Source organism: Beta vulgaris, chromosome 5, assembly GCF_026745355.1.
Source record: "Beta vulgaris subsp. vulgaris cultivar EL10 chromosome 5, EL10.2, whole genome shotgun sequence".
NCBI classification, from domain to species: Eukaryota; Viridiplantae; Streptophyta; class Magnoliopsida; order Caryophyllales; family Amaranthaceae; genus Beta; species Beta vulgaris.
Genome location: NC_079206.1, coordinates 55,160,988 through 55,221,935, shown reverse-complemented (window position 1 = coordinate 55,221,935; position 60,948 = coordinate 55,160,988). Strand labels below are relative to the sequence as shown.

The following is a 60,948-nucleotide window of genomic DNA, read 5'->3' as shown; positions in this document are numbered from 1 at the left end:
ATGTCAAAATTAGTTAAAGTAGACAGATGCTTATATATTGGTTTTCATTTTTCTTGAACATATATATAGATGAACTCTTATTTTACCTCTCTCACTTTAACTTTGTTTTTAAAAAAAAAAAAGATTGTATTCAGTATATGATTTTTTTATGATTATCATATTAGCTTACCTAAACCACTTGGGACTAAAAATTGAATATATTGTGTTTTTTTTTGTTATATGTAATCTCTAGTCATAATCATGTGTTATATTTTTTTCAACAAAATCATCTTTTTATTTCTGTTTGGAATAAAATAAACTTGCATTACTATTATTATTACATTTGCATATTTTCTTGAAGGGGCTAGCATCTCATGATAATGGTGTGGTATTCATTACCAAAAGTGAATAATATTAAAAAAAAACTTATTAGACCAATGTACCCATTGGCTTGAAATTAGGTAATTTTTAAATTAATTATATTATATAAGTTTGATAGGTGTGATGAAAAACTTAAAGTTGTTATACCAACGCACCCATTGGCTTGTACTTAGCTAATATTTGTTTTATATTTGAAATTTCATATTTTGACTTTTTGAGTATCTTGTATTAGTGAAAAACTTAAAGTTGTTATATCAATTCATCTTTTTCATTGTATATTTTCTCTCTCCTCTAAATTGGTATTTAGCTTGAAAATAATTCCATAACTGGTTTTTGTGAAAATAATAAGAATGACCGCTAAGATAATATATGATTTTCTTTAAAAAAAAAGATAATATTTGATTTGTTTCCTTAATTGATAATTGGTTGATTGATTCCTTTAGTTATTGTAGTTGATATTATTTCCTTCATTGTTACACAATCGGAGGAATTAATTGATTATTGTTAAAATTATTTTTAGCAATGCCACGTGGCATAAGCAAGCATTAGGTCGAAAAGTTGAGGGTAAAGGAGAACAGAGGAAGGTTGAGGTCTTGCCACGTAGGACAATTTTTTCTTGCTTTAATATTATATATGATGCTCTTTCACCAATTATTCTCCATTCTCTCTCCTCAAATCATCTTTTCCCGTACAACATTTATTTAAATAAATAAAAAATCTTTACTATCTCTCTTATATTCTACTTGCATAAATTACCGTGAAAAAAGGGAAATGAGAACTATATTTTGGAACAGAGGGAGTACTAATATACAAGGCCCCTCAAAAAAAAAATACTAATATACAAGGAAGTGTCTTCTCTTGTATCAAGTAATATACTAATATACAGGAGCCAGCTAGGGTATTACAATGATGTAATATACCAATATACGGGAGCCTCGCACAGGTCAACCTGATCCCGAATTTGCAAGCAAGGTCTCTTGAGAGTAGGGGGAATGGTAAAGGAATAATACCACCAAAGTGTCTCTAATGGGGTTGGATTCCACAAGCTCAAGGTTGTGAGATATAGACCAAGTACTACTTGGTAGGTGCAATTGTTAATAAGTCACACACCTCATGCTTAATCATTTGTGGTGCCCGCAATCAGTAGTCTAGAAAACCTTGATTTTTGATACCCAAAAAATTAGTACTCATATTATTGCGATTGATTGGTTAGATTGTATGGGTCTTTCTTACTTCTCCTCCTAATGAGGGGTTTTATAAATAATAATTACTAACCCATGAAAGCTTATAATTATGCACATAAAATTATGAACACATACAACCACCAAAGTAAAGGAAAGTGGAAACAGTAACGCACAGTTTAAATCAAAGCATTTGCACAACAAATAAAGAAATTAATCTCAATTGGTAACAACAATATAATATATTAGGGCTAGTGTGAAGAAGGGAAGCTTGAAAAGACAGGAACAATGTGCATAATGTTAGTGTATGGGGTTGGAAAGGTGCTTTAGAGTGTGATCGAAGCCACTGAATTTTGTTAAAAAGAAAGAAAATTCGAAGAAAGTGACGGTTATTTTAAGACACCACCTTCATAATCATGAATTTAAGTCATAAAATAGGAAGATTAGCGTGATAGTACCTTACAGTGTACATGCCCACCAATGAGCACCAGATTTTGACGTTCTAGCGTGAATATTGCTGTAGAAAAATATGGAATAAGAGAAGAGTATTCAAGAGGAAAAAGTTAGTTCCTGTCCAAAAAAAAAAAAAAAGTTAGTTTCTTGTACATTTTTCTTCAATTTGAGAAGTAAATTATTATATATCTTTAGTCGAGAAAATAATTCCCTTCTCCGGAGTTCACTCATGGTACACCCGAGTGTACCATGAGCATGGTACACCCAGGGGTATTTTTGTAATAAATTAGAATTTCAGGTGCTCATTTGACATCAAATTTGCTCATATGGGCATTTTGCTCATTTACTCATTTGCTCATTTTGCTCAGTTTGTAATAAAAGGGTTTGCTCATTTTCTTAAATGGGTAGAAATGTTTGCTCATTTGCTCATTTGTTCATTTTGCTCATTCGCTCATTCACTCATTTTGCTCATTTGGAGCAGGGGCCGTCTTGAAGATTTTGGGGCCCTGGTTCTAACATGAAAATTGGGCCCCTAAATTGATAGAAAATAAAGATGGAAGGTTAGAGTTCTAAAGATGGAAAGTTGAAAACCTAAAGATAAATCATTGACAAATCTATTAAGGGTGGGAAATAAGGGTGATTTCTTCAAATATGAAGTAAAATTTTCAAAATAATATATTTCGGGGCCTTTATAATTTTGGGGGCCTGTGCTGTTGGACTCTTTGCACACCCTCAGCTACCCCTCTGATTTGGAGAAAATAGTCTTGGGTGTATCATGAGCATGGTACACCCATGTGTACTATAAATATTCTCCTCTTCTCCGCTCTGAGTTAGGGTTTTGTCTTCCCTTGAAAGAGAGGTGTGTTTTACTAGTGGAAAAAACCTTATCTATCACTTAGTAACAGATGCGGTTTTTGTAAAATCGCATCCGAAAATCAACATAAAAGCTGAGAGAGAAAGCTAAGAGGACAATCTGATGCGGTTCTTTATGGACCGCATCAAATTTCAGTCCATAAAATAAAAAGAAAATGTAGCCCACTATGGAAAATAATGCGCGCCCAATCCTCTCTCTCAATCGGTCCCCTTATTTCTAACTCTCCCCATTTTTCTCTCAGACCCAAAACCTAATCTCTCTTTTCTAAACCTAACTCTCCTTTAACCTCCATCCTCAATCTGCCGATGCCCCCCTCTCTCCTCAATTAGTAGATCCTGGACCAAGGTGTAGGATGAGCATCCTACACCAGCTCCATAATACAAGGCAAGAAGAATGAAACGCACCATTGTACATGCAAAAAGTAATTGAGTTGACAGCTAATGTACATTCTCATTACATCCAGTGTACATGTCGAAAATTCAAAAAGTAACTGAATTGACAGTTACTGTTCACCATTTAATAACTGATTTGATGACAACCGCCATCATTTTCCCCCATATACTGTTCACCACTTCTCTCTTTTCCACACTCAACCTCCTTGTACATTCTTGGATTCGTGGTTGTTCATTAGCAAAATCAAAATGTACAATGACAACCCCCCAACTGAAAGTAACCCAATTTCTGAAGCTGATGTCAAGTGAGTAATTTGCAATCTTTGTACACTGGGTGTTTTGATGTTTGTTCACTAATGAAATTCAATATGTACAATTACAGTCCCATATCTAAATATGTCAAGTGAGTAATTCTCAATCTTTGTACACTGGTGTGTTGATGTTTGTTCACTAATGAAATTCAATATGTACAATTACAGTCCCATACCGAAATTCAATAAATCACAATGTACACTGATGGTCATTACTTTGATCACTGAAAGTCCCCAAATGTACACTCGTATATTATTGTACACCAAATCATATGCATTTGTACATTGAAAAAATTGTTTCAGCAAATAAATGAGAGAGAAAGAGAGTGAATGAGTGAGTGATGAGAGAGAAAGAGCTGGCCCACTTTCAAAAATACTGCCAAAGCCAGCCACATGGGCAAGGTGTAGGATGCTCATCCTACACCTCGGTGTAGGATCTAATTTACGCTCTCTCCTTCCTCCTCCCTCCTCAACGTAATTCACGCCTTCAATCTCTCTCATCTACTTTTTCCGCATTTCCCTCTTGGAAAATTCGTCGGACTCTTAAGCTTCATCGTCCGTTGTTCTTGTTCGTTGTTCTCAGAAAATCCGCAGTTCTTGTTCGTTATTGTTCATCGAAAGCTCACCGATTTCGTTCGTTGTTCGTCGAAAACCCTCGATTTTGTCATCTCTTAAGCTTCGAAAACTCGCCGTCTCTTAAGCTTCATCGCCGCGCACGAAATCACCATTCTCTTCATCATCGTCGTACGTTTTCGTCGTTCATCGAAAGCAATAACTGCTTTGTCATCTCTCTCTTCGCATCAATTATAATTTCGTTGGTAAATAGGTTTTCTTTATTTAAAATTTCGTGTGTTATTATTAGTTTATAATTAATTTTTTGAATTTATTATATATTTTATAGATCTAGGGTTTTAGTTTTGTATTTTACTTTTCAATTTTTTTTTCTTTCTCTTTTCGATTCTGTTTATGTGTTATATATACTTCCTCCGTTTCTAAATAAATACAATATTTCTTATTTTCACGTTTGCCAATGCATTATTTTAACCATTAATATCTTCAATTATCAATAAGTAAAAATTATAAAAAGTTGATATTAAAAAAATTCACATTCTGATGAATCTAACAAGATCCCACATGATTATGTTTTTCCTAAAATGTAAATCACCAAAGCTAATTAAAGTTTAAACTGTGAATAGTAAACACTATGCATATATTGCACTTATTTAGCAACGGAGGAAATATATTTTTGTAAGTTTTTATTTTTTTTGCACAAGTTTGTCAGATTTTTGTATTTTTACACAATTTCATTTTTTAATTAGATGTATAATTTTTGTTTTGTATTTTGTATATATGTAAAATTATTGAGTATATATTTTTTATGAAAAATTGTTGAGCATATTTATATGTGAACTTGTTGTTGTCTGTTCTTAGTAGTAAAATATGACATTACTTGGCGCTGCTTCATGTTTAATTAGGGAGGAATAAAACCTGATGCTTCATGGCAGGCTGACATCGCCACTTTTTTTTTCAACACCTACAATATGATGCGGTTGTTGTGGAAAATCGCATCAGATTCTCACTATACTGATGCGGTTTTTAACTGCATTAGTTTTTTTAGGTGAGCTAATGCGGGCCCATCTGATGCTGACCAAAACCGCATCAGTAAGCCTAGTGTTTTTCGCTTTCTCAGGGGGATTTTTCGATATTAACATGGTTGAGGAAATTGCTGAAAAAATGTTCAAAATTGTGAATTGAAGAAGAGAAAGACAAAGTGATTATTGACTTGATGGGCTCTGGACGAATAAAGAGATACGACAAACTATCCCTACTTATGGTAGGAAGACTTCTCACTTATCAACAATTTAATGTCGAGTCCTTCAAAAGGACCAGCTGCAAGTCTTGACTTCGGCACACAAACTGTTGATTAGTAATCTTGGACCCAATTTGTTTGCTTTTCAATTCTTTCATTGGAAAGATAAAGAAAAATTTGAGAGAGGGGGCCTTGGGAGTTTTGACAACAATCTATTTTGGTGATGAATGATGTTTCTGGGGATGAACAACCAGAGGATGTAGCCTTGACTCACACTCCCTTTTGGGTAAGGATATTGAAATTGTCCTTCAATTATCGATCAGATTATGAGATTTCAATGTTAGCATCGGGACTTGGTCAAGTTCTTGAAATCGAGGAGGATTATTCAGGTCGGGCTTGATCGTTTTAGTAGAGTTCGTGTCATTCTTGATGTGAGCAAACCCCTACACAGATTCCAGAAGATTAAGGTCGATAAGAGTGGGAAGATTGTTTGTGTTGGATTTAAAATATGAACATCTCCTTTTCCTGTGCTTTGCTTGTGTTGGAATGGGACACTTAGAGAAGGATTGTGTTGAAATAGATGATGAGGACAAGAAGCAGGGCCTTGTATGGGGAGCATGGTTGAAAGCTTCCCCTTGTAGAGGAAGAGCAAAGGAGATATATAGAGGAAATAGCAGGGCTAAAATCATACATGTAAGCAAGCCTTATCTGTTGCAAAAGGGAAAGAAAATCACTAGAAGGTGCTTTATGAAGAGGTGTCGAAGGAGAATGATATCAATGTGGTAAGCAAAAAATATGTTATTCCTGTTGGGTAAACCACAAATCACACTCCAGATGTGACTGAACACCATGACTAACACATAGTGGCAAATGTTTCCACTTCACTGAACATGATTCCTTCTAATGTTGATAGAAGTTGTGATAATGCATATGATGCTATCAAACCTGTGACTCCATTACCATCCCAGATAGGCGGTGATGATTCCATTGGCATTGAGTATGTAGACAGGGATACTTGGTAGGAAATGGAAGAGATTGGCGAGAGTAATAGAGAAGGGGGAGATAGTACACACAACACCAATGTTCTCAAAAGGTGCGGGTTGAATATTTTAAGTTTGATTGAAGAAGGAGATGAACGTAAAATAAGATGTAACAATCTATCCTTTGAGGATGTCAGTCGTGAAAACCATACAGCAGAGGCTGGTTTGAACCAACCCCGCCAGGCATTATGAATATCTTATGCTGGAACTGTCAGGGCCCGGGTAACCCCTTGACAGTTCGTCAGTTGAGAAGATGGAGCTATTCTATTGCCCAGATATCATCTTTGTATCAGAGACAAAAGTAACATAAGACTTTGCTGAAATTTGAAAGATAGACTAGGTTTTTCCAATGCTTTTGGTATTTCTAGTAGAGGTAAGTCCGATGATCTATTTATTTATTTTTGGAAGGAGGAGAAAGTATTATTTTCACTAGTTTTCTTCTCCCAATACCATATTTATGGGGATGTTATTAGTGAGAATAATAATAAATGGCACTTCGTGAGTATATACAGATGGTCGGAGGAAGCTAACAAGCACCAAACTTGGGACTTACTTCGGCATCTTTGTGATAATGTAGATGTGCCTATTGCTATTGGGGGTGATTTCAATGAGCTTCTATAATATGATGAGACAGAAGGAGGGGTTAATAGAGAAATAAGGAAGATGAAGGGGTTTAGAAATATTGTTGATGATTGCAGACTTGAAGAATTGCATTTCATATGGCAGTGATACACATGCTGGTAACATACCTAAGACTACAATCAGTGAATGCCTGGATCACTTCCTTATATCCCATGCTTGCTTTGCCTTATTTCCGGATGCTTACGCATAATATCTAGTTTGTTATAAGTTGAATCATGCTGCCATTATTCTTTGTTGCAAGCAAGTTTACCGTCGAAGTCCTGGGAGAAAAAGAGGTTTCAAATTTAAGACATACTGGTTGCTAGATGAGTCTTGTGAAGTTGTCGTTAAGGCTGCGTGGGAGGCTGTTGTAGGTGTCTCAGTTCAAGAGAAATTGGAGGAGGTGGCAAAGGAGTTAATGGGGTGGAGTAGGGCATGCTTTAGGGACTTAGCTAAGCAAATAGAGAAGGGGTAGAAAGTGTTGCATGAGGCTCAAAAGGAGGCCATTTCACAAGCGAATTGTGATAGATGAGCGGAGCTTGAAATGAACTTTGATGAGATCCATGTTTAACATCAGGGTTATTGGTATTTGTGTTCCCTTGTTGCAGAAGTTAAGCATAGTGATAGAAACACTAAATATTTTCACCATAAGGCTTTGCAATGGAAGAAACGAAACTATATTAAAGGCATTCACAGATAAGGAGGGAGAGTAGCAAACGGATGAAGAGATTATTGAAAAGGAGATAGAGCTTTATTTCAAGGACATTTTTTTCCTTTACTCAACATCCATAGGCGGATTATCAAGAAGTTATGCAACATGTTACTCCCTTCATTCCTGCTCACTGGAATTCATAGCTCATGAAACCATATTCAAAGGAGGAAATTTTTTCGGCCCTTTCTAAGATGCACCCTTGTAAGGCGCCAGGTCCAGATGACATGTATGCCTTGTCTTATCAGCGCTTCTGGCACATTATTGGTGATAAGGTATTCACTTTTATAAGTAATATTTTACATGGCACGCACTTTATTTTCCTAATAGTGTTAATTGTACTAATATTATTTTAATCCCAAAAGTAAAGTCCCCTACACTTGTATCGGAATTCATACCCATTAGTCTCTACAATGTGTTGACAAGATTGCTTCTAAAGCTATAGTGATCAAACTAAAAAAATTATCCCCTCTATCATAACGGAGAATCAGAGTGCCTTGTTCTGCAACGTATGATTACAGATAATGCTTTAATTGCCATGGAGGTTTTTCATACTAAGAGTAGAAATAAGAGCATACATGGTCTTATCTCCATGAAGTAGATATGAGTAAAGCCTATGAATGTGTTGAATGGGACTTTCTGCGGAAATTGTTGCTTACTATGTGTCACCAGTTGCATATTCTTTCATTATAGATGGTAGAGTATGTGGTTTGGTAAATTTGTCTAGAGGTTTGGTAAAGGGAGATCCTCTTTCTTCTTATTTGTCCATCTTGGTGGCTGATGCTTTTTCTCAGTGACTTAGGCCAAAGTGAATTCAAGAGTTATTCATGGGGATCGGAGAGAGCTAGCCGTAACGGATCGAAAATATCTCATCTTCTTTTTGCAGATGACAGTCTTCTTCTTACAAGAGCTACCCGACAGGAATGCTTAAGAATAGTTGATGTTCAAATATGAAGCAGCTTCCAAATTAGAAAAAAAAAAACTATGAAACGTCGAATGTAACTTTTAGTAGGGGTGTTAGCTTTGAGCTAGAGCAGATTTAATAAGCATCCTTCGTATGCGGCAGGTTGAAAAGCATGAGAAGTGTCTTGGGATCACAACCACCATTGGGATTGCTAAAAAAGTTGTATTTCGAAATCTCCTGGATAGAGTGTGGAAGAAGCTGAGAGGATGGAAAGAGAAATTATTATCTAGTGCTGGGAAAAAGGTTTTGATGAAAGTTGTGATCCAAGCGTTACCTAGTTATCTCATGGGGGTGTATAAGTTACATGTGGATATCATTCAAGAAATTCACTCTGCTATATATATGGCTCAATTTTGGTGGGGGACAGGGGAAGAAAGAAAGATGCATCGATTGAGCTGGGAAAACATGTGTAAGCCTAAATGTATTGGTTGGATGCGATTTAAGTATCTTATGGTTTTTAATGATACACTGTTGGGCAAGCAAGTATGGCGCCTTCATCATTACAAGGATTCATTACTTAAGGCTTGTTCTCCCCAGCTTATTTTCAGTTTAGTTCCGTTGCAATCAGTTCAGTTCAGTTCAGTTCGATAATCAGTTAAGTTCAGTTCATTTCAATTCAGGTTCTAATCTATTATCATTACTATTAGTTATAATTTAGTTCAGTTCAATTGCAATCAGTTCACTTCAAGTCAATTCAGTTCAGTTGTTTTATGTCGAATAGAACATGCACTTAGTCGAGTAATAAGAGTTAGGTACTACCCAAATAAGAATATCCTTCATGTTAGATCGGGGAACTCTAACATCTACTCTTGGAGGAGTATTTGGGGGGAAATTTTTTTGTTAGGGAGGGTTTAATTTGAAGGGAATGGTCAAAGCATTAATGTTTTGAGTGATCCTTGGGTAGGTGATGAGGATGGAAGATTTATTGAGAGTGATCCGGTGGAGAATATTGAGAGTGTACGTATGTGATCTTATTGACTATTGCTTGATGGAATGGAGGGTGAATTTAATCAAGCAACATTTTTATTAGCGCGACAAGAAGTGTATCTTATCCATCCCATTGAGTGTTAGATGCCCGGAGGATGACATTACTTGGGCTATTCGAAGGAGGGTGTTTACTCAGTGAAAACGGCTTATATGTTAGGTAAAGGGAGGAACTTAAATGATTTTCATAGAGCTTGGGTAGAATTGTGGAAGTTGGATGTTTCGCCAAAAACACGCCTTTTTTTATGGATACTTGAGACCAAAACCCTCCCTGTGAGAGTCGTTCTAAAGGTTAGGCATTTGATTGAGGATAGTGTGTGTCCTCGGTGTGGTTGCGAAGAATAATCAACAAGGCATGCTATATTCACTTGTGAGCATATAAGGAAATTGTGGGATGATTGTGGGTGCATTGAGATGGTTCAGTTTGGCGAGGAAGAAGAGATGTGTGACGTTCTATCTACGTGGAGGGGAGATGGATGCTAGAATGGTGTAGCGTGCTTTGTGTCCTTGCGTGGATAATTTGGTTCGAACGAAAACAGTTGGGTCTTTGAGCAAAAGACGAGCGAGCCTAGAAGAGGTGATTGTTCAACGGGTCTTCAGGAAAGTGGAGGAGCATTAACAATATACAACTCGTATTTATAATGTGGATGGAGGAAAACAGACCTCTAGCTTAAATAAATGGCTAGCTCCCTCGACGAATGTGATAAAAGTGAATGCGGATGCATCTATTAGTGAAGAGGGGTGGATGGGACTCAGGGTGATGGCAGGAGATTGTAGTGGCAAGGTGTTGTTCTCTGCAGTTTGTCATACTCGGGCTTGGTGGCCCCCTGAAGTGGCGGAAGGCAAATCCATCTACATGGCAGCTCGGTTAACGAAGGCCCATGGTTTACAGAATGTCGTTTTGGAGTCGGATTCACAATTGATTACTTCTCGGCTTTCTAAGCAACTTTGTTATTTAATTTTCTAATCGTGATGTCACTTACTATTGCTTTGTTTTCTAGCTTTGTTTTTGTTATTTTTAATCATGTTAGACGAGATAGGAATATTATTGCCCACAATATGGCTAGAATTTTGTCGTTCGATGAATAATGTTGGGAGAACCATTGCCCTACGGAGGTGGCTCCTTATGTACTTATATGGATTCTTTGTCCATATATTAATGACATACTTCTCTTTTCCCTTTAAGAAAAAGGTAAAAGTTGAAAGAATTCATATATTTTATTATAAACTACTTTCTTCGTTCCCATTTAATCGCAACACTTTTATTTTCACGATTATCAATGCACAATTTACACGATTAACATCTTCAATTATCTTTTGATGATAATTATAAAAATTAGATATTAATAAAGAACACATTCAGACGAATCCAACAAAATCCCACATGACTATATTTTTTCATACATATGAAATACAAAAGCTAGTTATATGAGTAATTGTGAATAGTGTCAAAACTGAAAGTGTTGCAACAAATGTGAGCGAAAAAGTGCCTTATAAAATCATTTTTTTTCAAGAAGTACCTTATATAAAATTGGTGTAGGTAAGTTATATTTAATTTGGCCGCATTTCGACCGACGATTCCTTTCCAGGCGTTAAAAACTTCTAATTTTGCTCCTTTTCCAATTTCTTTTCTTCCATTTTCGTCAAAAATTAACAATCTCATTTAAAATTTGGTATTAAAATTTAGTTCCACGAATCTCAATAAATATGGATGATACTAGGAGAAAAAAGGTTGATGCCACAAAATGTAGTCAACAGTTGGAACTCAGTCAAAAGGTAGCTTCTTATAACAATTTTCTTTTCAAAGGTACATTCTTCAACATTATTTTTACGTAGTTTTTCACAAAAATTTGTTTTTATAAGGGAGTTTCCGACAAATCTTTCCAAAGAACTGTATCAAATTAACAACTCGTGATTCTTAAGTAAACAAGAACTCCCTAAATTCAATTTTTTTTTCTAATCTATGATTTCTATATTTTTTGTGGTTATATTTTTATACTCCAATAATATTTATCTCTAATTTTAGTTTCCTATGTATAATTTTTTAAAATTAAGATGAAACTTTAGAATTTTAATAGTAAAGTATACATTGCATATAATCTTAATTTGATGCATTAGGAGTTCCCCTCGCGTAAAGGGTCTCCAATGTTATTTTTGTTAATAGGGCAAGAAAAAAAATAGATATATATAAATTAATATGTGTGTATATATATATATATACATATATATATGTATATACATATATATATGTATATACATACATAGGTACAAACCTCGCGTGAAGGTCTCCAATGTTATTTTACGTTTTCGCTCATTTTACAATTTTTTGTTCATTTTATGAACTTTTTGCTCATTATTTTATCTTTTTGCTCATACATATATACACATATATATACATATATATAATCTTAATTTGATATTATCAAGTAGTACTTGGTCTAGGGTTAAGGTTTGTACCTCACAAGCTCATTAGAGGCACTTTTGGAGTGGGATTTCCTTACCTTCCCCCCACCCCCTGCCCCCTCCCTTCCAAGGGTCTTGCGTGGATCAGTCAAATTAATATGTGCGAGGTTCCAATCCAGTATGCCAGTTCTCCTTACTAATTAACAGATATATATAGACTTAATTTGATAGATACACGCATAGTCTTATAAGGATACATAAATGTGGCTTGTATTTTTTTTTTTTTTTGGTTATTATAATTTAAATAAAATTATGACAATGTCTCACATGAAGCGAAAATAATAATAATTATTACAATCATCTCTTTTAACTAGTTTCACTCTATTTTTTCACATACCAAAAAATAAGAGTAAAACAATGAGGTTTACATATTCACATTGTTGGCTTTATGGGAAAAAAAAAAGTGACAATAACAAAAATACATCATGTATAAAAAATAAGTGTGACTAATTGAAAGGAAAAGATTACTTTCTGTTCAAAAAATAATTTTCAAAAAGAATAATTTGAGTAGAAATAAAGTACTTTTGTCATGAAAGAAGTAAAGAAGTTCAAAAATTTTAAAAAAGATTGAGTGAGCTATATAAAAGTTCTGCTGAATTACAGTGAAGTACCCTTTTGCTTAAATATTACTAAAGGAGATACCCTATTTCACACTTTGTTTGCCACTGTGCTATTCTCAAAAGTACTACAGAAGAAATTCAATTACTCGTTCATGACCGAAGTAATTTACAAAATAAAGAACAACTAGTTGATTAAATTATAAATATTTGATTTTGGTGGGGTATTTTTACAACTTCATTTTATATGTAACGTTCATCATTCCTCAAGTCCTCCCTCAAGAACCCCCAAACTCCTACTTCATCACTTTTTGTCTTCTTAGATCCGAATCTTTCGTATCCAATTAATAGAAATTCAGTTTAGTTCAGTTTGGTTCATTTCAATTCATAAAAATTCAATTTGGTTCAGGTCAAACAAATTCGGTTCACTTAGTTTCCTAATGTAGTTCAGCACTTCAGCTCATACAAATTAAGTTCATTTCAATTAGTTTCCTTGTTCAATTAAGTCCAAGTAAATTACGTTCAATTCAGCTCAAAAAAACTAGGGCTTTAATTTCCCATTTTATACAAGTCCATGAATTTATTGTCAAATTAATGTTCAAATATACTTCTACTAGTCTCATATGTACGCGATGCGTGCGAAAATATATTAGCATTAATATTGACATTAAAAGCCCTAAATGCACTATTTTATTGTAGTTTAATCTGATCATTCACAACTTTTTTGAATGTGATAAATGAATCTGTACCAGAATGTACTATAAGTTGATATTGATTGGATGATATATGCTAATATCTTTAATATACGTGTAATCCATTGTGTAACATTACATTAAGAAATTGGATGGTATAAGCCTATTTCTTTTATATATTTGAATTATGAACATATGTTTAAATAATGATGAGATGAATTATCCCAACTAACACAAACGACTACTACGAGCCTTTAAATAAATAAAATGATAAATTATCCTAATCGATACATAAGACAATTATAAAAGGCAAAAAATAAAACGATGAGATTGTCTCCTTGTTTTTTGGGTATGTTTATGTTAATAATGTATGTTCTTTAAAATTGGGATTGCAATTAAAAGTTTAGTTAGAAAGAAACTTTGCAAGTTCTTACTTTTTAATTGTTCGAAATTGCTTTAGTTAGATTAGTTTAATTTTTAATCAAAATTATCTCTTTTTAAGCATATTTTTTTGGGAAATATTTTATGTGTACATTAAATCTCATTATAAGTTAGACAATCTTAAGTTTCCTTATTAGTTATTACACATAAACATAGATAAAAAAGGAATTAAATATTTTATAATTAGTATTTTTTGATAGGTGAAGGGTAGAAAAGTAAAGGAGGACACCGTAACTCATCCCTTAACTTATATATACTTCTATAACATTTCACAAAATCACGTTGTCGATCTTGTTTCGATAGACAATTACCACAAAAACATAGATTGCCTTTTTGTTAACTTAACATCGTACTTAAGTGGATTGGCTTGTAGAATCTCATATCGTCATTTAAGATGGTAAATCTAGCAAGTTTTTGTGGTCCACATTACATGGAAAGAAAGACATAAGTGAGCACGTTTAAAGATGTGAATAATTACCAAGGATGTCTTGGCCTAGTGGTTAAGATTGAGGTGCTGTGAATGATATGTCACAGGTTTGAATCCCCCCTCCCCTTCTTTGTACTTTGTACCGCCTTCGTGGCTCATATGGATCTAAAAAAAAAAAGAGGTGAATAATTAGAAGATGGATTGCTAGTTAAACTCCAACAAGCCAGTCAATTTCCTGTCAATAATGTAAAAATGAAAACAGCTCCTCTAAATTAGTCAAAATAAGCACAGCTATGTGGGTGAAATTGCAAAATGTCAAAAGCCTAATTTTGTTACTTAAACACTCAAAAAAGCCATCCAATCCTTAGGTCGCAGTCAACTCCTTATGAAAGCAAGATGTGTGATGTTCAAAGTCAACTTCAAAGAGAATAAATCTTAGATTCAGGCGCCAACTATATTGGTATTTCTGTTAGATTAGTCAGCGGTCTATGTACAAAAGACCTGCTTACTAATACATTAGGAGCGAAATTCAATGTGGATTTGGCAGAAATCAGGCTGAACACATTAAAGTATCAGCATGCATGTCGCAGGCAAACTTGCTTTGTGCACCTTTCATTATACTTACAACTTCAAAATGCGATACCTTTGCTTCCCACGCACAGCATATTGTGGGCACCCAAAATAAACACAAAAACAAAAATGTATAATATATATATACTTCATCTATTTTTTAAGAGATGCAACATTTTAACGTATATCAACGCGTAACTTGAACTATTAATATTTAAACTATAGTTTAAATTATAAAAGTTAATATTTTGTAAGAAATAAATATTAAGACAAAACCAACATCTTGCATACTTAATTTTTTGTTGTATATATTAGTCAACAAAATCGGTTAACTTCATATATCAATAGTACAAAAAATGTTGCACTTTTAGATAACAGAGGAAGTATTTTTTTGCCTCATACATGCTCGTTCCTGCCAAAGTTTCGTCTCATCAATTATCCACAGCTTCCATCACTCCCGTTGTTCTTCATATGATCATATGCAATTTGGATTTAAGATTTGTTTCATCATTCATCATTTTAAGCAGATAATAATCAACAAAGTAATCTTTTTTCTTTTTACGGGAATCAATTAGTCCCAGAGGGCACAACCCAATGGTTGTGACATGTCCCCCTACCATTGAGCTCCTACTATTCTTCAACAAAAAGAGTCCATAAGCAAATGGTAATTATCATTTATCAACAAGAAATTTATACGCAAAAAGTATAAATACATACATCAATCTCCATGTGGTGTGATAGTTTGGATACCATGTGTTACACAAGAATAAAAGCCAAATAAAACCTTCCAAATTACACATTAACCTCCCTTCTCTTATAAAAGCAAACTAACCATCGTTCCAAAACTCTTACAATATTACCTACTAGCAATTTATACACATGATGCGTACCTCACTTTTTTAAAACATAATTTATAACTTTTATAATTTTGTTGATTAAACCTACATCACTTAACCAAACCCGTCTTTTATTATTTATTTTATTTATACTTTCTTTATAAATTTTAAAATTAAAACTCATGAGCGATAAAAAGATGTTACATAGATTTGTTAAGGATTTCTTATATTTTTATCAATAAAAAATTTTGTTTTAATTAAATCATTTCACTTTGTTAATTAATGTTATTTTCTTTTTTGATTTACTACTTGATTGCGTATTGATTGATCAAATATTTGATTGATATAATTTTCTTCGTTAATCTTTTTATACTATATTTGAGTTTGATTTTTTTTTTCATCTTTTTTTGATAGAGTAATTGATTTACTAAAGGATAATTAAGTAAATTTATTGGAGAACACCATAACTTCCCCTTATATAATAGAGATGCATATAATTTCTGTTACACGGGTTCGTCTTTTCATCTCTCCTCACCTAATATAATGTGTCTCCTCCATATTCCAATCAAAAGAGAACAGAGAAAGAATAAATTTTCAAAACCAGTTGCATTAAAAAGTGTAATTCAGCTTCAGCACCTAATATGAACAACAATACAAATGTTCTCCCACCAGAAAAAGATCTGAAGAAAGTGATGATTCTCCAAGCCGAAACTTGATAATAGAGTTTGTACCTCATTGTTTAGCCAATTTTTCTTTCAAAGATCCCAAAATGATAACCACTTTCATTGTTGAAACGCTTTACTCCTGTACATCAGATATGCATTTAGCAATCAAGGGAAAAGGATAACAAAAATTTCCCGAAACACAACAGGGAAAGGATCCTGCACACGCATGCATGCCTTTCCTGAAACCTACAACAAACAGATGGATGAGCCAGCTATACACAGCCAAAATTTCACTCTACAAACAACCAAGCACCGAAATTACAAGAGACATTTATGTGGACAAACGTAACGCCATTTCTTGCAGAAGCGCTCGCTTTTGTGCAGCACTAATTACATGACTAGATTCTGCATTTTCCAACACATCTGTGAGTATAGAAGCAGCATGACCAAATGGTTCCTCGGCAGCCCTCTTCAACATGAAAGCCTGCAAAATTTTGTTCAGAAATATACTAGTTAGATGGTTATCTTAGCATAGCAGTCAAAATGAGGTCAAGGGACTTATCGATGCCAAATAAAGTGAAGTAGAAACAAAAAAAATATCATATCCATTCATTTTCTCACTGTCCCATAAACCGAAGTCCACTGGCACCAAAAACCCAAAAAATGAGATGCAAACAATGATGGGTTGATAGTCTTGGCCCAAGTTTGACGACAAAAAAGTCAGACCATGATGCCTGAACAGATCAATATTAGTAGATCTGAAAGTCTAAGACTGCTGGACCTTTTCCTTTTTCCATTTGTCATGTTTCTCATAGTCAGAACTCAAAAGTCACCATGTCCTCTTTGATTTAAAGAAACTGCACTCTTTCTTATAAGGAACTTGAGCAAGGCTTCCATTAGAATGAACCCAATCCCAAAAACAATAATGTCCAAGAGACTAAAGAAATTTACTCAGAACATCTGCAAGAAGTATATTCTTCGCATGCAAGCACTATTAAGTAAATGACTACAGTGTGCATACACACAGGAGGGGGAAGGAGGACCTGGCCATGATGAGAGATGTGCAGTGTACAAGGTTGCTGCAGCCATGGTTCCCCGTCTATCTGGACAGGCAATGCAGCAAATAACTGAATCTTGATGGATTGCCCTTGTGCAAGTCTCTGTGCTCGGGAGAGCCCCACCTGCACCCAATTGATTATGCAATTTTTTTAAAAAAATAAGGAAATCTACAAAGAGCAGCACAAAGTTGAATCATTATGCAGATGAAAAACCTTTCAAGCCACTCATAGAACTGCTATAAAAGCTATTCACAAACTTATTTATACAATTTACTGTATGACTAATAATTTTGTACTGAAACGATTAATTTGGTAAAGAATCAGATATATTATTGCCATCAAATTGTGGAGGGACACTTTCTCCACCAGTATACCACATATTCTTGCAATTGAGCACCATTCCCTTCTAAATCAAAAGCTAAAAAAGTTCGATCAAGCTAATCTGGAATCGAAATGCATGAATGGCACATATCCATTACTCCCTCCGTCCCATAATATAAGTCCGGTTTCCTTATAAGGTGTCCCAAAATATAAGTCTTATTTCTATTTTCAATCAATAATTATTCCCAAAATACCCTCATGAATATAGTTTAATTCCCAAAATGTCATCATAATTTCAGCTTCCAATGCACCATTATTAATGACAAAATGGAATCTTTTACCCCATTGAACTCCTCTACACATTAAACCATGCAACATTAAATGACAGTTTTTATTTTTTGTTAAAAAGAAAAAAAACAATGCAAGTGTTTCTCAATAAAAATAATTTTTTTTTATTCAAATAAAACAAGATTCCATTTAACCTTATTTCCCGCGTAAAAACAGAATCAGGACTTATATTATGGGACGGAGGGAGTATTATTTTGTGTTAATTGTTGCTGGCTGCCTGGTTGAGATATCACAATTCACGTACTATCAGACTAATAGTTATCTGGACATCATAGGTAAATTCTCTGGGTCTCCTTTTTTTCTCAACCCTTCTGAATACGCCATTCAAGCATATCCATTCCATATACAGTAAAAGAAACTGGGTCCGTAATTCTATAGCCGTCAAAATGTGGACATCATAATCAAGGGACTAATGATCCAGGAAGCAAGCAATTCTTTTGTAGGATTCTCTTCAATCTTCTCACCCTTCTACATGTCACTGACAAGAGGGGAATTCATCCGAATGACAGCAATGTGGAAGAAAGATAGCACGTACCTGGAGCTTTCCCAAATGCCAAGTCCCTGATATGCTCACAACTTCCAAAACCTTATCATGCATTGATTGTGGATCAAAATTGCCAAAACTTTCGTCTTCGTTGTGCCACAAGTCCACACCCCCCATGTAGCTTCCAATGTTTGCCACAAGAACACCTTCTGCGTCCTACAAACAGCAACATATCAATATAATATGTGATGGTAACCAAACCTGAAGAAGAGATCTCATAATGGACTGGAACACATTGACAAAAAACTACCACTCCATTGCAGTATTCTTTATAAAATCTAAAAATATGTGAAGTCAAAAAAAATTTGTCTAAAATTCAGTTCCAGACAAGGAAAATCTAGTCAGCAAGTGCGAGAAAGCACTAGAAACTTGAAAGCACAAAGGGCTATCGACCAACATATGCAAGTGTGGAGTCTATACACTGCCCAAATACTTTGTTTATAATGGGGCAAAGCAAAGTGCTCCCACAAAACGAGCATATACTTTAAAGCTAATAAGATATTATCTGTTAGAAGTATGGAGCCTATGAAGCACGGAAATCTCTGGGACATGAGGTTTCCCCGGTTTCGTAACAAAAACCCTCTTAAAATATGGAACCTGAGGATTCCTCCTAAAACGTCTCCATTTCTGAGAGCCCAGCTGATTTTGTGCTAATGTTAGGTTAAGGCTACTGCTACCACAAAAACTGAGTTGAAACCAAGTGAAGCAAGTTTCCCAGCAGACAATGTTGTAAAAGTAAACTCGTCAATAATGTGTAATTATGAAACTGCAATTTCGTATTATTTCTTGGGTGCATCATCTTTCTGTTGGCTCTTTCCTATCCCATGAACTTATCAAACATTGTCTCCAACTGTATATAGCCAATTCCGAACAATGTATCACATCCTCAAGCAATTGGATAATAACTAAGGAGGTTAGAAACTTAGAACTACACTCGCGTACATGAATATAAAAAAGAATTCCTTTGCCTCTTTACCTAAGCAGTCGAGCAAGAGGCATTAACAGTGAAACACTTCTTGTTCTGTTGGCTCTTTTCCACCTCATGAATTTATCACTTTTTTTCCAGCTGCATTAGCCAAGCCTCAGTTACATTTTATATCCTCAGCAAATTGGATGATAAAAAAAGAGGCTTAGACTACACTTGGACACATGAACACCACAAGCATTTCCTTTTCTCCTCATTTGAACTACAAGAAGATGAAGACATTTGACATAATCAACACACAAAGCTCCGGATTTTGGCCCATAATCTCCAGGGAAAAGCAACCTTAGTTTCCCCATACTTATTTTACTGTACAAGAATACCAAAAGATGCTGCCACATTGCTTCCAAAGGTTGAAGCTGCTACATTAGTAAGTGTGGTTATCACGGTCACAAGGAAAGAAACTCATGAATGAACTAGCTTCCAACACAAATCCTAACAAGAAAATTATGTGCTAAATCCAAACACGATCTGAGACAAAAAAAGTATGCAGAAAGTGACAGTGTATGGTGTACCGTGTATCCTTCAACCCAATAGAGCAATTGAAAGTTATGTCGTCTGTAGACATTCCCTTCCAATGAATTAGGTAAGGAACAAAGATGAGTGTATGGATACAGAAAGCTGGTAGTCAAGGGTTTCACAGACAACTGAGCCAATAATGTGCAAAGAAATCCCGTCAAGTGGACTAGCCCCTAGAATCCCAAATCACTGCTAGATGGAAAGAAGAAAATATTTCATCAAACTCTTTGCAGCAGTCAAGATCTAAAGTATATGATGAAAGAAAGACCAGCTCTTAAGTTTGTCAGCAGAGGAGGGAACTCAAGTAGGGAGCTAGTAAGTGTAGTGAATTCCGTTCACCTGAATCAAGACAAATCACACAAGCAGCTAACCCAACACAATATGATGACCAAGGAAGATGAACGAGAGAAGGAAAAGAGAATTACAGAACAAATAACAGAAACAGATAAGAGGAAGATGGTGTAATATTAGTATTGCAAGGAAATGAAAAATACAAAATAGTATCAGCTTTCAAGAGGCTCACTCTCTCCCAGCCAAGTTCCCACAATTTTCCAATACCTCTCTCATTTCCCTCTTCCCTTATTTATTGACACACCACTGAGATTTTTTTAACCAACTCTGACACACCCACTACCCACTCACTGCTTTTTGGTCCATTCCCCAAATTCCCTTTGGCGCCTCTTGTAAGTTATCAGCTGAGGTGTGTGATTCATCACATTACCATCCCCCCAAAGATACACCTCGTCCTCAAGGTGGAACGAAGGCATCGATCATAATTCCCATGGAGCAAAAAAATGGTTTCCCCAATTGGATAAAAAAATCGTAAATTTTTCTGAAAGTCACTCCTGGGAGACAGTCTGTCGTCAACTCATATTTCTCCTTCCTTCCAGTGGAACATTATTTTTCCTTGTCTTCATGAGAGAATAGCAGTAGTATCATAACTACGATAAATAAGACTAGTGCCCCTAATTTGCTAAATCCCTACAAAGTGATATCCCAAAAAGGTGAATTTGCAGATGAAAGCGGTAGACTCTTGGGCTAATTTAAGAAAACCAGGTAGCAAATTGTGTTCCCATCTCCATTCTCATACTATGATGCAGGTAACACTGAAAAGAACAGAAAACCTTTGGACCACTAGATACTGCTGACACCTCAAGTAGAAAGAAAGCAACAAAATTTTCTCATGGACAAAGTAATAGGAGCACTTCATATCAGATACAACCATCATACACACCTCAGGGACTTCGATCTCAACACCATCTACCTCTACACGAACTTGCCAAGGGAAATCTTCAAATATCCTGTCCATGATAATCTTTGCTCCTTCTTTAGCATAAAGGACTTTGTTCATAAACTGCAGGGTAAAAATGACAGATATCAGCCATATGCCCATATACACATTCTAGCCATAATCTGAAGATAGGCTTTACATAACAGCAAACTAGCAACAAGATAGTGAACTCAGAAAGAAAGTGGATAATCACATATTTTCCAAGAAAAAGAGAAAAAATCTATATTATTATTAAGAAGTGTAACAAATAAGGTACATCCACCATGTGGAACCCCCCTCTTGGAATGAAGCTTGTTCTATGTCAACCACATGCAACAAAAAAATTTCAAATATTGTTGCTTCACTTGCCTGCTGGAACCCATGACCACAAATCTTAAGGTTGAGGACTTATCCACTAATACATAATAGAACTATGGCTTCTTCTCTTAAAATAAAGATCACATTATTTTCTTTTATTTTGAATGGCAAAGCACATTATTGATATCACATAGAAATCAAACATGTTAAGTTACAATATTGAAATACATTATAAGAGTAAGACTTATTTCATCATTTTTATTAACATCATTTCACACCAAAATGAAATCACAAGAGTATTTCACCACCCATAGAAAAAGCCTACACAGGCATCACCCATAATGGAAGATAAAATTACACCATGTGGTAGTTCATTGGTAGAGCAGAGAGCCCCCACCTATTCCATCTCCCCTCCCTGCACATGGGAGTCCCCACGAGTCCACAGTTGCCTGCAAGGGGAAGAAAGCATTTGCCTATTTGATTTGCTCATTAGGCGTTGTACCAACTTTACAGCCTTCAAGTCAGGCTGTCAGGGTTCCTTCGAAAGTCAAGTTTTCGCTTACCCTTCCCTCGACTCCTTAGAGGCGTGACTATGGTTTAAATCTAGATGCAGTCACGATCACAATAACAGTCACAAAATCACTTTCATAGACTTTGTGACTGCCTTGGCTTTAGCTTTAGCTCAAAATCCTTTACAATGCAGCCATAATTAAGGCCTCGAAGAACAGTAGAACACCCAAAATTTGACACTATAAAAGCAACAAAGCCAAAGACACTTAATGATGCAAATTTGAGGAAGTTGAGAAAAATGAACATGCCACTTAACTACTTATAAAAAGCATTTAAGAAAAAGGACAAGATCCGGATCCAAATTCCATAATTTTCAAAAAAGAAACAACTACTATTACTCACCACAAATTTATAAGGACACCTAATTCTTGATCTACAAAACTCTACCAACTACATTAATTTTATTATGAAGCCTAATTTCTCTTAATCTCAACATCTTATCTAAGGATCTCTAATATATCAAAAACTTATACGCCCACATATAAACTTATATGAACTTACTTTAGTTGTGAATTCAATCTATTGATCCTAATCTGAACTTCTTTTAAAACTGATATTTTCAAGGTGAAAGAACGAGCCCTCAGCATTACACCCTCCACTCTAAGCCTACAAAATTTTACCGACCTAGAAGATCCCCAAAATTTTCCATCCCTACAATAACCAGAGGAGCTTTATTATGACAAAAGGGAAATTTTGGGGGGGAAAGCAACAGCCAAAACCACTAAGGTAATTCATTTCTTTAAGCATTTTAAATATGGAAAGTTGGTAATGGAAAACCCAATTTCTAATAAATATATTCAGAGAAGCTTACTGATTATCTCCCCACATGTCCCTGGACAATACTGCACACTTCCTTCCCCAAAAACAGGCTGTTTGTAGTTCGCTAAACCACAAGAAGTTTTACATCTCTGCAGCCCATGAAAATCCTAAGATTATATTGGTATCATTAAAAGCTTCGTTAACATACAAACCCAAAAATTCAACCTAAAACCTAGAAATGAAGTTACTTTTTATTTTAGTACACTAGTCCCCTCAAAGCAAAAACTGCAAACTCTCATAAAGAAATATTAGTAATATATGCACTTCAATGATACCATATAAAAGTTTGGATCGTTTCATAGATAGAGGATGTCCAAGGGCCATACTGAAGTAACTGTACTCCAATTTGTACACCCTGTGGATCAGGTTGACTAGGTATAGACCAATGTATGGATGAACAGGAGTAACAGAGTAATGCAATGCTGGACAAGCAGCTTGCAATGCACCCATGAATCATGATGAAGGAACCCAAAAGAGTAGACATTCTAACAATCTATCAACAAATTAGAAATAAAAAAATTAGAAAAACACCCTTTTATTGACAGAAAAACTTCCATATCAGATCCTTCCTAAGCTATTCTAGGTACTTCCTTTCCCTAGCAAAAGATGAAGAATAAGCAATAGATTCAAAGACTAACATAGATTGCAATTTTCTATGCAATGATTAGAAAATCTCAAATACAACTCCAGACTTTTGAGAGGTCTAGATACTCTCCCACTAAATGACTAGCCAACACTTTTCTAAATGATTTGCTAAAGATTACCCCCTACTCTAATTATTACAAGATTTCAGTGCTACTCTCTCTCACTCTTAGTCATTATATCCCTCTCTAAAACCAACACTCCTCCTTGTACTATTTATTTGAATATCTGTCATATTCCCTCATATTCCCTGAGCCTAGCCCCCTGCTGTCATAGTACTAATTCCACCTGGCTCAGAATGGGGAATTACCATGAAGCTCCTGCTACTTACTTAAGTTCCCTTGTTTACCTGTTTCTTGTGCCTCTTCCTAGTGTAGGTATAGAGGATTGGAGGACTGTGGTGGGTCTCAGCAGGCTACTAGCACAAGCAGTGTTGTAAGACTTCAAAACTTAATCCGACTAGACTTTCAACCAAACATCTATCCAGCTATCATCTAAGAGAAAACATCAGTACATCCTAATGACTTTGGTTCCTTACCAAATTTATTGGTCAAGTCACATCCTATCAATAATCGACCATCAATATTTCTAACAATCTGCGACAATACAATAATTTTGCATAAATACCTGCACCTAGATGCGAAAACCAAATAAACTGAAAGAAAATGATATATCAATATAGTTATTTACCTGGCTGTAGAACTTCTCAGGATTTTCTTCCCTCATATTATGTATATCTAAAGCAACTTTCGCATCGCAACCAACCCCTGCATGCAACAAATGCATTGAACAATTACTACAATTCAGTGAACCACACAGCAACTACTTGAGTAAGAGACATCATCAAGATATTAATAGGAGAAAAACACCGAGAACCAAACAGCGTATTGAATATTAATGGATCAACTTCCCATCTTCCCCAATAAGCCTGAACCATGACTGAACTTTCAAAGATTCACAGTGGAGTGAAGTCAAAGAAACTATGGCAATGATAAACGTTATACAGATTATGATTTTAATTATTCAGTTTTTTTGTCAATGCAGAATAAAGCCCCTATAGTTGAGTTATTAAAAATAATCAAAAGGTTGGACTAATGTAGGAGGACCAGTGAAAGGTTCTTTCTTCAAGCTGAATTTTCCTTAAATATATTAAGGTCAAATATATATATTGGAGACCGTGGAAACACAAATGGAAGGAACTCAATGAGACAAAGAGAATATGGTCGAGTTCTACATTTAAATTTTTTCCAATTAGGTAACTATTTCCCAAGCAAATGAAACTTTTTTGCTTTCGTCCGAAATGAACTCAGAATTCCTTCAAAAAGATTTTTGCAACTGTATATTTTGTAATACACTTCTTAACTTGTACTTCCTCTATTTCTTAATAAATTCATCGTATTTTCTTTTTACACTATCTAAATATAAACTTCCACCATATTTGATTACTAATATGTAAACATAAATGTCATGACTTTAATTGTTATTTAGTTGATCTCAATGTATATTTTCAAAATATTATTCTTTTATTTCCTCCAATCTGTTTTAAATGAAACATTGGGGATTGACATGGGGATTTAGGAGAGGAGAGAGACAGAGAGAAAAAAAAAAAAAAAAAGGTTCCATGTGATGAAGAGAGAGAGATAGAAAAGTAAATACCAAATAAAGTAATATTTCATTTATTTTGAAACAACCTAAAATGATAAGTGTTTCATCTATTTTAGAACGGAGGAAGTATAAATTTTGATATTATACGACTAAATATGTAGATGATCAAAGTTGTACATTAGCAAGTGTGTCAAGTCAATATGATGCATCTATTAAGAACATAAGAAGTATAAGAGTGCTTTTCAAGAGATGACATATGAGCACTCTACACTAATCTCTACAGAAAATCAATTTTCTACTGTCAATTTCACCATGCTAGCAGAAAAGCTAGAGGCCCTTCAAGTGGAGAGAATAATATGAAACCTTGAAACAGAAAGCAAATTACAAAATTGGCAAGGAAAATTGTATGAAGTAGACCCACACATGAACTCATCCATTTTCTATAGTAATAAAGCAAAAGCCACAGCATGACACTTAACCAAAACATAACACTTAACTGGAGCAGAAAAAGATTGAAACTCGGGCATGACAAACCTAGATAGTTGTTCATAAATTTGGGAGGTTGAAGTTGTTTTCCCTGCTGATTTAATATAGCTACCTTCCATCGGTCAAGAATGGTCACTGCAGCATGCTCTATATCATCTAGTACTCTGCAGAGGCCTCCTTGTCTCTCTATTGAGCCCAAACCACCACCCCAAGAAAGAACTCTTGCAAGATCATTTCCTGTCCCTGCTGGAAGAATTGCAACTGGGGGAGGAGAAACAAAATTCTGTTTATCTACAGCATCTAGGACCCAACCAACAGTTCCATCTCCTCCACAGACAAGTATTCTAAAATGCGGCACCTTTCGGAACATGTACAAGCCGACCTCAGGTCCTTGATTCGGGCCCAACTCAATAACCTGCATGCAGACAAAATCATAAGATTACTAAACAACAAAATCCTGATCAATAAATTAGAAAAAGAAGAAAGATAAAGGCTCATAGATTAGAGCTCTCATCTAGCATACCCAACTGATACAACAGTCCACATAAGTCTTTAAGGTCCATCCCATCCTTGACCCTTGTGGGTCATAGACTCGTAGTGCATATATTACAATTATAAAAACACGTAAATTTGACATGAATAAACAAGCAGAAATAGTAGCCAGCTTATCAAGATTGAAAAGCTACACAAGTTAGTAACAGAAACCCACTCAAACACTGCCAATCAGGCCGTTCTGAAGGAGAAGTTAAGCTCAGAGCCTCAGCCACTTAGTACTTCTCTTTGTTATCCATCCTACATCCCACAAAGAGCAGGAAATTTGGCTTTCTACAGATACTAACAATGTTTGTTAATATGTAGAATCCAACCTATGGGTTGTTATGATTGTAGAAATAGAATACGATCCACACATTATGGAACAGAGCAGATTGATAGGAGGACAACCATTGTGGGACAATGGGGTAATATAATTGATGGAAAAAACAAATGCATGCCACATCAACTCGCTTTCTAAAAGCAATATATTGTTCTTAACTGTCCTCTGTAAAAAATGTTATACCTGCAGCCACCTCAGAAACAAGATTCTATACATCTGACCTAAACAACCAAAGTTTTGTTTTTGGTTTTTCCTACATGTAAGCGGGTACCCGGAAATAGAAATACTATTTTTAGGAAGAAATTTCTAGAAAACCCCCTCATTGATTCCAGGAATAATAAGAGATACTGAACGTAATTCAAACCACCTTACTATCCAATAAGCATCCCAAGCAAACTATTACAGCTCTATTTCCTTGATTTAAGAGCATAACAGCATTCACTTCTTTCTTTACAAATCTTCCACAAAAACCAATATCTAACAAGAGACAGATAGCTTCTTCAAATCCAAGCAACGAAAATTCAAGAAGCCAATCTTTTTAGGAGATATAGCGATCTTCTGAATTAAAAACAGTATAAATTGTCTAACCTGAACAGGATTGAGTAGCATATTTAAGCGCACACGGAGGGAGTCTCCTTGCTGTGCCCCACTCTTCTTATTGAGGAACACCAACAGAGGCCTGACATCAGCTGGCAGATCAAGGATTACGTATCTCTGTTTTTGAACAATTTGATCATCTCTCTGAGTAATTGATGTATTTCTCCTAAGATCAGGTTTTAGATCTGTATGTTTATCTAGATCTCCATTACAATTTTGATCTCCTGTGCTGCCATTACCGATACAGTTGTCCTCCACAATATGAGATCCATTAACTGTTAGATTAGTACCTGAAGTACTATCAGTTGATGCATCACAAGCAGTACTACCAGTTCCCTGATCAGTTGAAGATCCATTTTTATATTTATGCTTTTTGCTTTGACTTCTAATACGCCCACGTACAGTGGAAGCAATTTCATTTGCACCTTGAGTAATTGAGCTCAAAATTCCACCTGAAGATGACCGGCTCAGTTCCCTGACAAACAGCGGAGATAAAATCAACCTTCTCAAAGGACCAAGATCACATGTTTCACCAGATTCATTAGACATGCTGGTGTGGCAATCCACATGCACTAGCCTTTGGCACCATAGGCAACACCATATAGGAGATCCACTGAGAAAAGAAGCACTACAAGGTTCTTCACAATAGCTACAGAAAGAAGTTTCATCAGTTTGATCTGTAATCTCAACCCATCGAACAGCCCATTGGTGAACAACCTGCTCACAGCCTAGCATTGAAACACATTTGCAATCCTTGTGTGCATTTGAGGAACAACTTAGGTGAGAAGCTGCTCCACAAATGCTGCATCGGTAAATGAAACTGTCTGATGGCACTGTTGGTCCAAGAGTTTGTGAAGGAGTAAAGGACTTTAAGCATACACAACAATTCCAATTTTTTGCACGGGTTACAGATTCCAAATTCCAAGTATGTGAAGCTTCAGGAGCTTTGTTCCTTGACTTGGGATTTTTTTTGGACCTCGCTATAGCTTTCATCCAAGTCAAATTGATGTTTCTTCTCCATTGAAAAGCAGTAAACGCTATAGTCAAGATCCCAATAAGACCAGCAAGGAAGCAAGAAAGAATAAAAAAGCGTGAATCCCCCACTTCACTTATATTCTTGCCAACCAACAATTCAGAAAGATCATCCATTCTTCAATATACAACCTTTAGCAACATATAAAGGTCGATAAATACCAAACTATCTTCTATAAAAGGCTACTCTCATTTTCACTTGATAAATTACCTAACTAGCTAACCAACAAACTTCAAGACTTAAAAAACATGGGGAACAAATCACAAATTCACATATCCAGTTAGCACTCAGCCCCCATCAAGAACAACAAAAAGTAACGCTGATCTCGACATATCCTCCCCATCAGACGACCACGAAGGACAGAGTCCTTTACGACTTCTCTGAATCTGTCAATGCCAAGTGCCACGCAACAACGAACTAAATCATCACCAGATCAAAGAATGAAGAATATACAGAAAACCCTGCAGGAAAAACAATAATTAACTAATAACCAAATCATCATAATTGCAATAGTAGCATCCAAAATACAAGACCACCAATTATGATTTTATAATTTCAACAGATATTTCTTGTATACTGTTCATATCTCGAAAGTTCTGCATTTAACAATAATTTAATTTCATAATAATTTGGTATTTCATTAGCAGATACAGTTATGGTTTCAAAAAACTAACAAATAATCACAGTGATTTATGAACAGTAACAAATAATCACAATTCTGGACTTTTTTTTTTTTTTTTACATGTGAACTTGCATATACTAGTCAATAAAATCAAATAATTGTTACTCAAATATTGAATGCTAAACTACAAACTTAAAATCCTAAAACTAAAACTTACAATATATAGTAAAATTAGTCAAAAACAAACCTTCAATTTTCGGGAAATCGCCGAAAAACTCCTTCAATTTGTTTTCACGAAAAAGTAACTTAAATTAATGCTGCAAATACGAAATTCAAAATCGAACTTTCTAGATATAAAATAAAGCTCGAATGAAATCTGCAATGTGTAGAGAGAGATAGAAGATTGTTGTAATTGCAGCAAATTCGACAGATTGGAATTTGAAAAGTTAGGGTTACAAACTTGTTGTTTTTCGAATATTTGAAATGATCTTTTTTTGGTTTTGTTTTGGGTTGCTTTTGAGTTTTGAGCAAAAGAAGAGAGGAAAGAATCTGAAGTTTTGTCTAGAGAAATGTCGACGTGGATTGGGTAAAATGTGTAGGAATCTTGGTTAATTCGAGACACGTGGCTGTCGGTGAGAGTTACTTTCTCCAGGAGATGGTCCCACTGTCCACACATGGATGTGGTCATGTTAGTGTATGATTCCCAACTCTTTTGACACGTTGATTCTTGGAAATTAATAAAGTACATCGTCCTACCTCACTAGTGACTACCCACCTGATAAGTTCAAACAAACAGTAGATACTCCCTCTGTTCTTACCAAATTAAAAATTATTGTATTTTTTTGGACTGAATTGAAATAAATAGAATCTTTCAAAATTGAAGTGAATGAAACTGTGATACAAAACTAACTGAACCAAACTAAAATTTTATTAATTTAGTCTAAAATAACAGAGTTTTAATACTTCTTCTGTATCATTATTTTACAATATTACCCCTCGACATATTTTTTTGAGAGTCACGTTAAACGTAAAGAGGAGAAAGATAGATATAGAAATAAAGTGGGACTATGGATGACAATGGATCATAAACCCGACCCAGATCTGCATACCCGTATACGTTTTGTGGATCTAATTCCTGAAAATCCAGACTCGTTGGATTCGGGTCGAATCCGGGTCCCGCTGTGAGGTTGTGGCGCCTGGTCCGGATCTATGCCTAGACTCGGATCCGCGAACCTGTTTTTCCAGAAAATAAATTGGTTTGGGTTGGCATAGCTCTATAGTCTAGCCTCTTAAATCTTTCTCCAAACATTCACATAATCACATGATTCCCCTTCACAGCTTCACTCCCTAAAACCCTAACTTCACTTCCACCCCCACAACGACTCCCCTTCACTCCCAAGTCCACAACTGACATTCACCAGCCACACTACTGCGCGTGCTTTTCCCGACGACATTCACTGGCCACCATATTGCACGTCTACACCATCTCGAGCGCCTACGTTTTCTCGCGTGTCTTCACCACCAGTGGAGTAGTGGGAACCGTCTCTTCCACTAGAATTTCGGCGAGAAATTTTTCTCTTTTTCCTTATTTTGTCTCTTTTCTTCCACTTGAGTTATAAGGTTTCTATATTTCGCACAACTAGCGCTGCAGCGCACCAATAACTCTTCACTTTCAATTATGAATTTTGTGCTGCTATTTTCTGCAACTCGTGATTATTTGCTTTCCAGTTCCAATGTTAATTAGACTTGATTAAGAGAAGTTTGTCTGGTTTGAGGAAGTTCCTACTTTTGTTATAGAGTATGTTTCTAGGGACATCCCTGATTAATAAAATGATACTTTCTTTGTTGTGAAAAAAAAGTAATATTTGCATCTAGCTTTGAGGATCCATTTTTGAACCCGAATCTGCATGATCCATCGGATCTAAACCCATGTCCAACTTTTAAAACCCTTTATATCTGGATCCAGCATCTGAAATGGATCTGGATTCGTGTCCATATGGACGCGGTCCAGGTCTGACCAGTTGCCATCTCTAAGTGGCACTCATGTGATAGGAGAGAGATAGAGAGAGAAAGATATTACTAAATAAGGAAACATTGCGATTAATATGAAATTTACGAATAAGGAAAAAGTTGCAATTAAAAAAGAGTGGAGAATTAATACTCTTAAGTTAGGTTCCATCAATTAGTAATGTCAATTTCTAGTTTTAGTGAGTAGATGATAGAACATTTTTTGGATTTTTTAACTAGAATAATACAAACTAATGTTCGCTCTCTCGCAATAATACAAACTTTTGATTATTTTTAAATAATACAAACTTTTGTAAAACATTCCTCCGGTAGGTCATGACCGGTTAGTCACTTGTTGGTGCAGGTAAATTGCTTACGTGGCACTTACCGTTGGAGGGGATCATATAAAATTTCTTTTTGGGTCTTTTTTTCATTATTTCCCCTTCTTCTTCTATGTTTATTCTGGTTTCTTCTTCCTCCATTTTTTTTTTTCTTATTCCTCCCTCAAATCCTTCCAATATTTTTTTTGATTTCATCCTCAAAAAACAAAATCCCAATTGTAATTTTTTAACCTGAAGCACAAATGGTTGCGAGAAGGCAAATGTCAGTGGGTTCTTCCTCTGATTCAAGGGGAAACTCAACTGGGTCCACGAAATGTTCTTGTGGAAGAGAACCTATTGTTTGTAATGTGAAGCGTGGCGCAGATGTTGAACAGAAGTTTTATGGGTGCCCTTTTACGGTCTGTGAGCATTTAATTTTGTTTTAGTTGATGTTTTTAACAAAAATTGGAATTCTAGGGGTTTTTTTGAGACTAATTGACTGTTCTTGTATTGTAGGATACTAAGTGTGATTTTTTTAAGTGGTTTAATGAGCAAAGGAGTGAAGTTGATGATCTTAGATTTCAAATATTTGAGAAGGAGACTACCATAGCTGAGATGGAGTATGAGAAGAGTTTAATGGCTGAAAGAATAAAAAAATTGCAGGTTAAAAAGGACAACTTGGAAGAAGATGTGCAAGAGAGGAAATTTGAGCTTTCACAACTTTGTATTGAGGTGTTGAAAACTTCATGCAATGAAAAGAACTTGACCTTGGCTTTGTTTGTTTCATGGCTTGTTTTTGCCATTTTCTTGTTTTTACTTAAGTTTGTTTGAGGTTCTTATTGGTGGATGTAACAGATCTGATACTTTGTTGTTAGTTAATAAAAAAATTGTTAGAAACCTTGAAGTTGATGTCATGTTATTTTGCATTTTGTGAAATGAAATTTTTTTTTGTGATGATATGATTTGATGCTTAATAATAAACTCAGTGGATAAAAAAAAACATTATGCAATTTCACATATAACAAAAGACCCAATGGAGAGTCAAATGCTCATCCAATGTGGCAGTACAAATTGGATCAAATGTCATAAACTTAGGAGCTAATTAATAGTGTACCAAAAAACCACAGCCCTAAGTACTCTACCTAAAATCAGTTTCTGACCAAAAAAAAAACATAGTCCTAATTTACTGAGTTACTTGATGAAGAGTGGAGCATTGAATGGATTGTGAGCCTTGAAAGTGTTGGTCATTAAGCATCCTTGGAGCAGCAGCAACCTTGGTGGATGCACAAAAAGGTCAAAAAGTAAGGTTAAAGTTGAACAAATGTTGAAAAAAAAAAGTCAGAATGACTTAAATTGAAAATGGCTAAACCATCATCCCCAATCAATAGCCCTCACCAACTGGGACTCTTCCCTTTCCCTACCTTTCCACCTCCCCGTGAGCCAACCCCACCTCTGACCATTCTTCCTCCTTTGCTCAGCTAAGAGGGTTGTGCAGTTGCATTGTGATGACTTGATGATGATGCAGTAGGTTGGGTGGTGGCTGGAGTACTGGATTGAGCTCTGGCTTAGGGTGGTTGGCCATCCTTCCTAGGTCGCCCCCCTAGGTTTTTTTAGTGTAGGCTCAGGCACAATTATAGTGTCCCTGTTTAGACACCTCCTTTTATTATGGCCCTTCACCTTGCATAGGTTGCAAGTCATCTCAGAGCCAGTTCTCTTCAAGGTCTTATGCTTCTTAGGGTCTTCCTCAGGGTCCCTCCTCCTATTTTTTCTAGGTCTACCTGGACCTATTTTGATATGAGGGGGTTGTACTTCACATGGCAACCTTGGTCAATGTCTTTCTCCTTCTAATGGTGGAATGGAGCCTGCATATTAAACAAAACAAACACTTAGAACTCATAGACATTAGGTAAAAGTATACAAAAGGAGAAATGATATACCTGCATATGCTGCTAAGTATACATCCTTCATGTGCTGAAAATATATGCATGCAATGGCATGACAGTAAGACACACCTTTCATCTCCCACTTCCTACAGGTGCATGTCTTTGCACTTAGATCCACAACCAACTGGTCTAAATAGTAGCTGACATTTAATAAGTTGTTTAGGGAAGGAAGTATATCACACTTTGCAGCATATCTTCCTCTTTCTCCAACATGGCTTGTATTCTTGGACACAATGCAGATGTCACCTTCTCTATTTCTTGCCTTTAAAGCAAAAGTCTCTACACCAGAACAGCTCTGATGTCTTCCATCACGTAAAGCAAGTGATTTGTCCTTGCATTGATAATGTAGGCACTGAAGGTCTCTGTCATGTTGTTGGTAATGGCATCAGTCCTCATCCTAGTGTCCAAGAATGCCCTGTAGAACAACTTGGGGTTGTATGCTTTGAAAGCATTTACAGCCTCTTGACTTATTACCCCTAATTATTCAAGAGCCTCATTATAATGAGCTTGATTATAAGCTTTTGCAATTTTCCAAAATTGCAATTTAAACTCATCACCCTTGAAAGACTTGTGTCATGGGGTAAATATACGTCTGGCACAATGATTGTATTCTGCTTTGGGTAGAACAGTAGACACTGCATTGAGTATAGCCTACATTTGATTAAAAAAAGCTAGTTAATGTTCTTGACACAACAACCACACAATTAAAATGAAGAAAATCTAAAAACAAAATGTAATATAGATGGTTTAGGATACCTGATGTTCAACAAAAATGATAGCAACTCCTTCACCTTTTCCAAGTTCTAGGCAAGCTTAAATGTGCTCAAAAAACCACAACCATGACTCATTATTCTCGCTCTCTACAGCAGCCCATGTTATGGGTTACATCTGCTCATTCACATCTCTCCCCCACAGCTGATAAGAGTTGTCCACCCAAGACTAAGGAAACATGCATCAACACATATTACCTTCCTACATCCCTCCATAAACCCTTTTTGCAGCCCCTCAAAGCATGTAAATAACCTCTGAAAAATAGGTGCACCACCTTTACCAACTGTTGTAATCAAATCCATAGATGTACCAGGACTAGATGTTTTAAGAACCTCCAAGTATGGCATAACCTTCCTATAATGGTATGTCATGCTCCCATGCAATAACTTATGTGCAACATACTTCACTTTGTATGCAAAACCCCTTGTGATCTTAATTTTATAAGCCCTCCTTATAGTTTCAACTATTTCCTTAGCTGGCTAGTGGGGCTTGGCCTTAAAAACATCCATCAACTGCTCAGCAACCCAACTACTCTTAAGTTGTCTGTTCTTTTTCATGTTTCTATGGCAGGTGTGCTGTGTTATAGCTCTCTTAACAACTAGTGTAGCTCTCCTTGTGTACCAAGCAACATACAAGTAAAAAAGGCATCCAAAAATGTCTAATCCTTATTTGTTGTTGTTTGTTCTTGTTGTTGTGACTAATCTTCACATTCCTACCCTGTAATACAGCCCACTTTGCTACAACTTCTTTGATGCCTCCCTTGTAGGGAATCTTTGCCCTACACACCACTTAAACTTAGAGAAGTCAGTGTTTGGGTCCACAATTACACCCATCATCTTCCTTTTTCTAACAGTTAAATCACCCTTCTCTTCACTCTCAGGGTGTGTGTGTGTTTCATCTCTACTCTCTTCATACTCACTGATGTTACCTTCTTCAAGGGTGGGGGGAGGTTCTATGCCTTGGCTCACTTGTTCTTGAGCACCAAGAAGCCTTCGGCTGCTTGTTCTTGCAGCTCTTTTGCTATTCTCAATAACTTGTTGTTACACTCCCTAACCTTATTCCTAGCTGTTTTGAACTCATCATCACTAGTGTCAGACTCAGGGATCTCAAAAATAAAATCTTCACCATCTAACTCCTCTAGATCAGTCTTTCCTCCTTCGCTTTCTAGGTCACTGTCCTCCTCATCACAGTTGCTTGCACCATCATCAGCTTTATAACTAGGGTCACTATCACCACTAAACTCGACATTGTCAAGGCCATGTAGATCATTCAAAGGGATTGGATTGTCTGGCCTTGGCTCCTCCCATTCATAATTATCAATGAAGTTTGTGTCAGTGGACTTAGTGCATTGAATAGATGGTCTTGTGTCTTTGGGTGTTGATGGTTTTTTGGGTGGTGAAGATTTTTTGGGTGGTGAAGGATTTTTGGGTGGTGAAGGCTGTGTGGGTGTTTTCTTGGTCCCAATTGATTTTTGTTTGGTTTTAGTAGCTGGTGATGATGGCTTAGGAGGTTTTGATGATGGCTTAGGAGGTGATGGGGGTGGTGGTTCACTGTGACGTGATGGTTGTCTAGGAGGTGAAGGTTGTATAGGAGGGGAAGTTTGCTTGGGAAGGGGAGTTTGAGAGGGTACATTTTGCTTAGGATTTTTTGTGCTTACTTTAGGAGAGGAGTCAAAGGACTGATTGTTGGTACTTGCTGATGTGGAAGATCCTGTTGTAGATTCGGATAATCTTGTATTCCTTTTGGGTATTAGTTTCTGAGCTGGGCTTTTCAGTTGAGGTTTTGGGCTCACTTTGCAAAGTCTAAAAGCATGTTGAACCCTAGTTTTGATAATGACAAAGAAACAAAGGAACAAACTAAGTAGTGAACTAATGAATTATTTAAGTGTATGGTGTTTAAGGTATCAATGCAAGGAACTGGGAGAATACGAAGTCAATGAAGAAGTCAAGAGAGGATTTCAAAGGCTAAGTAAAGAAGTTTCTATGTTGATACTGGAGCAAGCATTGGATCAAGAAATAATAGAAGCTAGGCGTTTTATTTTCTAGTTCCAATGTAAAGGAACAAAGAAAGAATGGTAAGGAACTGTGGCAGTCTATTTGAGAATGAGAGTTTGTTCCTTTGTAAGGAACAAACTAAGTGGCACTAGCGAATATGTTAAAGGAACTTAGTTAATAAAAGGAACTAGACTTAGGCGTGTAAATTGTAACGGTTAAAAAGATATTTGAGTAAGTCATGCCTAAATTATAGGAAATTAGTTATATCTAATTTCAAATGATAAAATCAGTTTTAAAAAGAAAATCTGTTTAAGAAAAAGATTTTATTTTTGGAAAATAAGAAAATAAATATCCGGTTGTTAGAAAGATTTTATTTAAAAGATATTATTTTCTTAAAGATTAAAAATTCAGTTTTAAAGATAAAAAGAGTTTTTATAAAACTGATTTTCGGATAAAGCTCAAGGAACTCCTATTACTTAGGAGTAATGGCTGAGAAAAATCCACGTTCATTTATAGTTCATGGGATCATGGGACATGATGTAAAACGTGTTCCTTAGGGGAAGGAACATCATGGGTTAATGGACTAAACATGTACTCTAACATTAATCCCACGTTCTTCATGATTAACACTATAAATATAGAAGTCTAGATAAGTTCCAAATTGTGTCTGACTAAGTAATTAAGTGAGTTTAACTTATTAAGTGTCAGTGCCTTCATTCTCTCATAATAGCCATTTGTTCTTTGCCTTCTTACTCTAATTCCACTAAGCTTATTTCGATCAATTGTATTTTGGTTTTTGGGGTAAGGGAACTTTGAGTGAAGTTCTGTAAGAGAGAGGCTTTGAGTGAAGCTTGTATGTGTGAGAAAACTTCGAGTGAAGTTGAGAGGAACTGCTGTTAAGGGAACAGTGGCTCAGGAACTTGAGTTTAGGAACTCAAGGTGTGGCTCGAGTTAGAATTAGGTTGTAACAGAGTTGTTTGGCCTAATTAGTGAAAGTGTTGAGTTTAAAATCCCTAGTGGTCGAGGTTGTTTCTTCTTGTTGGGCCCAAGAAGTTTTTCCTCGTAAAAATCCCTTGTGTTCCTTTAGCTTGTTTATTCGTTTAAGTTTTAATTTCCGCAAAAAGTTACGTTTATTTCTACACCTACAATTCACCCCCCCTCTTGTAGTGTTCCTAGGGAAATAACAAAGCACATTTGAATAATAGGTGGGTAAGTGGGCTGAATCTTTGGTGAAAGGCCACTATGGTACACAAAACATCAACACGCCTACTCTTAACAGTCAATTCTGCCATCTCCAACACCTCTTTGTCTGCATAAACCCTCCTTAAACCATTAACTAAACCTAGTCCTAGTACCAAGTAGAAAAGACCCTTAATTCTTGCATAATTTCCTGATTTTTTCGCTTCATTTTCTAAGTCAAACCAACACAATTCATCAGAGTCCACACTCACAGTCCTAGACTTACCGCCCTCATAAACTAAAACATGTTTCTCATGTTTCCTAAAAACACCACCATGCCAAATTTGAATTTGACAATCACAGTAGGCATCCTACAATTACGCATCACAAATAAGCAAAATCAACAACAAACTTAACGATAAACATCCACACAGAAACCCTAAATCTAACAAAATCGAAACAGATAACCTAATTTCTTCAATTTAACCAAATTTTGTTGCTTTACTTGAATTACTAGCAAATTAGAAGCGAATTGATGAACCTAAATACTTTTAAGCAACAATTCCATCAAAATAAACCAGCAACTTCCGCAATTCAGACATAAAAAAACAAAACTCATCTTTAAACACGAAATTTAAAATTAAACTTGAGGGTTTTTAATTTCTACCTTGCGCAAAACGATGTCGTCTTTGTCCTTCTACTCAACGCGCTAATGATAATTTGAATCTTCAAACGTCAATTTCGAGGTTGTGAGCTCAGTAATGGCGATGAGATAAAGAGGAGAGACAGAGTGTTTGTGAAGCTAGTGAAGGGGGAGGTTCAAATTTTTTGGGTTTTTGTTTTTTGTTGAGGAGTCAACAAATTTTGAGAGGGAAAGTCACTAAAAAAAGTCAACAACCTTATGTTGGAATGGATCAACCGGTTGCCTATCAACTAGAACTACTGGAGGAATTTTTTACAAAAGTTTGTATTATTTAAAAATAATCAAAAGTTTGTATTATTGCAAGAGAATGGGCAAGAATTTGTACTATTCTAGTTAAAAAAAATCTAATATATTTTCGGTAATTTCTATTGTCCCGTTGCAAATAGGTCAAAAGACGAACTTTGAGCAAGGCTACTTGATTTTTCAGGCTAATATCCGTGCTAGAAAGTTCTATCAAAAAGCATGTCTTTTTTTTTTTTTTTTTTTTACGAAGTCACACTCAATCAGCTCTAATTATATACTAGAAAGTAGGAATAGTATGTTTAGCTTTAATGTAGTTCATTTATTGCCTGAAAGTCGACTAATTACTCTATTGGAGTGAGGTGTTGAAAGTATATTATTTTTCGACCTCAAATACCCAGAATGAAAATGACATATCGTGATCCCTGAATTAGAATATTGCCTAAACTTGTAGAAAAACACCAAATTAATGGTGATTGGCAAAATTTACTACTTGTATAATTGTAACTTGTTATTAGGCTCGGACTATGCCTCAAGTAAGAAAATTTCCAATTAATATTGTACTTTAAAATGATAACACTAAATACAACTTAGTCTAGTGGTTAAAACTTTAGTATATGAACTTGAGATCACGGGATCAAAACTTATAACATGTAATTTATAATATTTTTATTGTACATGGATTAAATGAACTAAAACTCCCTAGAGAGAGCGCCACGTGGCACAATTCCTTGTTTAGGGACGCCTTTTAATATATATATATATATATATATATATATATATATATATATATATATATATATATATATATATAAGGCACAACTACACTTGAGGAAAACAAAAGCTAACAACTGAATTTATTTTACAATAAATACATGATTGGTTTATTTATCTGCATAGTTTATAGTGTTTGCTCATGTATTGATAATTACTACTAACTAGTCACTTGATTGGCAAATAACGCCAATCAAAAGGAGGGATGAGTTATGTAAAATACCTTATTTGTATAACCTACATAATTTGATTTTCACCTCTGTCAATGCATAAGTTTATTCACTAATATATTTAATTATGAATAAGTCAAAATTATAAAAAATTAATATTATGAAAATGTATGTATGATAAGAAAAACCTGATAAAACCTTGCCAAGCTATATTTTTCTTTAGGAAAGATTCGCCAACAATAATCTCAGTCATGAGCTATCATAGCATAATTCAAACTATAGATGACACATTTCCAAAATGATATCAGGTGACTAGTGACCTTGTCTGCCCCGCCGGTAATTTATTTTCACACTCTCATCCTCCCCTGCATAACAAAGCCAACATCTAAGCCCCCTCACCACCACCCACAATTCAATCCCTCTGCCCCATAATTGCATCTCCTTTAGTCCGCATCTCCGCCCCATCCACCAACTGTTCAACCCATCACCAAAACTTCCCGTGCTGCCACAACTACCCTTCCTACCACAAAAGTGCCGAAATTTCAATTCCATCATTGTACACCCAACCAACCAACAGAATCATTCTTTAATACACACAAAAAAAGGATAGTAAGAAAGCTTCAACGAAGGACAAAATGAATAAGGTTTTTTCACCATATACCCCTCACAAATTTTTTTTGCACCATATATCCTTTCAACTTTTGAAATTCACCATATATCCTTCACTTTTCAAAAAATACATCAAACTATCCTTTTGACTTACGGTGTTAGACTTCCATTAGTCATTAATCCCTAATCCCCCCTCTAATCCTAATTAACTAACCTAAATCTACCCCAAACCCTAACCCCTAATCTATTACCCTAACCCTAACCCTAACCCTAACCACCCAACCACCACCCCACAACACCACCATGCCCCTTACCCCCAGTGCCCCACCACCCCCTCACCACCACACCCCTTACCCCTTACCCCCCACTGCCCCACCACCCCCTCACCACCACCACCACCCGAAGCCCCCCTCCCCACCTGCAATCGCCCCTCCCCTTCCCTTGCAATCGCCCATCCCCTTCCCCTGCTGACCCCCTTCCCCTCCTGTCGCGAACCCCCTCCCCACCTACAGTCGTATTTCAGTGTTGCAGGTCGTTTCTGAATTCAAAATCGCGCAAAACGACCGCAAAACATTCGGAATTCCCAAACAAATCATGATTTACGATGCTAAAAAGCTTCGTGATCATCGGTCTTGGGATGGATTCAAGTTTCCGGTGATTACGAAACCCTTGGTTGCTGATGGAAGCCCGAAATCGAAAGAACATGAGAGAGATTGGGAGAGAGAGGGGGATCGAGAGAGCAACGAGGAAGGTGTGGGGATTAGGGTGGTTGGTCAGAGGTGGTATTGACTTATAGACGACAGTCAGTAGATGAAGGAGTAGTGGTGGTTGTCGTTGGAGCTCATCGGTGGTGGTCGGATAGTGGTTATTTTGGTGGTTTACTGAAACAGGGGAAAAGGAGAGTTTTCTACCTATTTTAAATGTTATTAATTACGGAACTTGTTTGTTTAATTGTGATGCACAAACAGCGGGGAAGGGGAGGGGTGGTTGTGCCTCGTCTGCACTGCGAGTAAGCCCAGTTCAAGCTCTTTCTTACTTGAGCTGCGGCAAACGAAGTCGTTCTCTAGGTGGAACTGAATTGAGGGGGGGAGGGTCAGCGGGAGAAGGGAGGGGGTGGTGAGGAGGTGGTGGTGGTGAGGGGGTGATGGGGGCAGTAGGGGTAAGGGGTGGTTAGGGTTAGGGCCCAAGTTAGTGTATTAGATTAGGGTTAGGATTAGGGATTGATTTAGGTTAGTTAATTATGATTAGGGGAGGATTAGAGCCTTATGACTAACGGAAGTCTAGCTAACATCGTCGGTCAAAAGGGTAAGTGGGTGTATTTTTTGAAAAGTTGAGGGTATATGGTGAATTTGGAAAGTTGAAAGGGTATATGGTGCAAAAAAAATTTGTTAGAGGTATATGGTGAAAAAACCGAAATGAATATTAAATAAGGTGAAAGGTGGGACAATGGTGTATGAGTAAAAGAGAAAAGGGCAAAGGATACCAAGTAAAATCCAATTTTCCTCTTTAAATCTCACATTCCTCACATTATTAAATTTCAATTAAGCTCCAAGTCTTCATAACCTTGCAATTTAGGACCTTAAAAATTCTATCTCATACATAATTCCCACAAAAATCATGATTATTTTGTTGGAAATGAATCATAAGAATCAATTTGCGCCAATGGATCAAGAGCACGATTTCGCGAAGCTGAATCAGTATCGTTGTTGCTCATCTTGGCAACGTTGTCATGGTCTTTTACGTCTTCGTCTTGATTTTTAATGTCGGTGTTTTGATGACATGCATGCTAAGATTGTGTTGAGAATGAGAACATAGATGGTAGTGGTGATAGTTGTCAGTGGGGATGTTCATTTCGGTTATCCGATCTGATCCGAAATTTCGGATAAGGAAAAATGTGAGTAGTGCAAAACTACAATGGATGGAGTATTTTTATTGCAAATATTTCTAAGCTAAAGAAAACTTGACTACTTGATGTCGTGGTTTATAAAAATGAAAAATAACTTATAACCTTTTGGCTCAAGTCATTTTCTTTTTTCTAGAACATTAGCCAACAAAACGAGTATATATCTTTCAGAAATACATACTAAGACTAATTTAAGGGTATCCCACATGATAATATTTTTACTTATAAATTAATGTTACAATATGATCAAGTTTTAGATCAGACTAAAAAGATTCGAAGACTAAATCAAAATCTTCGTATATATAAACGAAAATACGTTATTTCACATCAAGAGTGAGAATATGATCCATCTCTTTTAATTATCCTATCATCTTTAGACGGCTTTTATAACAACTACTTTTGAATAACGTGATGACGTCCTGATTTATTACATGTCTAAATTTGGTAAGTAATGGACCATTCAAATAGGTCATTTTACTAGGGGTGTTCGCGGTTTGGGTTGGTGCGGTTTGGGTTGGTGCGGTTTGGGATGTAACCCAACCCAAACCGCAAATATACGGTTTGTCATTTTTCTAACCCAAACCGCACCGCACTTTTGGCCCAAACCAACCCAAACCGAACCGCGCAAAACGGTTTGGTGCGGTTTGGTTTGCGGTTTCACCATTTTTTCCTCCGCGACATTAATTTCTTAATCTAAGAGTAAAAAAAATTGTTAATAAGAGTCCAAATAGATATGAAGCTGACTTTATAATTAAACATAAATATGATTTATCAAAAGTGTCAAAGTTCTTTACCTCAAACTTCTTTTTTCAGTTTTATATTTGTATGCCACCTTGGCAAGTGTATTTTTTTTTTTTTTAATATATATAAAATTGCGGTTTGCGGTGCGGTTTTGGTTTATAAAAATTAAAACCCTACCCAAACTGCAAACCGCGGTTTGCTTGAAATCATAACCCAAACCGCAATTTTATAACCGCAAACCAACCCAAACCGCGAAAAAATGGTTTGGGTTGCGATTTGGTGCGGTCCAGACCGCACTCTGAACAACCCTACATTTTACTATGTCTTTTAACCTTTTGAAACTCTTCTCAAGCAAATTGTATTTCAAGTTACCTTTTACTCCATGCTTCCCGTCATGTCTCATGGTTCCAAATGTTATAATCACATATTCAAAAATTGATGAATACTTTTTTTTTGAAGTGTGATTCTAAATACTTACTCATATAATAAAAAAAACATAATCATGTGTAATTTTCTTGAAAATATTGTCCGTCCTTTATACAATGCCTCTAAGACATCTCAAGTCCAATCAAATTCATGTTTAAACAATATAAGAGTGCTTATTACCCCTATATTAAGTGTGCTTTAAAAAATTGGACCATTTTTCTTCTTTTCTCGATATAAAACTAAATCCTTCCATAAACTGATCATCTCGACCCTAATTTGCTTAGGCCAAGTAGGATCAAACAATATGCACCTTATGGTCATATGTTGAGGGAGTGGAATTACATGCACATTTGTTTGATTCCAAAAGTGGATAGGCTTGAGGAAGCCGACTCGTTTCGCCTCATAAATTTATGCAATGTGATTTACAAGATCATATTAAAGGTCATTACAAATAGACTAAAGCCAATTATGGGAAAACTAGTCTCGAATACCTAGAATGCCTTTGTTCCTGGTAGGCCGTCTGCGGATAATTGCTTGATTGCTCACAAACTAATTATGAAGTTGAAACATAACATAATAGGAAGCGATTATCTGGTAGCTTTGAAGATTGACATGTTTAAGGCTAATCATAAGGTCAACTAAGAATTCTTAGGATGGCTATTGAACAATATGAGTTTTGCTGAAAAGTTTGTATGTTGAATAATGCAGTGCGTTACAACTGTCTCCTACTTCATCCTCATTAATGGCGAACCATCAGTGAAGTTCAAGCCCTCTTGTGGATTGAGGTGAGGTGACGCACGATTCCCATATTTGTTTATTCTTGTTAAGGAAATTCTCTTGAGAATGATAGGGAAGGCGGAGAGGGAAGGGAAAATAAAGGGATTGCATATTGCGAGAAATAGTCCACCAATTTCACACCTCTTTATTGCGGACGACTAGCTTATATTCTTCAAATATCGCGACAGGCATGTGAGTGTATTAAACAGCCCCTACACAATTTCAACTGCATTCCAGGTGAGGTAATTAACTACCATAAGTCTTTAATCATGTTCAGTCCAAATACTCCCTCAAGATTTAAAAGGGTTATGAGAAACATTATAGGAACACCATCATCAAAGAGTCTAGACAGATATGTGGGTTATAACATTGAGTTTGATGGAAGGAGCACTAGCAAATTTAAGTTGTTGGTGGAAAAGGTGAGACGCTAAGTAAGGGACAAAAAGCATTTAGCCTTATATCATGTAGGAAGAATACTTCTATTAAATGGGGTGCTAGCCGCCTTACCTCATCACATGTTGTTTGTTTTTCTTTTGCCGAAAAAGGTGTCTGACAAGATGAATGCGCTATTCTCCTAATTCATTTGGAGAACCTCACATGAGACTAAGCCAATTCACCAGAGGAGAAGAGATATCATTAGGCCCCGAAGAGCGCAGGGGGATTGAGTATTAGGAACATCCATTTATCAATAAGGCTCTTCTTACAAAGCAAGCCCTCCTGATTCACAATATTCCGGAATTATTGGTGTCCAAAATCTTTAAGGCTAAGTATAAAGGAACCTCGATATCGCTAGCGTTATGTAGAAGCAATCTTAAAGCCTCCACATGGAGTTTCAGAGGCATGTATCGAACGATTAGGGATTATGCGGATGGATTTATCAGGATTATTGAAAATGGACATACAACGAAAGTCATAGAGGATTGATGGCTTGAGGAGGGGGGGGGGTATAGAGGTCAAAGATGGTGTCAGGCTAGAAGATGAGGGCATCTACACCGCCAGTAATCTCATGTCGCCAGATAGTAAGAATTGGAATGCCAAACTCCTTTGGCACAAGTTCGCGGCCTATTCAGCAACTAGAATTTTAGTGGCTCATAAACTGCAAAGTGAAATGGAGGATGAATATGCACGGAGATGGCATGAAACGACAGAAATAAGTGTAAAAGAAGCATATGTGTTCCTCATCGATAGAAGAAATCTTTAGTACGAACAACACTGGTGGAAGTTACGGGCTATGAATGTGAGCCTTAAATGGAAGATTTTTGTTTGGAGGCTGATGCACAAAGCACTAGCTACTAGTTCCAACCTAAGAATAAGGGTCTTGCTCAAACAAGAATGCCATACGTGTGGTAAGGAGAAAGAGACACAGAGTCACCTCTTCAAAGACTATGAGGTGATTAAATGAGTCTGGAAAAGTTCCTCACTTGGGATCAACGTCGATATACACATGTATCTCCATACAAGATTGGCTGCAGAACTACTTCTTATACATGTGGAAGGCTGAAGATAAACATCAGCAAACAAGCAAGGTATTCATGGCAATCCGTCGATCCATTTGGTTATATCGAAATAGACTAGTGTTTAGATGTGGACTAGGGAAGCCTATAGAAATCCTTGTGGAAGTTGAGAGGTTATTAAAGGAGGAACATATGCTGAAACAAATTAAAGAGGAAAGCAACCAAACGAGAGGACCTACAAAAGAAAAGCTTAAGGAGATATCAATACCCCAAGATCACTGCTTAATTCAAATTGACAGTGCATTGGATGGTTGGGAACTAGGGGAAGAAAGGTGTTGTTCAAAAGAAACTGACAGAGTAATGGTACTATCCGCGCTCTAAACTCAACAGCCCGTTTGGTAGTCGTTAATAAATTGCGGTAATGTGAATGAATTTTAAGTGTAATTTTATTAGGGAAGCACCCTTAAAATCTCCATGGGGAGGCATTTTTTCTCCATGGACAAGCAATCTCACCCCTAAATTTGTGTTTTTGTCTCCAAGGGGAAGCAATTTTCATTACCACTCATTACCACCCTACAATGTGGTATTGGATGGGAATGAAAATTCAAGAAGGAAAGTGGACACTTTAGGATAAATTAGCATTACCATGGTCATGGACAATGATATTTTTCACAAATTTACACACAAATTCATTCCCATTACCACCATTTATGACCAACTACCAAACAGGCTGCAAGTGTGTTCTCCTCTTAGAGGAATGGAGGAAGCTCAAAGGAGATCAGGAGACCTCGCACCAAAATAAAAATTATGTCAGACTTAGCATAGCTCATTCAGGCCACCAATAATCAACAAAGGTCGATAGATCTTCAAACTATCCTTGTAGATATAACTAAGTTGCAGCGTAGTTTCTTGTATTGTGAGTTCTATAAAGTAGGTAGTCAAAATCTTCAGCAGGCCCATGACTTAGCTATTAGGGCTGGGCTGTTGACTTAGATGCTGTGTACTTACTGCCAAAAAAAATATGCACCTTTTGCAAGCAGGCATTTGGAAAATATCATTATTTCATGGCTCCTGCTCAATTAGCATTCGTAAGGTGGGCTTGCAATTGTTTCCTCCATGTTGCAAGGAACAAGCGACCGTTAAAGTTATTAAAATGGAACGTGGAAGTTGCATGAACATAGAAGTTATAGTCATCAAGAAAATCAAACCATAAGATACAGGTGATACACGATAAGACGACAAAAATCAAGTAGTAGATATATATTTCATTGATAAAATTTCACAGCCATGAAGCCGACAACTAGCATAGTATCTCAAAACTAATAAGTTCAACATAGGCCACAAAAAGTAGAAATCTGATTCACTTCATCTACACACCTAGTTTCAAGAACTCACAAATCACAATCCAAAGAGATTGATGCGTTAGTACCAGTGTAAACCAGCATCTTACACCGCAGCAACACCGATTGTGCAAGCAACTTGATCAAGATCACGCTGGCCACTTGATGTGATTTTCCTTCCCCTGTCAGATGTATAAAGAAATGTCAGTTAATTCTCAATGAGCAAGTGTTCACATATCATTATCTCCTCTTTGTTGAAAATTGACGAAACACCAAACAACAGAAGCAGCATATAGCGGATGCACAACATAGTGCCAGTTCAACTAGTACCGTCATAATCCAGTGAATGCATTAATCACTTAAAAAGGCCAATGTTGCATCTCGTTTTGTCAAGAACTGACTCAGGATGCAGACACAGTGCTCATGACTAGCATCTGTTCAAAACCTCACATAAGATTAACTCACCCCTTGGGATCAATTTCGACGATTTTCACACTCTCTAGTTGCTGTAGAATGTGACGTGCAACAGAGCCACTGCTCTTGCAGAAATGTGGTGGGCGACTACCATTTCTCTTGCTCCCTCCATATATCCTCCTAAAGCCACCAACACCCAGTCCACCCCTCAAGTAGATCTTCCTTGCCATTGAAGCTACAAAAAACAAATAAACAGAACTACGTAAGTAAAATGCGTAAGCCATGCAAAATTCATGTTCTTCAGCAGATGCAATAAACATAAGGCACGATGTTACCCTATCTTATCATTTATATGCAATACTCCTGCTACCAAATTGGTAGAACTCATCAAGTAAAGAAGATAAGAAATCATTCATCCAGTGTAAGTTGTTCAGAACCCCCTTGGACAAAAGGTCAAAAGAAGTAAAAGTCTTCAAAAACAGACAGAGCAACAAGGCAGCAACTGAGTGCAAGCAAGTTCTCACTCCAACTGTGACCTGACATATCTCAAACAGCAAGCTTCAACATCAACCATCTTACTACTTCACAACACCTATCCTACTATTACAGTACGATGTTACCCTATCTTATCATTTATATGCAATACACTTGCTACCAAATTGGTAGAACTCATCAAGTAAAGAAGATAAGAAATCATTCATCCAGTGTAAGTTGTTCAGAACCCCCTTGGACAAAAGGTCAAAAGAAGTAAAAGTCTTCAAAAACAGACAGAGCAACAAGGCAGCAACTGAGTGCAAGCAAGTTCCCACTCCAACTGTGACCTGACATATCTCAAACAGCAAGCTTCAACATCAACCATCTTACTACTTCACAACACCTATCCTACTATTACAGTCCCATGATCTTCATATAATCAAGGATAAACTCTTGAAATTGTGTATAAACCCCTTGAAATTAGTAAAAAGATCACGAGACCTTGATGCTCCATAGAATCTTTGAATTAGTAGAGCTAAAGTAGACGTGGCTCCTCTTATTTCCCTCATTAAGAGATTCAGCCACAGACAGACACAATAAACTTCAATTAAGGCATTAAGCTTATCACATTCACACTATCAATTTTTATGCACTCCGTTTCCTATAATAAGAACTAAGGGGTAGTTTGGTTCAAGATATGGAATGCAAGAATGGACACAAATAGCCGAGGGGGATGGTAACAAAAATATTTACCTTTATTGAATTTTTTGGTTCAAGCCAAGGAATGAAAATGAATAGTAACCACAAATAAATCAGCAAGGAATGAAAATGAATGGTAACCACAATCACCAAATAATGGATTTTGTTACTTGGGGGAAGGGAAAGTAACAAATTAGGGGAATTCATTACCATAAAGCGATGATAATGGATTGGTGAGGGGTTGAACTAAAGAAGAAGAAAGAAAATCGGTAATTGTTCCATTTCTTGGATCCCAAAATTAGTGAACCAAAGGACCCTAAAATGGCCAAGTGTTTCATAAAAACTGGCATATACAGTAGTAGAACTCTTTATTGCCGAAAGGTTAATTTAAGTTCAAAGAAACAAGACATGAGATGTTTTTCAGCAACTTTATAACCTAAGATAAAACACACAATTCATACATGCATCTCATTTCCCTCCTTTATCTAGCAAAAACAGCCTATTTAGCAATTTCATATACTTCCTCCAATTCTTCTACTTGCATCATTTTGAATTTTGCACTATCCAATCCACAACTTTGACCATCAAAATATTTGATGGTCTATTGTTAAAAAGTTTAAAATGTTGATATTTTACAAACATAAATTGAGATGAATCCAACAATGCCGTAATTTCCAAAATTAGCTTTTATATAATTAGAGTCAAAGTTAGTTATGAGTAGTGCAAAAGTCAAAATGATGTAAGTAAAAAGTATGGAGAAAGTGGTACATATCTCCATTAGCTTGACGGAAAAAGAAAATGCAACATCAAAGGAACTTAAATTATGGCTTAAATCAAGTTAAATACAGGTCTTTTCAGTTTTGAGGGGAAGAGCAAATAGAGCTTCAAGTAACCGATCACGCACTTACCAGCTCTAATGTAATACCAATCAGGGTCATATGGAGCAAGTTGCTTGAGCTTTCCAGTCTTGACAATGTCAGTCCACTGTGGCAGCTCCATCTACAAAGCACAACGATTAAATAATCTATCATAATCTAGCTTCAAAAATCAAAATAACCATAACTCTATAAGATAAGCTGCTAATATTAACTCGAGTCATAAGGCATCCTATATTATAAAAATGCCTAATTCAGAACTACGTAAAACATTCTTGTTCACAAACAATTTTTGGTAACAAAAACAACAGAATAGTATATAAAAACCAAACATATTACCAGGTTATAGGTATATGTTATCAGAGTGATCAATTTGGTTTCACTCTACTATCTTATTGATCAAAAATACTTTTTTTTATCAGATATACTACTTTTTTTGATGATCAATTGCGTAAAGCTTAATGTCGCCTTGATCGGAACATCTCCACCTTCTTTCTCCCTCCAATATACACACGCATCATTATCCAACTCTTCAATCTACACCGCAATATAATTTCCAACTCAATGCCACCCGGAATAAACATAACAAGCTCAAATAATAGCTACTAAGACCAAAAGGAGCAGACAACTCCAAAAAGATGATCAAATTCGTTATTTCATATACTCTACCACATATGTCAAACATGAAATTTCCAATTCGTAATTACAATTTTCGATGTCACATCATACTAATACGAGCAATTAAAGGAGGTTTAAATCTTACAATCGTCATGCGAAGAACTTACGTGATTAAAACCTAAGGAAAAAGAATCAATTTCATACCAAACAAGAAAATCAATCTGCGATGAAAAAGGAGAAAAGAGAGAGAAAGAGGAAAACCTTGCCGGAGCGCTTGAGATGAGAGGCGTAGGATTTGACGAAATCGTGAGGAGATACATCTTTTACTGTTCTTGACGGCGCCATTGTTGTTGTTTGATGATGATTATTTTCTCTCTCCTATTTCTCTCCTCACTAAGAGAAACCAGCAGCTGCTGCAGAAAATATGAGGGATCAGATAAATTAGGGTTTTGTTCTGGTTTTAACTTTTAACATACATAAGCGATATGCCTCGCCTTCCTTTTTTGCTTTATTGGTTCCAAACTTCGGATCTTGTTGAGTCATTGTGAACTTGTGGTACCCTCTGGCCTCTATAATGTGTTGGGTCCTTTTTCAGCTTTTCGACCCGATTAGTTTTTCTTACCTCATAAATGGGTCTTCAAGGTACTTCCGCTAGTTTCTTTTAGGGAGTGTTAAGTTCATATGATTTTGGTATGAGTTATGTTAGGCGAGATTGTATAGGGATTTGTTAATATTTGTTAATATCTCTTTCCTTGTATATAGGGTGTATTGTTATCTTGTTTCCTTCTTGGATGTACTATATATATTTACTTGATATCAATAGAAAAGGCAGACAATTAAACCCCAAACACTTCTTTACATGGTATCGGTGCCCTAATCTTTTTCTCTCATTTTTTTTCTCATGGCCGGCGGTACTCCTGAAAAGTCGCCGGAATCTTCTGTCCCCCGGTTGGATATTACCAACCCGTTTTTTCTCGGTACAGGCGATCGTCCCAGAGACTTTATTACTCCGACTCGCCTCAAATCTGACAACTACGATGACTGGGCGTGCGACATCCAGCTGGCTCTCGAAGCTCGCCGGAAATTTTGTTTTGTCGACGGCTCTCTGCGTGGGCCGATTGCACCATTTACCGACGCCGACTGGGTAACGGTAAATGCTATGATTGTTTCTTGGTTACTCGACACTATTGATGTTGAAGTTAAAGGTACGTTAACTAAATTCCGCGAAGCTCATCAATTATGGAGTCATTTGAAAACTCGCTTTGCTACTATCAATGGTCCTCGCATTCACCAATTAAAATCCGCTATTGCTAAATGTGAACAAACCAAGAACATGAGTGTTTCTACGTATTATGGTCAATTGAATGTGTTATGGCATGAACTTTTTAGTCTTCCTAATGGCAACATTGCCGTTGCTACTGAAAAGGGTTCAGTTCGGTTGTCTCCCTCTCTTACTCTTACTAATGTTCTTTTAGTTCCTCAATTTCGTTGTAGTTTACTTTCTGTTGCACAACTGACTAATGATTTGCCGTGTTTTGTTCAATTTACATCTACTATGTGTGCTATCCAGGATCCCATGAGGAAGCTGATTGGAACGGGTCGTAGGGAGGATGGACTTGACTACTTCACCAGCACTGAAGCATTACCTCAGGTTTCGGTTCATGGAGTTTCTACGGATATGGAGTTGTGGCATCGTCGTATGGGTCATCCTTCGGAGAAAGTGGTGAAGTTACTTCCTCCTTTGTGTGGTCATCAGGGTAGTTTGAATAAAGCATGTGAAATTTGTTTTCGTGCTAAACATTCTAGAGATAAGTTTCCATTGAGTGATACTAAAGCTACTAGGATTTTTGAGAAGATTCATTGTGATTTATGGGGACCCTACAGACATGTTTCTTCTTGTGGGGCCCGCTATTTCTTGACTATTGTGGATGATTTTTCCCGTGCTGTTTGGGTTTATTTGATGATTGATAAAACTGAGGTGTTTACTATGTTTATGAATTTTGTGGCTATGGTTGCTCGGCAATTCTCTCAATCCATTAAAGTTGTTCAAAGTGACAATGGCACTGAATTTCATTATTTACTTGATTTCTTTGCCGCCTCTGGTATTATTTTTCAAACTTCTTATGTTGCTACCCCACAACAAAATGGTCGTGTTGAACGAAAACATCAACATATTCTGAATGTTGGTCGTGCTTTAAGGTTCCAAGCCCATCTTCCCATTTATTTTTGGGGAGAAAGTGTTCTAGCCGCTGCTCACCTAATCAACCGTACTCCCTCTCCTCTCCTCCACAACAAAACTCCCTTTGACCTCCTTTTTGGTTTTACCCCCACCTATGATGCTATTCGTACATTTGGTTGTCTTTGTTTTGCTCACAATCATAAGACTAAAGGGGATAAATTTGCAAGTCATAGTCGGAAGTGTGTGTTTATTGGTTACCCATTTGGCAAGAAAGGTTGGCGGTTATTTGATCTTGATACTAAGGAATTTTTTATTTCAAGAGATGTCAAGTTTTTTGAGGAAGTATTCCCGTTTTTATCTCCTGATGATGTTAATATTGATCCTACTAGTCTTGTCCCTCCCACTATTCATGTTCACTATGATTTTGATGATGACTTTGTGCCCTCACCTCCTCAAATTTCCCCCCCACTCTCTCACAAAATGACCCTCCTCCTTCCCCCTCCTGCGCACCTACGGCCTCGCAGGACCAGCCCAGTCCACAAAATGACTCTCCCGGCCCCGTTTCTCCTTCTCGGACCAGCCCCCGCCTTTCCTCTCCTGGCCCTACTCTCCCTTCGCCCAGCGTTTCTGACGCTCGCCCATCCTCTCCTACCTCTCTCTCTCGGCCCATTTCTCACACGGACTCCCCTGGTCCTAGTAGTCTCCCCGACACGCCCCCTGCTGCGAGTCCCTCACCCCCTCCGGTTTTGGGCCGTGGTCTTTGGACCAAATTTCCTTCGGTGGTTCTACAAGATTATGTCACTAATGTTGTTATTTCGGATAGTCCATCTTCTTCTACACCTGCTCCGTCTCCCTCCTCAGGTACTCCTTATCCTATAGCTCATTATATAAATTGTTCAAAATTTTCTGCAAATTATTTGAAGTTTGTTGTAGCTATTGTTTCTACTTCTGAACCGAGGTCCTTCAAGGAAGCTATGCGGAGTGAGGGATGGAAACAATCTATGCAAGCTGAAATTCAGGCCTTGGAGGATAATGGTACCTGGACTTTGGAGGAACTGCCTCCCGGGAAACGTGCTTTGGGCAGTCAGTGGGTTTATCGCACAAAATACTTATCTAATGGAGAGATTGAACGACTTAAGTCTCGCTTGGTCGTTTTGGGGAATCATCAGGAAGCTGGCATTGATTATACTGAGACCTTTGCCCCTGTTGCTAAGATGACTACTGTGCGTACTTTTCTTGCTGTTGCTGCCTCCAAAAATTGGGAACTTCATCAGATGGACGTTCATAACGCTTTTCTTCATGGTGATTTAGATGAAGAGGTTTATATGAAGCTTCCTCCTGGTTTTGCTTGTCCTAATCCTAATCTTGTGTGTCGCCTCCGCAAGTCTCTCTATGGTCTGAAGCAGGCTCCTCGCTGTTGGTTTGCCAAGTTGGTTACTTCTTTACGGGCGTATGGTTTTCTTCAATCTTATTCTGACTACTCTCTCTTTACCTACACTCGTCACTCTGTTCAGCTTAATGTTTTGGTGTATGTTGATGATCTCATTGTTTCTGGTAATGATTCCGCTGCGCTCTCTACTTTCAAAGCCTATTTGAGTGATTGTTTTAAGATGAAGGATCTGGGTGTGTTGAAGTATTTTCTGGGTATTGAGGTGGCTCGGAGTTCTGCTGGTATTTTTCTTTGTCAGAGGAAATATACCCTGGATATTATTTCTGAGGCTGGTTTGTTGGGTTCTAATCCCTCTGGTTTCCCGATCGAGCAGAATCATCGTCTTGCGCTCGCTACAGGTCCCTTGCTTTCTGATGCTGCGGCTTATCGTCGTCTTGTTGGGCGACTGATTTACTTGGCTGTTACTCGGCCTGACTTGGCGTATTCGGTTCATGTTCTCTCTCAGTTCATGCAGGAACCTCGCCAAGAGCACTGGGATGCTGCCCTACGTGTTGTTCGCTATTTGAAAGGTACTCCTAGGCAGGGTATCCTTCTGCGTTCTGATTGTGACCTCTCTCTTCAGGGTTGGTGTGACTCGGATTGGGTGGCTTGCCCTCTCACGCGTCGTTCCTTATCTGGTTGGCTTGTCTTCCTTGGTCACTCCCCGATCTCTTGGAAGACTAAGAAGCAACTTACGGTTTCCCGCTCATCTGCTGAGGCGGAATATCGTTCTATGGCATCTCTTACTTGTGAGTTGAAATGGTTGAAGGCCCTATTGATCAGCTTGGGAGTGCATCATCCCCAGGCCATTCCTCTTTTTTGCGATAGCCAGTCTGCTCTACATATTGCCAAAAATCCCGTCTTTCATGAACGTACCAAGCACATTGACATAGACTGTCACTTTGTTCGGGATGCTATTCGCGCTGGTCTCATTGATCCCTCCTATGTTCACACCAAAGCTCAGCTTGCCGATATTTTCACCAAGGCTCTTGGCAAGACTCAGTTTGATTTGTTATTATCCAAGTTGGGTATTTTGGATCCAACCCATGCCCAACTTGCGGGGGGGTGTTAGGCGAGATTGTATAGGGATTTGTTAATATTTGTTAATATCTCTTTCCTTGTATATAGGGTGTATTGTTATCTTGTTTCCTTCTTGGATGTACTATATATATTTACTTGATATCAATAGAAAAGGCAGACAATTAAACCCTAAACACTTCTTTACAAGTTATGAGTTTAGAATGAACAAAACTCATACCGAGTGTTTGTTTAATAATTTTATAGATTTAAAACCCATACCTCAAACTCATAAGGTATGGGGTTTAGAGACCCAAGGAGAGAGGTGGGTTTGGCTCATACCAATACTTCTAGGTATTAAATAGAAGAAAAAAATTTCATTCCCAAATAAAACCAAACACACGGTATTAGGTATCAAGCTCCAAACCTATACCACCTTGATTTCATTACTAATTCCAAACCCGTACCACTATGTGAACCAAACTCCGTCTTACATTCTTATTTTCTTATGCTTGTCTTTTAATACACCTTTTCTAAACTTAAACTAGTATTTTAGCTTGGGCAATGTTCCGAATCAGTTACTAGGAGTATATTATTATTCATAACTTTGATATTTGGTTTTATTAGCTTTTTGTAATTTTTCGTATAGTGTCAAATTGAAAAATAAACATTATGGCATGGTATTGAAAAAAAAAAACTTCTAAGGAATTGGGGGTAAAAACAAAAATTTCAATGGAATTGGGGTAAGAGAATGTTATCACGTTACTAAAAGTGTTAGAGATCAAAAAACTTGGCTATGTCTTTACAGTTACATATAATTCACTATTGGGAATAAAACGCAAGGGTTGTGATCAAAACATCCCTAAGGTTGCGTTTTGGCCAGCTGCCCTTGCCGTAGCAACTCTTCGGCAAAAATGAAGGGTTGCGATTTAGGCTCACAATCGCAGCCCTTCCTTATACAAAGGGATGCGGTTTTTGCTAAAGCACGTAGCCCTTGTCATCCAAAAAAAAATTGTTTTTGTTTTTGCATTTTATAAGTCTAAATGTATCTAAAAGCATCTCTACAACACGAACATCAACTGCTTTCTTATAGTTATTAAGAAATAGCAGAAGAAATTCTAGATCTGAAACCCAAAAATTGACACTTTCGTCATTGGCGCCCAATTAAATGAAAAATTAAATTAACCCTAGATCTAGATCAAATTATGGTTTGACGACGACGGTGAATTGTAGGGAGTTAGAAAAAAAAAAGACTTGAGAATAAATTAAACAACTAAAATCAAAACGCATACAAACAAAATTTCACACGTAAAAGGTCGTGAATTACACATGAAATTGATAAACGAAATTAAAGTAAGAATATCTCGAAATCATAGGAAAACATAAAAGAAGAATACAAAATTATGGCAATTCTTCGCGACTTAATCTATCGCATGCGGTGTTGGAAAACGAGGACGGTGCAGAATAAGAAGTTGAAGGCGAAGGAGAAGTGAAGCTGAAGGTTGAAGTTGAAGAATTGAGAGAAGAGCTTCGAAAATCTTCGCGTTCTATCTCCTTCGTTCCGCCCCAATATTATTTGCAGCAGTCGATGGCCCACTGGTGTCGCTGGTGCTTTGTTGTCGTTACGAGCAAGATTATTGTTGTGTCGTTGGTGCTTCATTCTCCTTTGTGGTATTGTTGTTGTTGCATCGTTGTTGTGCTGCTATTGTTGGATAGGGAACGAGTGAGAAGGAGGAGAGTGAGGGAGAAGGGAGTAGGGTGAGAGAAAAGGGAAAAGGAGGTTGTTAGTTGACGTGAGAGAGAAGAGAGAATGAGGGAGAGGAGATTGTGAGAACCCTAGCCGCTTAACATTTTAAGCACGGGAATTCCTTTCAAAAAAATTTTTAAAAAATGCCCATAAATGGTTGTCGTTAGTCCAAAAACCGCAACCCTTTATTACTTATAGGGCTGCGATTTTCGACGAATCGCAACCCTTCACTAAAGGGCACGAAGGGCTGCGGTTTATAGGCTAATCACAGCCCTTGCGCTTTTTTTCCACTAATGATTATAAGACTTTATTATATTTTACTTTGAAAAATTTGTAAAAAAAAAACTTATAAAAGTTAAATTTTTTGAAATTTTTTTTTAAAGCATACTTTGCAGGAACAAACCTAATTCTTTTTGCAAGATGAAACCTATTCGCATTTTCGGGTGTGGTTTTTGAGATGTATATGGGTGGTGCTGCAGTTAATGGAAATAGGTGGTTAAAGAAAGATAAAAAGGCCACCCCTATGCATATGGGTTTTAAAAGGTTTATAAAGGATATTTAATCGTACAAAATCGGTCGAATCGGTAAAATCGTAATTTATTTTCGATTTTAATGATTCGACATCTACCCCTTTTATTGAAGTCTATTGCTGGATAGTAAGTTAAAGGATTTTTTAAAAAGAATAATATAAAATTTGACCCGTTCTCTCGCAATGATACAAACTTTTAATTATTTTTTAATAATACAAACTTTTGATTAAAATTCCTCCATTAGGACAATGCCGGTTGTTAAATTGTTGTAGGAGGTAACAAGATGAGGTGGTTGAGGTGAATGGGGGTTGGGGGAGGAGGGAGAAAGAATAAAGATCATTTTGAAATTTTTTTGACCTGTTTTACCGGTTACAACTCAATTTGACCTACTAGAGGAATTTTGATGTAAAGTTTGTATTATTAAAAAATAATCAAAAGTTTGTATTATTGCGAGAGAACGGGCAAAAGTTTGTATTATTCTGTTAAAAAATCCTAAAATAAATGGATCATTCTTATAAGATGTCATTTGTTTCAAGTCCTAGTTGTCGCATTTTCACCCTCACATCACACGCATGCACAAATTTCTCTATCTTATTCGGTTCTTCTTGGTGCAATATGTTTATTGAATCATTTCATTTGTTTTTGACTTAAAGAAGCATGTATTTTCTCAACTTCTTTTAATCCCTTTGATGACATCATTTCTCAGCTCGTGATTATCATTACAGTTAAAATTGAATTTTTAGTGATTTTCATTGGAAATATAGGTAAACAGCTTACATATTTTATCATAGAATCATTTTCGTAGAATCTTATGATTTTATGATCAAAACCTGAGAGACCCTCCCGATTTATAGGCTTCATATCCAACATTAAAAAGATATAAACCATTCAAAGGAACATAATTTCATATGAGCATGAAAAAGGGAAAAGAAAGATTATACAAATGTACAAGAGTGTACTCCCAATTGCAATTTAACTCCTACATATCCATCATGAAAAGTGAATTGTTAGTACAAAAGGAAAGAAAATTAGACTGACAATATAGACATTATTGGAGGAATCAATTGTGATGTATGTTCATAATAATGTCATGCTTGCTTTTGGTATTCCAGAAAAAAAAATTGATCGAACCTATATTTGCTCATTGGATATAATCGGCGCCTTGAAAAAATAATATAAATGAAGATTCGAGTAGCAGGAACAATGAATATCTTCCAGTTGAATGTATTTTAAAATGGATTTAATATGAATGTTTGAGAGCTTTTTTAGTCTTAAATGTTGTTAAATAATGGGTGGATGTCGTTGTAAAGTTGTCAGAGAATACGAGTGAAAATCACGCCTATTTATAAGAAAAAGAGATTGGTGTTACGAAAACAACTGCAGTGGAGAAAACATGATTTTTTGCGCCTAACATGACCATCGTGTGTGACACGCACAAAGTGTGCGGCCAACGCAAGCTTCATGTGCACCTCAACAATCTTGTGTAGTGTGCAGGCTAGGTGCGATGAATGCACACTGATAATTTTCACCGAATTTTGATTTTATCTTGAATAATCTTTAGTCATATATTTCTGATTGTTATCAAAGAATAACAATTAAAACCTTAAAATATGATATTATATAATTAGCTTAATAAAAGATTTATTTGAAAAAATAATTAATTATTATGCATAATTAATTGAGTTTTGAATATAGGTTTTTTTAAAAAAGGAATTCAAACAATAATATTTCGAAGTTGAACGAGGTTTCGGCAAGGCTTTTAGTTGCTCCTCTTCGGTACGGATTGGTTAGGGTAATGATCTTCATTACGGGATGCTAAAGTGGAGATAGACTTTTGAGTCTAATTCACCAAAAAAATGATTTGGGTTTCCACCCTGTTACTTCCAAGATAATGACAATAGTTTAAAGGTAATTTTGAGTAATATAAGTGCAACTTTTAATTTCAGGGTTACTTAGATTAATAATAGAGTAATTTCTGCTTAGCCATCAATATATTGTTGATTAGTGACAATAAGCATTATTTTTGTGTGAGGTTAGGGATGAATGATTATTAGGTTAATTCAATGTTCTCTCTTAGCAACCCTTATACCATTAAGAGAACAATTCTGGGTGTTGTTTTCAGTACTGATATTTCCTTCCACGATATAATAAACGAAATTTTTTATCATACATCCGGGTACTCCCAAGGTTTTTTTTGCTCATTCCTCATTCGAAACTGGAAATGAGCATAATCACATAATAGGTAGAGCTTCGAATGAGTAAATGACCAAAAGATAAAATTGGGTGTATGATTAATGTACTATATAATAAATAGCAATTAACAAAAATAAGTTGATGGTGCAATGAAGTGAGAAGGGGGAAGTTGTATGCTTATAGACTAGAAAACCGACTTTTGAAATTCAGTTAGTTCACCAAATACCCTGACAAAACATTTTATTCACCAAATACCCCAACTTTTTTCGAAATTCACCAAATACCTATGACTTTTAAACAAAATCACCACATATCCCAAATGTTGACTATGGACGTTAATCCTCCGTTAGTGTTTATTTACAAGTTTGTCCTAAGTCGACCTAATTAGCCCTAAATCAAATTAATTAATCCTAAGTCAACCTAATTAACCCTAACTAACCCTAACTATCCCTAACCCTCTCTCTCCCTTAACCTACCAGCCCCCACCCCCCCCAACAACCCCATCCCCACCATCCACCACCCCACCACAACCCAGCCCCACCAGCCCCCTCCCCCGCAACCACCAACACCAGACCCACCCTCTACCCCTCCCCCGCAACCCCCTGCAAAAAAGGCTCCCTCGCAAAAATTACAGCACCACCAGCCTCGGGATTCGCGATTTTGCGGCATGGGTGGTGGAGCGTCAAGTTCGAAGGGGTGGGGGGTGTCAGTTTGAAGGTGTGAACTCGAAAGAGTGGGGAGGAGGGGGGATTTGGGCTGGGGTGGTGAGGAGGGGGAGGGGGATTTGGGCTGGGGTGGTGAGGAGGGGGGGATTCAGGCTGGGGTGGTGGGGAGGAGGAGGGGGGATTCAGGCTGGGTTGGTGGGGAGGGGGAAGCGCGACTACAGGCTGGGGGAGAGGGAGCTGCGTGGGAGGTGAAGGGGGAGGGGGCTGGTGGGGATAAGGTTGTTGGGGGTGGTGGACTGGGGGCTTGTGGGTTAGGAGAGAGAGGGGGTTAGGGTTAGTTAGTTTTTTAGGATATTTAGGGCTAATTAGAGTTTTTAGGGATTTTTAGGGTTAATTAGATTTAATTAACGCTAATGACTAATAGAGTTAACTTCCACTAGTCATTAAGGGCATTTTATGTCATATTTTAAAAAAAAATTTGGGGTATCTGGTGAATTTTTTTAAAAGTCGGGGGAATTTGGTGAATTTTTTAAAAAAAGTGGGGGTATTTGGTGAATAATTTTTTTTGTCAGGGGTATTTGGTGAAATAACCGTTTGAAATTTTCTCTCGCGGGTTTTCCAGTGCGAATTGGTAGCCATGGGCATACCTTGTGGGTCGAAAGCCACGAACAAGGGAAAGGTGAAGGGAGGACCATCTGTAGACACTAAAAATTTATTAGTGTTTTACATTAAAATAAATTAATTATTATTGAGCTAAATAAATATGATTAATTTAATTAATTTAGTCCACTCAAAGAACATATCCAAATTAAATTAAACAAATATAATTTGGGTTCTAAAATATTTCGGCTAGCCCATATTACTAGTCCGAATAAGTTGGTCAAATGGCAAAGGTAAAAAAAGACTTTCAAGTCATAAACGGGCCCAAACTCATAAATCACCAAGTCCGTGAAGAGATTTCCATTCCCTATAAATAGACCTCACATCTCTCATTTGAGGAGGGCGAAAAAATCATTATTCTCAAGAGCTCACAAAATTCTATGAGAATTCTCTCTGCAAATAGTCAACAAGCACATCAAATCTGTGCTGACTGTTCAGATACACTCAAACATATTCGACTGAGATTCAAGCTTTGTCAGCCCTCATTCGAATATACCCAAACAAAACTCAAACTCAGGTTGACGTTGACAAAACGTCACCTCACACTCAAACTCAGGTTGACATTGACAACAGGTCAGTCTACATTCAACTCCACGTCGACACCAACACGTGTCACTCTCAAGTTACGGAACAGAATCAGAGGACTTAGTTTATTTTCATTATAAACTGTTTACAAAGATTATACTCAATACATTTATTGAAATAAAAATTTCTCTGTTACTTTGTTTCCTGTCTTATATATTTTGACTCGAAATTTTGTGTATACAGATTTTGGCACGCTCGTGGGACCATCTCTGCCTCTCATATCTGTTTCGTCATCAAAACATGTTCAGAAGGTAAAAAAGGAGAGGGTGGTGAAGGAAAAGCCTGTAGTAATTGGAGGGCAAGCTGATGAGATGATACCTGCAGACAAGGTGGCCACTAGGATGCATGTACAAGCAGTGGTACCAAGCACACCAGTTACCAACAAGTTTGATGTTATGAATGCTACAACTGAAGAGATTTTCTATGAGATGAATGGTGAAATGGAAAGAGAGATGAAGGGGTTAATCTTTTCAAAAGATAAGATTTTACTTAGAATAAAAAGATAAGATTTTAAAATAAGATATTATCCTTTTCAAAATACAAAATCATTTTAA

At 36.7% G+C, this 60,948-nt stretch overlaps 2 protein-coding genes across 3 annotated transcripts; both read right to left on the bottom strand.

Moving 5' to 3' along the window:
• Positions 1-16,445: 16,445 nt before the first annotated feature.
• On the bottom strand, positions 16,446-29,522 carry LOC104893966 (diacylglycerol kinase 1). Of its 2 annotated transcripts, none has more exons than XM_010680109.4 (8): positions 29,206-29,522; positions 27,295-28,797; positions 25,881-26,247; positions 24,432-24,508; positions 21,357-21,476; positions 18,613-18,777; positions 17,394-17,531; positions 16,446-16,834 (listed from the first exon to the last, which is right to left on the bottom strand). In XM_010680109.4, the coding sequence occupies exons 2-8, from the start codon at positions 28,450-28,452 to the stop codon at positions 16,682-16,684; spliced, it is 2,178 nt and encodes a 725-aa protein (XP_010678411.2). In that variant the 5' UTR covers positions 28,453-28,797; positions 29,206-29,522; the 3' UTR covers positions 16,446-16,681. The 2 variants fall into 2 exon arrangements, with proteins under 2 accessions (XP_010678411.2, XP_048500288.1); XM_048644331.2 differs by having other exon boundaries at positions 27,295-28,722.
• Positions 29,523-46,202: 16,680 nt separating this feature from the next.
• On the bottom strand, positions 46,203-49,863 carry LOC104893965 (40S ribosomal protein S19-1). Its single transcript, XM_010680108.3, has 4 exons — positions 49,651-49,863; positions 48,805-48,895; positions 46,775-46,958; positions 46,203-46,491 (listed from the first exon to the last, which is right to left on the bottom strand). The coding sequence occupies exons 1-4, from the start codon at positions 49,732-49,734 to the stop codon at positions 46,416-46,418; spliced, it is 435 nt and encodes a 144-aa protein (XP_010678410.1). The 5' UTR covers positions 49,735-49,863; the 3' UTR covers positions 46,203-46,415.
• Between the last annotated feature and the right edge of the window lie 11,085 nt (positions 49,864-60,948).

What these genes read in the sequence shown, in the direction of transcription:
- LOC104893966 (XM_010680109.4), bottom strand. Translation starts at nt 28,452, where the DNA reads ATGGATGATCTTTCTGAATTGTTGGTTGGCAAGAATATAAGTGAAGTG. An exon ending in CTGAGAAGTTCTACAGCCAG is followed by an intron (nt 21,477 to 24,431) that starts GTAAATAACTAT and finishes TTTACCCTGCAG; the next exon opens with TTTATGAACAAAGTCCTTTA. An exon ending in GGCATTTGGGAAAGCTCCAG is followed by an intron (nt 17,532 to 18,612) that starts GTACGTGCTATC and finishes AATTGGGTGCAG; the next exon opens with GTGGGGCTCTCCCGAGCACA.
- LOC104893965 (XM_010680108.3), bottom strand. Translation starts at nt 49,734, where the DNA reads ATGGCGCCGTCAAGAACAGTAAAAGATGTATCTCCTCACGATTTCGTC. An exon ending in ATCTCAAGCGCTCCGGCAAG is followed by an intron (nt 48,896 to 49,650) that starts GTTTTCCTCTTT and finishes TGTGCTTTGTAG; the next exon opens with ATGGAGCTGCCACAGTGGAC. An exon ending in GTCGAAATTGATCCCAAGGG is followed by an intron (nt 46,492 to 46,774) that starts GTGAGTTAATCT and finishes TACATCTGACAG; the next exon opens with GGGAAGGAAAATCACATCAA.